Source organism: Salarias fasciatus, chromosome 9 (genome assembly GCF_902148845.1).
Source record: "Salarias fasciatus chromosome 9, fSalaFa1.1, whole genome shotgun sequence".
NCBI lineage: Eukaryota > Metazoa > Chordata > Actinopteri > Blenniiformes > Blenniidae > Salarias > Salarias fasciatus.
Window position 1 is genome coordinate 25759621 of NC_043753.1, and position 68847 is coordinate 25828467.

General features: G+C 53.6%; 4 protein-coding genes across 4 annotated transcripts; 3 read left to right on the forward strand and 1 right to left on the reverse strand.

Moving 5' to 3' along the window:
- Nucleotides 1-6411: 6411 nt before the first annotated feature.
- mos (v-mos Moloney murine sarcoma viral oncogene homolog) lies at nucleotides 6412-7479 on the forward strand. Its single transcript, XM_030099561.1, has one exon. The coding sequence runs from the start codon at nucleotides 6412-6414 to the stop codon at nucleotides 7477-7479; it is 1068 nt and encodes a 355-aa protein (XP_029955421.1).
- A 972-nt stretch (nucleotides 7480-8451) lies between these two features.
- Nucleotides 8452-15869, reverse strand: steap2 (STEAP family member 2, metalloreductase). The gene is made up of 5 exons (XM_030099926.1): nucleotides 15466-15869; nucleotides 13138-13304; nucleotides 11246-11773; nucleotides 10900-11064; nucleotides 8452-8745 (listed from the first exon to the last, which is right to left on the reverse strand). Exons 1-5 carry the CDS (start codon nucleotides 15851-15853, stop codon nucleotides 8452-8454), a joined length of 1542 nt encoding a protein of 513 aa, XP_029955786.1. The 5' UTR covers nucleotides 15854-15869.
- A 4925-nt stretch (nucleotides 15870-20794) lies between these two features.
- Nucleotides 20795-29287, forward strand: alg14 (ALG14 UDP-N-acetylglucosaminyltransferase subunit). The gene is made up of 4 exons (XM_030100132.1): nucleotides 20795-20968; nucleotides 22202-22353; nucleotides 26166-26288; nucleotides 28766-29287. Exons 1-4 carry the CDS (start codon nucleotides 20824-20826, stop codon nucleotides 28994-28996), a joined length of 651 nt encoding a protein of 216 aa, XP_029955992.1. The 5' UTR covers nucleotides 20795-20823; the 3' UTR covers nucleotides 28997-29287.
- A 7686-nt stretch (nucleotides 29288-36973) lies between these two features.
- On the forward strand, nucleotides 36974-59151 carry cnn3a (calponin 3, acidic a). Its single transcript, XM_030099647.1, has 7 exons — nucleotides 36974-37107; nucleotides 54383-54504; nucleotides 55328-55394; nucleotides 55599-55736; nucleotides 55835-55951; nucleotides 58062-58208; nucleotides 58542-59151. The coding sequence occupies exons 1-7, from the start codon at nucleotides 37051-37053 to the stop codon at nucleotides 58881-58883; spliced, it is 990 nt and encodes a 329-aa protein (XP_029955507.1). The 5' UTR covers nucleotides 36974-37050; the 3' UTR covers nucleotides 58884-59151.
- Nucleotides 59152-68847: the final 9696 nt, after the last annotated feature.

Below are 68847 nucleotides of genomic sequence, written 5' to 3' on the forward strand. Positions count from 1 at the left end.
TTTCCCTCCTTTACCTCACACACCTGGAGAGCCCCGCCCTCGCGGGAGAGCCCCGCCCCCGCCGGAGAGCCCCGCCCCGCCGGAGAGCCCCGCCCCGCCAGAGAGCCCCGCCCCGCCGGAGCGGGACGCTGGGCTGGAACGTAGAGATGAATGTTTCAGAGCGTTTATGGAAGTTTGGTGTTTTTATCTTGTGAAGGTTTGTGGTTTTACAAGACGTTAGGAAGCCACAATTTTTTATTTCCAGTTTTTGTAATCATAGCACTTTCTGTAAATCGAATGCCTTTATTTTCTCCAGTACATTTTGTTTTAAACCTTTATTACAAATGTATAAATGATATATTTAGCTCGTCTAGAGAACAATAACATGTAAATACATTATAAAATGTTCTATTTTTACAGGTACCATTTTGACAGTGTTTTCCTATCAAAGTGTCATTTGCTTTACTTGCACAAGTGTTCTGTGTCTGAAAACCTTTAGACACAGGCCTTAGTCGTTCTTCAGCCGCTGGTTTAGGTGAGAGCAGACGGTCGTCCTGCTTTGTGGATTTCATTCTCCTGATGTCTGGGAGTCAGACAGTTCTCCCGTCCCCCTGGCCTCTCCTCCACCAACACCACGCGGCTGCCTCAGCCAAAACACCCACCAGAGGTCTGCAGACCGGGCCGCCGAGCCTCCAGGGACCGCATGAGCCGAGAATCAACGAGTGAATGAATGAATGAATGAATGAAGCTGGAAAACAGAACGACTGCAGGAGAAATGTCAGTGAACATTGAATTAACAGTTAAAACAAGTAAACCCAGAGAAAAGTGAAACAAAGGAGTGTGGAAGGAAAAAAAACCTGGTAAAACTAAAACTGCCCTGAAATAAGCTGAATACCTGAAACAGGCAGCGGTCAGATCAACTTCGTTAGAAGCGACTAAAAAGGGAAAACTGCTGACCAACAGGACTGATTTCTTAAAACATGTTTCTGTCAGTCAGAGAGGTGAAGTCAGTAAAACCATAAATATATATATATTTTTACAAAGGTAAGACATGGAGAACAGATGTGGCTCAATAAAAAGGGAAAAACAGAAAACAGCTGACGACAACACCCAAGGTCATGAAGAACAGGAGAAGGATCCTCATCCTGCAGCTCCACCTCCCTGGGTGGATGCTGGGTCCTGCAGACCAGTTTCTGGGTGGATGCTGGGTCCTGCAGACCAGTTTCTGGGTGGATGCTGGGTCCTGCAGACCAGTTTCTGGGTGGATGCTGGGTCCTGCAGACCAGTTTCTGGGTGGATGCTGGGTCCTGCAGACCTCTGGTTTCTGGGTGGATGCTGGACCTTGCAGACCAGTTTCTGGGTGGATGCTGGGTCCTGCAGACCTCTGGTTTCTGGGTGGATGCTGGGTCCTGCAGACCAGTTTCTGGGTGGATGCTGGGTCCTGCAGACCTCTGGTTTCTGGGTGGATGCTGGGTCCTGCAGACCAGTTTCTGGGTGGATGCTGGGTCCTGCAGACCTCTGGTTTCTGGGTGGATGCTGGACCTTGCAGACCAGTTTCTGGGTGGATGCTGGGTCCTGCAGACCTCTGGTGCGTCAACGCGCTGACTGTGAGGGAGGCGTGTGGAGGAGGGGCGCAGGAGGCGGAGCAGCCTCAGTGGTACAGTGAACTTTATTGAATGTGTCTGTGAGAAACACTGCAGTATGTTTGGCTCTGGATCAAGCTGCTAACACACTTCGAAGCTCCTGACGGTGCTACAGACCTCCTTCTAGATCCCGGGTGTATCCTCTGTACAGCGTTCGCCCGGTCGTACTATATAGCTCCATGTATTGTTACCGTACTGTGACTTTGTGGCGTCTGACGGACGGGCCGCTCATCCTGGACGGCGGTCCGCGGAGGACGAGCTTCAGACCGACTTCATTCCAGCGACTCGTTTCAAACTCTCAATAATGTACTACACAAACTACTGTTGTATTTTTGTATGAATATACGCAAAGTAGATCACTTAAACAGCTTTTATGCGTTGTTGTTTTTAAAAAACGAACATTGACATCTTCCAAAGAAGCCGATTATTTATTACCGGGCAGAATAACCTGATTTTACTCACATACTTGCTGCTATGAGAGAGAAGAGCTACAGGCGACAACTCCAGTGTTTTACGATGTACTGAACGTTCAATAAACCAGAGAAGGATCCAACCACACTCCGCCTCCCTGCTGGTCACTGTGCACGCTCGCCACGCCCACTCCAGGCTCCCGCTGACCTTTGACCTGACGAGACACACATGATCCTGAAGATGACGGACAAACTAAACATCCTCACTTTATTCAGAGTTGCTACAAACGATTCAGACTGAGACTTTCTGTCTCAGATTTTTTTACAGTATGTTTACTGTTTCCTCAGATATTTAGAATTTTACCAAAAAAACGATCTATTTCTCAGAATTGTCTTTTTTCTCAGTATTTGACTTTTGTGTCATTTTCACCACAAAAAAAATCTAGATTTTTGTCTCAAATATTTGGACTTTTGACTCAAGAAAGACGTTTGTCTTCGGTGTGGCCGTCCCGATGTGAGGCTCAGGCGCAGACGGCAAACAGAAGCAGAAGACGAGTTGGACTGGTTCATTTAATCAGAGGCAAACGGAAAGTCCGAGTCCGAGGGCCGGGTCCGAGTCCCGGGTCCGAGCCCCGGGTCCGAGCCCCGGGTCCGAGGCCCGGGTCCGAGGCCCGGGTCCGAGCCCCGGGTCCGAGCCCCGGGTCCGAGCCCCGGGTCCGAGGCCCGGGTCCGAGGCCCGGGTCCGAGGGCTGAGGCGGGGAAACGAGGTGCTGCTTCTCCAGCAGCAGGCGGAGATACGGTCCGGAAGCCGAGTCCAGGGCAGCCAGGTGAGCAGGTGGCAGGTGAGGGGTGGACCGAGGCGGTCCCAGCTGAAGCAGAGAGGAAACGGGGTCAGAAGCAGTCTGGACAGAGGGCCATGAAGACACTCCGGTAGAAAGTGACTGAGGAGTTGAACGGCCCGGCGTCGGAGGGGGGCTGCAGCCAGAGGAGCAGCTGGAGCAGACCAGGACTCTCCCCGAACAGGTGACCCCAGTCAGCTGATGAACGCCCACACAGCCTGCTCACCTGCAGGAGAGAGAGAGAGAGAGAGAGAGAGAGAGAGAGAGGGAGGGAGAGCGAGCAGCAAAGCAGACCATAGAGGCTGAGTGAGCATGACAGATCTGTTCGACAAAAAATAAACGTGTTTCTCTGTATTTGGTACTTTTCAAGGGGGGGTGTGTTGTACTTAGTTACATTTGTATTTTACAGCACAAGGTGTCGCTGTCATGATGCTGTGGAAATGCAGAAGAGTGTCTAAAGATGGCGGCGAGGGAACCTGCTGCGGTTCTCTCTTCACCCTGAATGAATGAAGGAGTTCCCGTCTGTCCCAGGAGAACTGGCGATGCCCTCTGACCTGGGATGAGGTTCTCAATAACGAGATGCTCCTTATCGACACAACGGGTACCGCGGCCTCGGAACCGAGGAGCAGCGACTGTTCTCCAGGAACAGGTTCCGTGATGCTGTGGCTGCTTTGGAGAGGCACTTTAACACGAACTGAGTGTTGCTATGGAGACACACATCCAGAAAACGAGCACCAACGCCTCATGAGACATTTACTTAGTGTGTTGCTGCAGTACGAGGAATGACGACTGAACACCTGATGCATCCTAACGTCAGAGAGAGGCTGTTGCTGGAGTGAGACCTGCTGTTCAGCTCGCTAAAGACACGTCTTCAGCGGCGACATGTCAGCTGATGCTGCTCAGCCTCACCGGCCTGCTTCTACAAAGATCCTCCACAGTTCAGAGAAGCCGCAAAGCGCCGGGACTGCACCCTCTCAGCGGGATCGGACCAACACCGTGAAGCCCACCGCCCTGCAGCCTCTCCCTCCACAAAGCAGGACGTTTCTCTCCTGTTTGTCGTTCATCTCACACCGTCAGTGTCGCCATGTGAAGCTTCCACATGGGACACTTCTCCAGAGACCGGCCGTCTGCATCCTGTCACTGAGCAGGTCGCAGACTCCTGGTCTGCTGCAGCATCTGCAGAACCAGTCCAGCGCCTTCCCACCGGACCTGCTGCAGGTCCAGCAGTCCAGGAGCTCCAGCTGCCACCTGTCCACTCCACCCCCCCCCCTCTCACAGGAAGAGACCTCCGGGCTGCTCTGGACATCAGCTGCTCCTCCCCCTGCTGAGCTGCTTGCTCCTCCGGCTAGCTCCCAGCACGGCTACTCCTCACACTGGTTCTGCGCTTAACTTGGTTCAGAAGGTGAAACTGACCCAGCTGTGGAACCAGTACGCCAAAAACTCAGCTGCCTGCTCTACCCCGCCCTGAGCCTTCTGCCCCGCGCTCACAAATAGCAAAAGGCTGGCCTTCCTCAAGAAAACCAGGAAGCAACCTGCTGACTCCACACGACAAGATGGGCGGTGAACCGTCAGTCGCTGCTCCATCCTCAGAGGGACAGGCCTCACTGCACCGGTCTCACCAAGACATGCAGGGATCACAAACTGAGTCATGGAGGGATTGTTCTCACCAAACATCGCCTGAGTGAGCTGTAGTGCTGGCCTCAGTCGTGCCATGCCGGCTTGTTTTCTGCTGTTTCTGAGAAGGGTTTGCACTAACATGGGAAACTTCTGGTTCTGGTTCTGGTTCTGTTCGGCCATGGAGGAGTGTGCACAGTGAGCAGCATTCCAAGGTTCTCCACCACTCAGCTGAAAGGAGTTTGGACCCATTGTTTCTCTCTACAGGGGCCGTCGCGAGTGTGACATCTGTGAAGACAAGTCGTACGTCTCAAGTCCCATTAATGGTTCCACTGCTCCAGTTCCAGCTTCTGCTCAGCAGCTGGATGAACCTGATGAGGCTGAGGGAGTGGCACTGACGCTGATTTTGCTGCTGTTGTTTTCCAGTATGCAGTGTTCTTTCACGGGGAGATGAGTTGTGTTACATTTTACAGCACGAGGTGTCACTGTGGCATGATGCTGCAGAGGTGTGTGTAAAGACGGCGGCGACCTGTCACCTTACCGCCCGTGCTGGAGTTTCACACTGCTGAAGAGATGCTGTTCTGTATCTTGCTGCCATCTTCATTTCAAAATCGACCTGGAGCAAACCCACACACTGGGAGAACATGCAAACTCCACACAGAAAGACCAGACCAGGTCTTGGTGAAGCGAGTGAGCTATCCACCGTGTGTGTTCACTCTGATGCAGAGAGGAAGAACCCTGAGAACACCAGGCCTGGACCACACACGCGCGCGCGCGCCGAACTGAGTTGAACCGTTGCTGTGAACCCAGTGAACCCAGAGGACGTGCCGCACGGTGCCCAGCAGGGGGCGGTAGAGCTGAGCTGCAGCTTCAGACCAGTCTGACTGTTCAGAGGACAGAGAGGGACAGACAGGCAGAAGACAGATGGGCAGTCACACACTCGTGTGTGTGTGTGTGTGTGTGTCGTACTGACGACACTCCGTCCCTGTGTGGATCGTTCCTCCCAGAGCAGGCCGATGCTGATGCTGGTCGTGGTTGGGATCAGTCTGCCTCAGTCTGCCGGACAGTTCAGCCTGAAGGCAGACACGTTAGTGAATGTCATTGTAATACTAGGAAAATGTTTCATACACAAAGGCAGATTTCTAAAATCTAAACCTGTTTTTATTGTGTTTCATAAAGAAATGTCTCTATTCTTCTCATCATTGAAACATGTGAAAAAACGGACTGTGGTGAAACTTTTTAACATGATTGAAGATATCAAACTCATGGACAACCCCTAACCCATCGGACATCCATGTGGACAGACCCCTTTTATTTTATTAGTTTTATTTTATTTGCTCTTTTCTTTCTATCCTGTATGACTTCTTGTGTTACTTTTCGTACCTCTTTGTACGACTGTTGATGTTGCCTTGGTTTAATAAAATAGAAAAAAAAAACAAGCCTGAAGGCAACTTCAGGGCTCACGTGACATTTCCAGCCAAACACAGCTCAGCCAGGGAAGAAATCGAGCGCATGCGCAGTTGAAGAGAACGAGGTGAGCCGTTTGTAACATCAGCTTTAATAATCAGACGTGAACAGTGCAGAGCCCTCCTTCACTTTCCCTCCACGTGCAGTCAGTCCGGAAGACGACACCGTCACCTCCTCCATCACCACCTCCATCAGCAGCTCCTCCACCTCCACCAGCAGCCCCGCCCTGGAGAGCAGCCCCCTCTCAGCCCCCTCTCAGCCCCCTCTTCACAGTTCTTCCAGACTTCTGGTTTTCTACAATAATCTCCCCCAAAATGTGACCATGCTGGGTCTCTGGTAGCTGACTGCACAGTGTGTGTGTGTGTGTGTGTGTGTGTGTGTGTGTGAATAATGTGTCTTCAGCAGCACCTGTTTCTGTTTGTGTGAGTTGGACGGCTACACGCGCGCACTCCGTGCACGATGCCGTCCCCGATCCCCAGCCGCCTGCTGCCCAGAGACCTGTACCCGGCCGTGGAGCTGGGCACGTGCAGCAGCCCGCTCGCCCAGCCCGGCCCCGGTCCCGCTGCCAGCCCCGGTCCCGGGGCGACCCTGCAGGTCCCGGCTCAGCGGTTCCCCGGCAGAGCCTCCGGCCGCCCCTGGTCGTCGGTGATCCAGTGGAAGCAGCTGCGCGCGCTGCAGCCGGTGGGCTCCGGGGGCTTCGGGTCGGTGTACCGGGCGGAGTACCTGGGGAGGACCGTGGCCCTGAAGAACGTCAAGAAGTGCTCCAAGAACGCGCTGGCGTCCCGCCAGAGCTTCTGGGCCGAGCTGAACGCTGCACACCTGAGCCACCCCAACATCGTGCGCGTCCTCGCAGCCACCACGTGCGTGCCCGCGGACTTCGGGGACGAGGGCAGCCTGGGGGCCGTGCTGATGGAGTTCGTGGGCAGCAGCAACCTGCAGCAGGTGATCTACGGAAGCCCGGAGGAGCTGCCGCCGCGCCGCTGGCTGCGCTACGCCGCGGACATCGCGCGCGGCCTGGACTTCCTGCACGCGCACCGCGTGCTGCACCTGGACGTGAAGCCCGCCAACGTGCTGCTGTCGGCGCGGGACGCCTGTAAGCTCGTGGACTTCGGCTGCTCCGTGAAGCTGGAGCCCGGCCGCGAGCGCGCTGCCATCGGCGCGCACCTCAGCCACGTGTGCGGCACGTACACGCACCGCGCGCCCGAGCTGCTGCGCGGCGACGCGGTGTCGTCCCGGGCCGACGTCTTCTCCTTCGGCATCACGCTGTGGCAGCTGGCCACCCGCGAGCCGCCGTACGCCGGGGACCGGCAGCGCGTGCTGTACGCCGTGGTGGCGCAGCGGCTGCGGCCCCCGCTGGACCGACCGGCCTTCGGGTCCGAGCGCGGCCGGAGCTGCGCCGCGCTGCTGCGCCGCTGCTGGAGCGCGGAGGCCCGGGACAGACCGGGAGCCCCGGAGCTGCTGGCGCTGCTGGAGCGGCTCCGGATCCGGTACCTGGAGCAGGGACCGGACGACAGCGGGACGCTCTAGACCTGGCTCTGCCTCACTGTGGGACGGTCCAGGGCTCGAGTCCGCCCGGTGGATGGAACTGAGTTGAAGTGTCTGATGTTTGACTCTGCTCCACAGGGAGCACCCAGACCCGGTTTTAAAGGTTCTTCTGAACCGGTCCAGACTTTTATTTGCTGCTTCATGTTGTAAAATGTAAAGTATGACTTCTTTCATTAAAATTATTTTTATACTCAACTGCTGGGGTGTCGGTGTGAAGTTGTGTGGGTACACTACAATAAAATAAAACGAATAAGAATACAACCAGGACCGGGAGGATCTGAACCTAGACCGGGACCAGGAGCCATTTCCAGACCGGTAAAGACTTCACAACAAGCTCCACTACAGCTGTTTCTAACAGGAGGCCTTCACGAGGTCTTTTCTTTAATTCTTTTTTTTTTTTTTTTTTTTTTTAAGAGTAAACTTTCATTCTTCCTTTCAGGGCGTCTAGCTGTTTTCACAGTTTCACATTCCAACTCTTATTTTGTTTCTCTGCAGTCGTTTACAGCACTTTAAGCAGTTTGTTTGGTTCACATTTCTGACGGTTTTTATTGTTTCAGCAGTTTTTCAGCTGCTTGATCCGTTTTGGAGTTTTATGTGATTTTCTCCTGGTCTCAGTGTGGAGCAGCTCTCAAAGCTCACCTGAAATAGCAGAATGTCAGTCGAAGCAGATGAGTCGAACTCTTGTTCTCTGAGAGGTTTCTTTATTATCTCTGCGCCAGGAGACTGGAAACGCTCTGCTGGAGTGAAAGGCAGCATGCAGGACATTCTGATTTTACTGGATCAATTCAACCTCTCTTTACTTCAGACGGAACATTCGTCACCTTAACCTGGGAGATCAGGGTCCTATGGGAAGACCGTCTGGTTCGGATGTAAAATAAAAACAACACACATTTCTATATAAGTGAGTGACGGCTTCAGGGAGCCGGTCCAGAGGGGCTGTGGACCCCGGACCGGTCACATGATGGTGACTCTCTCTGGTGAGATGTGGGCGGCGGAGCCCACCGGCTCCAGACGGGGGCTCCTGTAGTCACTGCTGTCCAGACCTCTTCGGATCCGGTGCAGCTTCCGGGCCACGCAGGGCAGCAGCATCAGCACCTTCCCCAGGATGACGCACACCGGCAGGGCCAGGGCCACCACGAAGCTGGGCGGCAGGTAGAACCGGTACGCCTCCTCCTCGAAGGCCCGCTTCCAGCCGAACAGCAGGCCGTGCAGCGTGGCGATCAGCAGGGCGATGTAGCCCAGCGTGGACTGCAGAGAGAGCAGACACAGGATGGGATCACAGGTGATCCACGTGATCCACATGACCAATGGCCTCAACTCGATCAACATCAACCACAAGAACAATACCACTATGATCACCATGATCAATGATCATCATGAAGAATCTGATCCACATCATCAACTTGACCAATATGATCCACATGATCAACTCCATCAACATGATCAATGATCAACATGAAGAATCTGATCCACATGATTAACTCCATCAACCTGATCAATATGATCCACGTGATCAATGTGACCAACCTGACCAACATGATCCAAGTGATCCATGATCAGCTTGAACATCATGAAGGATATGATCTTGATACCAACCCACCCACTATTTAATTGAACAACTGACTAACCTACCATCCAACCCACCAACCAACCAACCAGTCATCCGACCCACCAACCAACGGGATGCAGCCAAGTCGGCCCCATGCAAACTGGCAGGGCTCTCAGGTCTCACGCTTGGAGCGTGACAGTCACGCATTACGGTTTTTTGCCACACACTCACGCCACGCATTGTATTTCTCAAGCTGAAAAAAATACGAGTAAATGTGTTTGGCGCGCTGCTGCTGGAAGAGTAATTCACTGCTCCAGCCTGGTTCTTCCTCCGGTGAAGTCCAGCTGAGCTGACAGGAAGTTTGTGCAAAGAAAGAAGGAACCTGATTGGTGCTGAACTGAACTGAATGGTGAGTTGTGTTACATATTACAGAGTCAAAATGATTTAAATGAATGTGCATAATGTGAAATAATCTTAATATTTACATTAAATGCTTCATGATTAAATTAAATATGATGCACTTTATTGCATTTTGCAAAAAAAAGCTTTAAAACTGACACATTGTTGCCAACTCCTCACTTAAATGACGTCACCTTCTAATTTGTATAGAGGCTCATTTGCATATCGAGGTCAAATTAGAGGATGACGTCATTCAAAACGATACATTGTTGCAAACTCCTCAGTCAGGGAAGTTCTAAATGACATCATCATACAGAGAGAAGGAACCTGATTGGTGCAGAGTGAGTCACGTGGAGTGACAGCGCTACAGCCAGTCCTGATCATTCACAGGCAGCTTTTAAGTAAAGTACAGATATCTACTGTCATACATCTACTGTGTCTCATTATTCTTTTGCAAATGTAGAAATGCTCTCTACAGTTACAAATCAAATGTGATTGGTGCCTCGTCTCCTGTTATCACACAGCGACATTTGAACAATTCAGATTGATTTGAATTGATTGAAAGTCCTTTATTTGTCCCACAGGGGGAAACGCAGCGTTCCAGCAGCACAGAGAAAAGAAAGAGAAATGGAATAGAAGTGTGAAATGAGAGAATTTACAAAGCCCAAGAATACATAGAAAAAATAAATATAATTCAAATATAAATTTAGGATAGAGTGAGAGATACAAAGATACAATGTGTGGCGTGAGTGTGTGGCAAAAAACCGTAATGCGTGACTGTCACGCTCAAAGCGAGAGACCTGAGAGCCCTGCCAGTTTGCATGGGGCCGACTTGGCTTTGGCTGACCAACCAACCAACCAACCATCCAACCAACCAACCAACCAACCAACCATCCAACCAACCAACCAACCAACCAACCAACCATCCAACCAACCATCCAACCAACCATCCAACCAACCAACCATCCAACCAACCAACCAACCAACCAACCATCCAACCAACCAACCAACCAACCAACCAACCATCCAACCAACCAACCAACCATCCATCCAACCAACCAACCATCCAACCAACCAACCAACCAACCATCCAACCAACCAACCATCCAACCAACCAACTATCCAACCAACCAACCAACCAACCATCCAACCAACCAACCAACCAACCATCCAACCAACCAAGCATCCAACCAACCAACCATCCAACCAACCAACCAACCAACCAAGAAATCAGCCCACTCACCAATCAACCAACCAACCCACTGAACGATCAACCAACCAACCAACCCACCAATCAAGGAATCATCCAACCAACCCACCTGCCTGTGACTGTACCTCCACACTCCCCCCCATGAGTTACTCTGACTCAGGAGATGCTGTGTTGACCTTCTGAACTGTTGCTACCTTGAAGATATGTTCTGAGTAGTTGGATGACCCTCTTGGGGTCTTCATACCTGTATGAAGCTGAACTCCCTCCAGTTGAGTGTGTGGTGGATGGAGGGGATGGAAGTGATGGCCAGCAGGGACAGCAGACCCAGACTCATGATCCCAAAGGACACGTACATCTCCACCCTCCAAACCTCCTCTTCGTTCCAGGCGTTCTCCACGTTAGCATGCACCTGCCAACAGCACAGCAAGGCAGCGCTCTGACTCTGGACCACTGCTGATGATCCACATCAACCAGCGGGACGGGCACTGGAACAGACCTGGGCAGCTGAGCTCAGCTCAGCGTTCAGGTCTGGGTTACTAAATGAGTTTTGGCACCGTGACCTGAGGGGGCGGAGCGTGGCGAGGACTGACCTGCTGGTAGGCGGTGTTGAGCAGCAGGTACCTCTCGGACCTCCGGAGGGGCAAACACAGGCTGTAGAGGACGTGCACGGCAGCCAGGAAGAAGCTGAGCAGGCCCAGCTGCTTGCGGCTCTGCAGCCAGCCCTCCAGCCAGTGGGGGAAGTGCCGGTACTTGGTCCCGTAGTAGAGCTGGTGGGCGGCGGCCAGCTGTCCCGCCAGGTACACCAGGGCCAACAGGGTGATGGCCACGGTGGGCAGCGTTCGGTTCACCAGCTCCATGGGAATCTTGTAGAAGTCACTCTGCTTGAACTTCACGTAGGGATGGATTATGTCTCGCACGAAAGAGTAGGCGAAGAAGAAGATGGAGAGCGCCACGGCGGCCAGCACGGGGCCCTTCCAGCCCGGGAACAGCTGGATCGGCCTGTTCTCGATGTCTCGGGACGAAGACAGAGGACCCAGGTCCACCGGGTGGAAGTTCAGCTGCCGGGCCAATTCCATGATCTGCTGACGAGCCTCCAGAGAGTCACTGCAGATCAGGACCTGAGAGACAGGGACAGAGACACAGAGACAGCCAGGGACAGACAGAGAGAGAGAGAGAGAGAGAGAGAGAGAGAGAGAGAGAGAGAGAGAGAGAGAGAGAGAGAGAGAGAGAGACAGAGACTGGTTGTAGTCTCTCATTTCAAACTATTTTAAGTCGTTTCATTTGAGCAGTCAGCTGAGGGACGAGGACCAGGGAGGAGTCCACTGTGGGATTATTGATTTCAGGACGGACTGACAGCAGCAGCTCCATTGTTCAGAGCACTCTACCGTTTTATAATCTGTCCCCAAATGTTGCTGGAAAAGATTAACACCTGTGTCCAAGAGCACACAGGCAGAACAGTGAGGCAGGGTGGGGTTAGAGCAGGGTGGGGATGGAGCAGGGTTAGAGCAGGGTGGGGTTAGAGCAGGGTGGGGTTGGAGCAGGGTGGGGTTGGAGCAGGGTGGGGTTAGAGCAGGGTGGGGTTAGAGCAGGGTGGGGATGGAGCAGGGTTAGAGCAGGGTGGGGTTAGAGCAGGGTGGGGATGGAGCAGGGTTAGAGCAGGGTGGGGTTAGAGCAGGGTGGGGTTAGAGCAGGGTGGGGATGGAGCAGGGTTAGAGCAGGGTGGGGTTAGAGCAGGGTGGGGATGGAGCAGGGTTAGAGCAGGGTGGGGTTGGAGCAGGGTGGGGTTAGAGCAGGGTGGGGTTGGAGCAGGGTGAGGTTGGAGCAGGGTGGTGTTGGAGCAGGGTGGGGTTAGAGCAGGGTGGGGATGGAGCAGGGTTAGAGCAGGGTGGTGTTGGAGCAGGGTGGGGTTAGAGCAGGGTGGGGTTGGAGCAGGGTGAGGTTGGAGCAGGGTGGTGTTGGAGCAGGGTGGTGTTGGAGCAGGGTGGGGTTAGAGCAGGGTGGGGATGGAGCAGGGTTAGAGCAGGGTGGGGTTAGAGCAGGGTGGGGTTGGAGCAGGGTGGGGTTGGAGCAGGGTGGGGTTGGAGCAGGGTGGGGTTGGAGCAGGGTTAGAGCAGGGTGGGGTTGGAGCAGGGTTAGAGCAGGGTGGGGTTAGAGCAGGGTGGGGTTGGAGCAGGGTGGGGTTGGAGCAGGGTTAGAGCAGGGTGGGGTTAGAGCAGGGTGGGGTTGGAGCAGGGTTAGAGCAGGGTGGGGTTGGAGCAGGGTTAGAGCAGGGTGGGGTTGGAGCAGGGTGGGGTTAGAGTGGACTGGGGTAGGAATGGGTTGGAGTTATACTTGGGTCTGGCCCAGTCTTTTCTAGAGCAGGGTGGGGTTCAGGGGGTGGGACTGAGTGAGGTTATGGGTCTGGGTCTGGGTCTGGGTCTGGTCAGGGTCCGGGTCCGTTTCCGGGTCAGGGTCAGGGTCAGGATCAGGGTCTGAGCAGTACCTGTGTGCTGGCATCTTTGGGGCAGCTCTGCTGGAGGGCCCAGGCTGAAATCACGTTGAAGCCTTTGACCACAAAGGAGTCCGGCAGCAGGGAGGCCAGGTACTCGGCGTTGGACTCTGGGTACTGGTTCACCCTCCGGTTGTTGCTCACATCCACCAGGATCTTCCCTGGAGGCAGACACGTCACAGAGGGCACTGAACCCAGAACCCTCCTGGGCCCAGGCTCCTTCCAGTGACCCACGGGGGCCGGTTCTCAGCTGTCTGAGACCCGTTCCTGAGGTCAGACTGTCCACGCGTCCTTCACCTGTCTCCTGAGTGTCTCCTGAGTCCAGCTGTCCCCGATTCATGTGAACGGCTGACCTCATCTCCGAGTTTCAGTTTTCCGCAGCAGCTCCAGTCACCTGAACGCAGCAGCTAGCTAGCGGAGGAGGAGTGTCTGGAAACCGGAGCGGAGCCGGTGTTCTGGAAGACCTGGTGTCCCTGTTAATGTTGACCGAGTTTCTCTCACGTCCCTTGTTGTTGATAAATGTTGAAGACTGGGCCAGACAACAAGTTGTCAGAGCTTTAAAGGAATACTCCGAAGATTTTGGACCCGCGCCCTACCCCTACCATTGACAAAGTGAGATAAGCTCATAAATACCTTTTTTGTGTCTGTGCGTCCAGTGGCTGGATCCCAGCGGTTAGCATCGTAGTTAGCTTAGCTCATTTGCTGGAGGTGAAGAGGAGACAGAGCCGGACTGACAAAAGTGGACAAAATCCTCCTTCCAGTGGTCCAGGGGACGGCCTGTTGGCACTGTGTAACTAACTGTGTGTATCAAAACGTTATTTTAACGGATTGGAAAAAGAAAACACGTCTTTAAAAATGTTTTATATCCATTTGGATTTACTTCACCTGCTAATACGCCGTCCCCTGGACCACTGGAAGGAGGATTTTGTCCACTTTCGTAAGTCCGGCTCTGTCTCCTCTTCACCTCCCGCAGTTGAGCTAAGCTAACTACGATGCTAACAGCTGGGAGCCAGCCGCTGGACGCACAGACACAACGAAGGTATTGATGAGCTTTTCTCACTCTGTCAATTATAAGGACAGGGCGTGGGTCCAAAATCTTCGGAGTGTTCCTTTAATGAGTCTGATCTAAACACTTCCTGCTACGAGCAGCAGCAGCAGGAAGTGCTACAGGAAGTCACCAGTTAACAAGAAAGCCACTTAATTTGAAACACTGTTTTGACCGCTTTGTCAAAGGTTTTAGCAATGGAACACACACACACACACACACACACACACACACACACACACACACACACACACACAACATGCTCAAAGGACACGTAGCAGCATTTTGAAGCTCTTCTCTGGGGAAACCACAATGTACGGTGTGTCAGAAAAACATCTCTTAAATCCAGGTCCTCAAACGAATGAAAGCACCAGATGAAAACTCAGAACCCACAGTCACAGAGTCAGACGTCAGAAACAGACTGACTCCACACTGATGAGGCTGGTGACTCTGTAGAGTCGTGTCACGTTCGTCTTTTAGGAAACTGTTTGTTTTGGTGAACGGCTGAACTGTGAACTTCCCAGATCTCCCAGGGGACAAAACTATGGTCTCTCATTTAAACGAATATATCTTCAGAATATTAAAAACTGGCCTAATAACCTGTGCAGGGACAATTCTGAAGTGTTGGAGAGATCCCAGATCCCCAGATCCACAGCATGAACATGCAGACTCAGATGATCGGAGCAGAACACGTGAGAAGATGTTGGGAGATTGACCTATCAAACTGATGGAATCAACAACAATGGGATAGTGTTGGCAGATTTACATTAGAGTCAGGAAGCTAGAATGCATCAAGACTGATGTGATGAAAATGTGCTGCGCCAGCGCCTGAGCTGAACCGGATCATCACTGGCCCTCATATAGAGCTATGAGTGGAGATATATAGAAATATGTTCAACCACCTGCTGACCTGAACACTCTCTTTTTCTCTTTTTTCCTTCGAAAACCTCTGTCTTTTTGGTTTTTAGTTCTGTTTATTTGTTATAAAAAAGTTTTAAATATAAAAAAAGAATAAAAGGACCCGGGAGACCCTGTCCTGGTGGAGTGTGGTCTGCCCTGGTGGACCCGGGAGACCCTGTCCTGGTGGAGTGTGGTCTGCCCTGGTGGACCCGGGAGACCCTGTCCTGGTGGAGTGTGGTCTGCCCTGGTGGACCCGGGAGACCCTGTCCTGGTGGTGTGTGGTCTGCCCTGGTGGACCCGGGAGACCCTGTCCTGGTGGTGTGTGGTCTGCCCTGGTGGACCCGGGAGACCCTGTCCTGGCGGAGTGTGCGGTCTACCTTCCAGCAGGTGCTTCAGGTCCCACAGGAAGGAGTAGTGCTCTCGGCGGATGGCCAGGAACACGATGTGGGCCTTCCCCACGGCGTCCTCGTGGTGCGTCACGTCCACCACATGGGGGAAGGCGTGGGCGGCCATCTTGGGCTGGCGGCTGCCCACCACCACCCGGAAGCCGCAGCGCAGCAGGCGGGCCGTCAGGCACTTGGAGAAGTCTCCCGAGCCCAGGACGGCCACGGTGTGGCGGGCCGGCCCCGGCCCCGACCCCGGCCCCTCCGCGGCGCCGCCCTTCAGGCCGTTGAGCAGCAGACAGGCCTGGGCGGGGTGGAGGTGGGAGGAGGCGGCGGAGAGGAACACATGGCTCCTGCTGCCCGTCAGAGAGAAGGAGTCCATCCTTCTGCTCTGCTTCGGCTCACGATGCTTTCAGGGCCTGCAGGAGAAAGGAGGTGGAGACGCAGCCATGAAACGCCACCTCCATCCTCCAACCAATCACATGACACGAGCTCCACCCAGGACCAGGCCAGGACCGGGCCAGGACCGGGCCAGGACCGGGCCAGCACCAGGCCAGCACCGGGCCAGGACCGGGCCAGCACCGGGCCAGCACCGGGCCAGGACCGGGCCAGCACCAGGCCAGCACCGGGCCAGCACCGGGCCAGGACCGGGCCAGCACCGGGCCAGCACCAGGCCAGGACCGGGCCAGGACCGGGCCAGCACCGGGCCAGGACCCGGCGAGGGAGCAGCTGTCAGAGAGCGGATCAGTCTGACTGCAGTCATGGTTAGGAGTCCCGTTGGCTCCATTTCTCCAGCGAAGCAGTGCCTTGGGGTCCCGCGCTGTGGACCAGCTTCACTCTCTACGGTCCAGAGCTGCTCAGACTGTCTCCTGCTAACTGGACAGAATGGACGCCATCCGAGGTGCAGCAGGCTACGTCAGCCTGGGGGGGCGGGGGGGTGCACCGTCAGGTGGAGGCTGAAAGAGGAGCAAAGGCTGGCTGTCCTCCCAGCGGGGTCCAAGGCTAACATGGAGGGCCTGGAGAGGTGGAGGCTCGCTGGAGGCGGAGCCTCTGGGAGGTGGAGGCTGTCCAGTGGGATCAGAGGCGTAGAAGCTTCCTCCACCATCAGGCTGCTGGAACGTCTGGAACTAGAGGACAGGTGCTGGGACAGACAGACCGGTGTCTGGAGCAGCTGGAAGCAGGAAGTGGATCCTGGCTGAGCCCAGAGACCAGCACCACCACCAGCTTCTGCCCCATCTCCCCCTTGAGAGCAGGTCTGGGCCTGCGGGGCCTCTGCTGCCTGCAGATGGTCTACCGTCTTACTGTGTGAGTTTCCCACCAGCAGGCGTCCAACACGCTGGGCCACACACACCGTCCAGCCTCAGCACGGCCGCGGTCCAGTCCAGGCCCGTCTCCGTCCCGCCCCCCGCCCCCCGCCGGGCCCTGACTGTAGATGGCTCCAGCTGGACTGAAATGATTCCTGTTGGTCCCCCTTTTATGGACCAGCAGTCCAGCCCCCGCCCCCCCAACTGTCTGCCTCCAACCACGGACCAACTACTGACATCATATGTTCCACTGGCTTAGTGGGGGGGGGGGGGGGGGGGGGGGGGGTAATCTGCTTCAAACGCTTCATGATGGAAACACCTGAGAACCAGGATGAGTCCAGTCTGAGCAGCAGCAGGTGGAAAACAGCTGTGTGTGTGTGTGTGTGTGTGTGTGTGTTCTTGTATTTCTATCCTTGTCGGGGCCAAATGTCCCCACATGGATAGCAAAACGTGGAACGACGTGCCTTGTGGGGACCTTTTTCCGGTCCTAAGTAGGAGAAACAGTGTTTTCTTGACCATGTTGTTGTTACTGAAAAAAGTAAAAGTGCAAAAACATTTCTTTAGGGTTAGGCTTTGTTGTGGTGTGGGTTAGGGTTAGGGTAAGGGTCAGGGTTAGGGGCTAGACATGAATGGGAGTCAATGGACGGTCCCCACAAGGATAGAAATACAAGACTGCGTGTGTGTGTGCGTGTGCGTGTGTGTGTGTGTGTGTGTGTGTGTGGGGGGGGGGGGGGGGATAGAGGACATGATCATCACCCACAAACAGACCGTGACCTTCAAGTCTGAAGATCCCTGAAGGACAAGTGTGTGTAGTGTGTGCATGTTTGTGTGTATATGTGCGTTGCATGTGCATGTATGTGTGTGTGTTTGTGTTCACGTGTGTCTGGGTGCATGTGTGTGTCTGAGTGTGAGTGTGTTTTTAAGTGCATGAGTGTGCATGTGTGTATGCATGTGCATACATGTGCATGTGTGTGTGTGTGTGTGTGTGTGTGTGTGTGTGTCTGTCTATGTGCGTGTGTCTGTTTGTGTTTGTGTGTGTGGGGGGTGTCTGTCTGTTTGTGTGTGTGTGTGGGGGGGGTGTCTGTCTGTTTCTGTGTGTGTGTGTGTGTGTGTGTGTGTGTGTGTGGGGGGGGTGTCTGTCTGTTTCTGTGTGTGTGTGTGTGTGTGTTCACCTGTAGCTCTGCAGTACAGCCGCTGCTAACATTTAAACACGCCAAGCAGGACATTCACACGCACGCACACGCACACACGCGCGTCGCATGTCAGCCAGGTGTTGTACTGACCTGTCGTCCGCGTGAAGGATGCTGCTCGTGCGAGGCTGCTGTCCGTCCGCTAGCTGTCCATCATCCCCCTCTTCATCCTCCTCTTCATCATCCTCTTCCTCCTGCTCTCCGTCTGCAGGCAGGCTGCGTTCACGGTCCCCACAGGAAGGTCGGACAAATCAGTTGTCTCTTAAAGGGGACGTGTCCAGGACAGAATTACCGCCACCAGTGAGACGTTCAAGCCGTGGCAGCTCTGTCCGGTCCTGCTGCTGGTCCTGCTGCTGGTCCTGCTGCTGGTCCTGCTGCTGGTCCTGCTGCTGGTCCTCCTCGAGGTCCTGCTGCTGGTCCTGCTGCTGGTCCTCCTCGAGGTCCTGCTGCTGGTCCTGCTGCTGGTCCTCCTCGAGGTCCTGCTGCTGGTCCTGCTGCTGGTCCTCCTCGAGGTCCTGCTCCAGGTCACCAGTGTCCCTGTTCTGCACTGCTGCTGTTTACAGTGTACTGTTCTCTGTGGTTTCAGTACCAAAAACAGCACCAACCAGAAAACTACATTATTTTCACTCCTTCTTTCATTAACAGATATAATTTTTGAAAATGAAAATGTGTTTTCATCCAGACGTCGTCATGGAAACAGGCCTGAGTTCAGGGGTCAGACCACCCAGGGTGAACGTCGTGTCAGCTGGAGACCAGGCAGGGCCCTGGCCCAGGCGATCCACTGCTGCCTCTTGATGCTGATAAAAACTAGTGCTGTCATACGATAAAAAAATCTAATTAATTACAGGATTTGTAATTAATTAATCTAATTAATCTCATTTTAATCTCATATCTGCTTCAGGTCCCCAAGTGAAGAACTTGAATTCAGAGACGTTACAGAATTGTAGTGCAGGACTCATCAAATGAAAACACCGAGAAGAGAAGATTTGAAATCCACTTTTTTATTGATGATGAATGAAGCTCAGTCAGGACGTCTCGTCCAAAATAAATTCTAAACCCAATCAGGCAACTTAAATAACACTTTCAGTGAGTTTCATTAAAGCTGGTGTCTGGAGTTTCCGTTCGTTTCCAACGTATGTATCATTTTTCAACAGCGCTTCAATGTGTCAGTCTGGTTCCATACTACAATATGATATTAGCATAAAGCAATATAAAAATGTATTTATGAGCCCCGCCTTCGTCTCATAGACCCCCATGTTATCCGAAAAAGCGCCGGTCAGCGTCAGCCAATAGAATGCGAGCTTCCGCATTCTCGTGCTGTCAGTCAACATGTGGAGCAGCCAGAGAGCACGGCCGCTCGCCCAGCAGAGGAGAGTTAGCTCTGCAGCAGATATATCCACTGTCTGCTGAACATCCACTGTAAACAGCTCAACATGGAGGATGCTGTAGGACTCAGAGGCTCTCATTTTCACCCGACAGATAACTCGCGTGCACAATTAAAGGGGCGTGGCTTGGTCGCTCATGAAAGCAGAGGGAGGGTGGAAAAAAACCTCTCTTTCAAAACTCCAGACACGAGCTTTAATGAAATTCAAAAGAAGAAAAAGTTTAAATACATCCCAGCAAACCAATTCAGCCTGGTGCACTATTCAAAAATGCAGTACAAATATTGATAAAAAAAATTCTGAAATAAAATGAGGCTGAGTCTCAAAAAGCACTGAAGCAAACTAAATTCAAAATGAATACTAAACCTAACTCAATACAGCAATTCAGAATGAATACTACAAGTATAAAATGCCTCTAAATAAGACAACAGTTCCATTCACATTGAATTGCCACTCAAGTGTGCCATAATTAAAGGTATAATACAACATTTTCTCGAAAAGACGAAGCCCCACGTCTGTTACTCACTTTTTGAACAACGCGCATGCGCCAGACCATCCGCCCGGCTCTCCTGCTTCTCCCAGGAAACGCGGAAGCGTGCGAGCGCGATCTCCTCTTCTCCGGCGTGCACGGCTCTGTTTACAGTTTCTGCGATCCGCCTCGCTCATAAATAAAGCTTTTTTTTTTCCGAAACAGCTACAGTTTCAGTATGTCAGACTCGCCATCGGTAAGTACAGAAGCTCACCGGCTACATAAACACTCTGAATGCGCATGCGCAAAAGGGAGAAGCTGATTGGGCGCAAGCACGGAGAACCGCCTTACGACAGCAGCTCGTCAGAATGATTGACAAACAGACCCACCAATTATTTAGGTGATCCACCCGGAAATCAAAATGTTGTATTACACCTTTAATCTTAGATTAATGTTTTTAATGTGTTAGTTTGTGGTGTAATTAATTAATCTAATTGATGCATTAAAGTGACAACCCTAATACAAACGCGATCATGTCTCAGATTCTGACTGTGAGTTCCTGATATTGTCCAGTCCGTTCACAAACTATTAAAAACTCCTCATTTATTCAGTGCAGTACTCCATCGCACATTAAAACCTCAGCAACACACAGAAACCTTTCTAACACGTGAAGACAAACTGACAGTGCGAAATCTGTTACAGTCAACAGGTTTTGGTGTTTTTATTGGGATAAAATGACTTTTCTGCAGTGTGACCAGATGTTTTCCCGCGGTGACTGTCGCCAGATGTTTTCCCGCGGTGACTGTCGCCAGATGTTTTCCCGCGGTGACTGACGGCTTTACCCAGCTCTCCGCTGCTCTGGCCGGTCCTTTTATGACGTCAAGCGACTGCTGTTGGTCCGCACGCCGCATGTTTCCTCCCCCTTCGCGTGGTACAGTGGACCAATCGCGTGCGGCAGGAGGCGCGTGGCCCCGCCCCTCTCCCGGACGGCTCTCGCGGTGTCCGTCATGTCGCTGCTGCTCGGCGGGCTCCTCGCGCTGTGTCTGACCGGACTGCTGCTGCTTCTCCGGGTCTACGCGGTGGTGAGGACCGGGACCAAGCGGCGGCCCGGAGCCGGAGGGGCGGTGTCGGTCCTGGTGGTGGCGGGGTCAGGTAACATGGCCACGGTTTTCAGGTGTTTCATGAGAAGTTTGAATCTGTGTTTTGCTTCCTTAGCCTGAAAGCTAACAACACTGAGCCTATCGGACTGTACCAAGTCGTGCTGGGATGGGGGGGAGGCTGCCTCGCCGCTCGGCGGGAACCTGCAGCCTCACGCAGCAGTGTTTGAAGTCGCTGTTTTGTAAATGCTTCCGGAGTTTATGGAGGGTTTTAGGTTTTCCATTTCAAGTTGGGCTCTGCGTTTAGCTTCCTTAGCCTCGACGGCTAACAGCGCTTATCCTGTTGGACTGTACCAAGTTGTGCTGGGGGCGGCTTCAGCCAAGTTGTTTTCATTTCTTGTCTGTTAAAAAGATAATTGTATCCTTGTGAATTTTAAAGTGCCTTTAAAAACACGTGAATCTGGAGAGGTAGAAATGTTAATGTGGACTTTCAGCTGTCCCTTCACACCGTCTCCATCAGCGTTTTTCTTTATTTTCTGGACTTTAACTGAGATTCTCACTGAAGGCATCAAGACTCGGATCACATCTGGAACTATGTAGCAAACAAAGCGGAGTGGAATAAACCAGGCCATGCTTTCTGTTTCAGATTGTTAGTTTTTCCTGTGGATGAGTTTAATGAAACGGTTTGGACCTCTCTCAGACCAGGACTGGGTGTGGGTCAGGTGACGGGAGGTCAGGTCGTCTGGGGCTGCTCTCCGATGGAGGAGTGTCTGGACTCAGACCTGCTGGCCCGGGGCTGCAGACCGCCGGGGCAGCAGCCCCCCCCCCCTCCCACACACGCACACACACACACACACACACACACACACACACCATCAGCCTCCTCAAGGCTCCACGGTGGAGCCATGTAGAAACCCCCCGGTCACAAAGACACAGCAGGTGGATCCAAAGATCTGGTACCTGGACTCCTCAGACCATCAGTGTTTAGATCTGCTCCAGCAGAACCAGAAGGCTTTCAGCTCTGCCCACTGCTGACACCTTGTAGTTGTGAGTTTGAGAACTTTTCTGGAATAAGTTGTTAACATGTGAGAACTGGACGGACCTCTGGAACTGCTCTAGCTCTGGACCGGCTCTGTTTCCGTCATGTGATCAGGGAAAGATGGCTGCCGGGAGGAGGGCAGGGCAGCTCAGTGCTGTTGTTGAAGCCCAGCTGTGTGTGTGTGTGTGTGTGTGTGTGTGTGTGTGTGTGTGTGTGTGTGTGTGTGTGTGTGTGTGTGTGTGTTTCCAGGAGGACACACCACGGAGATCCTGCGGCTGGTGGACAGCCTGTCTGCTGCATACACACCTCGACACTACGTCCTGGCCGACAGCGACCGCATGAGCCAGGAGAAGATCTGGTCCCTGGAGCGCTCCAGACAGCAGGCGGCGTCCAGCGCACAGGTATACACACACACACACACACACACACACACACACACACACTTACTTTTATAGGTGCAGTTCCTAGAGGACAGCCGCTAACATGACAATCGCAGTGAAACGTGGAGTTGCGCTTCGGGCCTCACGCTGGAAGAGAGATCATTTACACACTGGTGGTCTGTGTTGAGGTCTGCAGGACCGGTGGTCTGTGTTGAGGTCTGCAGGACCGGTGGTCTGTGTTGAGGTCGGCAGGACCGGTGGTCTGTGTTCAGGTCTGCAGGACCGGTGGTCTGTGTTGAGGTCTGCAGGACCGGTGGTCTGTGTTCAGGTCGGCAGGACCGGTGGTCTGTGTTGAGGTCTGCAGAACCAGGGACCTGCTGCTGCCACTGCATGGAGAAAGAAATCGGGGCGTCTGGGTGACAGAGTTTTTCTTTGTTTGTTGGACCACAGCTCTCCAGCTGAAATCATGAACCAAAGCAAGGAAGAGCCGTGGAGGAAGGTCTTAAAGGAAAGAGACAGCAGTCTGCAGGACGTCCTCTGTCACGTCTCCATGCAGGAGCAGCAGCAGCTCGTCTGGAGCGTCCATATTAATTAAAGACCACCGTGTCTCTGCTCTGTCTTCCTTCTCTCCATCCTTTTCTTTTGTTTTTGTCGTCATTTGCTTGTGTGTTGTCTCTCTGTCTCTTCCTGTCTCTGTCCTCCTGACAGTCCAGCAGTGTCATGAATCAGTTCTCAGAATAAATAAAATAAAAAAGCAGGTTAACAAGAGGAGCTTTATGCCTATAAGCTCCTCTTGAAGAGCACATCTGTCTGGAACATCTGTTCTGCTGCCCCCTGCTGGACAGGACAGGTTAAGAAAAAGAAAAGGGACTGGAGGTCCAGGAGGGTTTACAGTCCGGTCGGCACCACTCCAAGTCGGCCCCGGCCAACTCGGCACCGCCCCGGGATACAGTCAACTCGGCATCTCGCCAAGTCGGCCTCGCGGGCGGGGGGGCTCTCGAGTGGCCGAGTTGGTCGGTGCGGACTTGACTGTAAGCTGCTTACCAACTCGGCCAAAAGCGTCTTTCTTTTTTAATCACGATGGTGGATAATGTACCTGGAGCTTCATGTTTGACGTCCGAGTAGCTTAGCTACAAGCGCGCAGCGCTTAGCGGCTGTCTGGTCATGTGACCGGTCCCAAGGCATTCTGGGAATCGTAGTGCAGCGATGCCGGCTGCGCCGCGACGATTTGCAGTTTTTTTCGTGCCGGCAGCGCCGCTTCTCCTCACGTAGCAGGCAGGGGACTGGAGGACAAACTGTGTGGTTATGGTGACTGACAGGTTAGAGGTGGAGAATGGACCTGGAGCTTCATGGTTGACGTCCTGTTTGAACCGAGTAGCTTAGCTACGAGCGCACAGCGCGAGCGGCTGTCTGGTCATGTGACCAGATCATGTGACCAGCATGTGATCCGCGAACGCCGCCTGATCAAACCAGTCGCCTGCATTATAATGTTATTGTAATGTTCTCCACCCCTGAAGTTTGGTCAGCCAGTACAATTAATTTATTTTTACCCAATCAGTGGAAACCGAGGAAGACCGAAGCTGCATGGCGAACTCGATCATACTTGTTGTATTTCATCCCAACCACAACATAATACCTGTATTGCTTTATGCTTATGCTGATTTGTTCATTTCTGATCAACATTGTTAGTTTATCAGTCATTATTCTTTTCTTTAACAAACATTGTCATTTGCAAAAGCCTGTATTTTGTTGTAAATGTTGTTTGCCCGCCATCTAGTGTGCGTCAACAGTAATAGCAACTGGGACTGTAATATCAAACGATTACCAGTAGTACATGTTAAGCTGTTCATGTGGTTTCTTGGCATTCATAAGCTCATAAACGTAGCCCTCCGGTAAAATATTATATACATTTCATTTCACTGAAATGACGGTCGTCATGTATACATTTAAATCACGTGTCAAACTCCAGTCCTCAGGAGCGGTGACCCTACATGTTTTAGATCTAATTGTAAATCTAACTGTACTGGCTGACCAAACTTCAGGGCTGGAGAACATTACAATAAAATTATAATGCAGGCGACTGGTTTGATCAGGCGGCGTTCGCGGATCACATGCCGGTCACATGATCTGGTCACATGACCAGACAGCCGCTCGCGCTGTGCGCTCGTAGCTAAGCTACTCGGTTAAACAGGACGTCAACCATGAAGCTCCAGGTCCATTCTCCACCTCTAACCTGTCAGTCACCATAACCACACAGTTTGTCCTCCAGTCCCCTGCCTGCTGCGTGAGGAGAAGCGGCGCTGCCGGCACGAAAAAAACTGCAAATCGTCGCGGCGCAGCCGGCATCGCTGCACTACGATTCCCAGAATGCCTTGGGACCGGTCACATGACCAGACAGCCGCTAAGCGCTGCGCGCTTGTAGCTAAGCTACTCGGACGTCAAACATGAAGCTCCAGGTACATTATCCACCATCGTGATTAAAAAAAAAAGAAAGACGCTTTTGGCCGAGTTGGTAAGCAGCTTACAGTCAAGTCCGCACCGACCAACTCGGCCACTCGAGAGCCCCCCCGCCCGCGAGGCCGACTTGGCGAGATGCCGACTTGGCTTGATGCCGAGTTGACTGTATCCCGGGGCGGTGCCGATTTGGCCGGGGCCGACTTGGAGTGGTGCCGACCTGACTGTATCCCGTCCAGGAGTGGGCTTCATGTTGAGCCAGGCAGAGCAGGCCATCAGGGCAGTGGCGCAGCTGGGATGTGTTCCACTGGGGTTTTCATGCGGTGCTGAGAGTTGGCGGGGGGGGTTTGCTGAGCGACTTCACACGGAGCGTCGAAGCGGCGTAGAGCGGTGCTCACCCGGAACACGGAGCGTTGGGGCGCCCCCTGTACGGCCACGCCCCCCCGGGCACTGCGCCCTAGGCGGCCGCCTAGTTCGCCTGTGCCTCGAGCCGGCCCCGCGGTGATGCAAGCCTGGTAGGAGTGGGGCCCCGTTAAGTAGGTTCCAGACGTGTCATTGTAATGTATCCGGGGGGATTTCAAGTTCTGTCGCTGATATCTGCCGTCTGTCGGGGCCCCCCTTCTAGCAACTAACCGCTGAGTACTCGGAAAGGGCCCCATGCGGGGGATTTTGGACACGTCGTTGCAGCGTCTAGTGTAGCGCCTTTAATTTGTCATTGAAATTGACTGATGTCAGCCGTCCCTCGGGGCCCCCTTCAGCTCGGGGCCCTGTGTGTAGCGGCGCCTCCGGCTGGAGAGAAGCAGCTGCTGCTCATTCCGCCTCCGATTTAAACAAACAAACAAACAAAAATCCTCGGCAGTGTGGTGGTGGGACAGGACTTCACCACAAGAGGGCCCGAGGGTTTTCATAACCCACCAGCCCTACGTAGATTAGGCCTGTGCATCAGGGCCAGCCGGTCAGCTGCAGGAAGTGACCAGCAGGTGGCAGCAGGACGGCGCTCTGCTCAGCCCCGCCCCACACTGGAGGAGCAGGACCTGGTCCTCTCTGTCCCTCCCCCACAGAATCATGACCTCCTACAGTCCTCCGTCTCATCAAGGGGGTCAAGGGTCACTGACTCTCTCTCTCAGGATCTTAGACGGAGCACCATCGGCGTCTGAACGTCTTCCAGTCGCTGAGGACGGTCCACCTGTCCCTGCCGTCTTTGTCACCTCCAACATCTGGATGTGATCCAGAAGGTTCTGGAGATGAGCACAGAGCATCATGGGAGCACAGCCGTCCTCTCTGTCTGACATCTACCTCTGACCCCCCACACCCAGGACACCCCGGCCCCCTGCTGGGTCTGGTAGAGACAGACGTGTGACAGGTGTCTCTGCTCTCAGGTCCACATCCACAGGATCCCTCGCAGCAGAGAGGTGCTGCAGTCCTGGACCTCGTCCGTCCTCAGCACCGTCCACGCCCTGAGGTTCTCCCTGCCGCTCGTCTTCAGACTGAGGCCTGACATGGTGAGACGCACACACGCACACGCACACGCACACGCACACGCACACACAGAGTGTGGTTTGTATCTGACTGACAAATGACTCTCATTGTCAGTGTGGCGAAAAGGCTCTCTGAAATGGCGAGGCTATTATTGGTACTGTGGAGACTTGGTGTATACACACACACACACACACACACACACACACACACACACACACACACACACACACACACACACACACACAGAGTCTGAGCGTCGTCTGAGTTAGAATAAAGACATTCAGTGCTGAATGAAGACTCCCTGACAGAGAGAGCTTCACCACACACTGCAGAAAAGAGAGAGAGCTCTGTTCTCCATAGACCAGTTCAGACTGGACACACACTGCGGGGACGGTGTGTGTTCAGTGCAGGGACGGTGTGTGTTCAGTGCAGGGACGGTGTGTGTTCAGTGCGGGGACGGAGTGTGTTCAGTGCGGGGACGGAGTGTGTTCAGTGCGGGGACGGAGTGTGTTCAGTGCGGGGACGGAGTGTGTTCAGTGCGAGGACGGAGTGTGTTCAGTGCGAGGACGGAGTGTGTTCAGTGCGAGGACGGAGTGTGTTCAGTGCGGGGACGGAGTGTGTTCAGTGCGAGGACGGAGTGTGTTCAGTGCGAGGACGGAGTGTGTTCAGTGCGAGGACGGAGTGTGTTCAGTGCGAGGACGGAGTGTGTTCAGTGCGGGGACGGAGTGTGTTCAGTGCGAGGACGGAGTGTGTTCAGTGCGGGGACGGAGTGTGTTCAGTGCGGGGACGGAGTGTTCACTGCGAGGGTGGAGTCCGTTCACTGCGGGGGCGGAGGAGTGTGTTCAGTGCGGGGACGGAGGAGTGTGTTCAGTGCGGGGACGGAGGAGTGTGTTCAGTGCGGGGGCGGAGTGTTTTCAGTGCGGGGGCGGAGGAGTGTGTTCAGTGCGGGGGCGGAGGAGTGTGTTCAGTGCGGGGGCGGAGGAGTGTGTTCAGTGCGGGGGCGGAGTGTGTTCAGTGCGGGGGTGGAGTGTGTCCGGGGGCCCGTCTGGGCCGGCCCTGTTCAGCTGCTGCTAGCTTGTAGTCGGGTGTTCTGCGCTGTGGTCTTGAGTGTGACGTCCTGCTGTTCTACCTTGGGAGCAGACTGGGTTCCTTCCTCTCAGGAGCAGAACCTCCCCTGGACTCTGGACTCTGGACTCTGGACTCTGGACTCTGGACTCTGGACTCTGGACTCTGGACTCCAGCTCACTCTTCAGCGCCCAGAGTCGGAGCCCCAGTGGAATCCTCCAGAGGTTACTGAACCAGGCCTTCTGATCTGGACCGGTGGATCCCGGCTGGACCTGAAGATGGTCTGACCCTCCACCACAGGGCTTCAGGTGTGGGGGCGGGGCCTCAGGGCCTCGGGTCTGAGGCAGGACCAGGACCTGAAGCCCGCAGGACGTGTCTCATGGAGGAAAGATACCCAGCTCACAGCTGCTGGATTATCTGAGAGCCCAGAGAGGCCCGGGTCCCGCTGAGTCCGGGATGGAAGAGAACCGCCAGAACCCCGAGAACCGGGCCCAGACTGGCTGAGACCGGACTGAATGGGCCAGAACTCCCCATCCCGCTGCTGAAGAGTCTTTGTCTGAAGGTCCGGTGTGTTGTGACTCCGGTTCAGTTTGATCTGGTACTGGTTCAGATGTGGTACCGGCTCAGATCTGGTACTGGTTCAGATGTGGTACCGGCTCAGATCTGGTACTGGCTCAGATCTGGTACTGGTTCAGATGTGGTACCAGCTCAGATCTGGTACTGGTTCAGATGTGGTACCAGCTCAGATCTGGTACTGGTTCAGATGTGGTACCGGCTCAGATCTGGTACTGGTTCAGATGTGGTACCAGCTCAGATCTGGTACTGGTTCAGATGTGGTACCGGCTCAGATCTGGTACTGGTTCAGATGGAACCTCTGCAGGCGGATTCCCTGTGTGAAGACTGGGCCTGAGTTCCCATGAGCAGGGCTCAAACAGGAAATAGCAGTGCGGTCTGGTTTTCTCATCGGGACTGAGGAGGAACTGCAGGGGCTGTAATAAAACCAGATTCTGTAAATCCTCCGACGGGGGGCGGGGCTGCTGGGTCTGGGTTCTGTTTGCCGTCAGTGAGTGGATGGAAGACTTGTTCCTGAAAGCAGAACCGAACTCAGGACTGCAGGACCGCTCTGTCCTCTGGAGACCCTCATCAGGTCTGGACTCAGGTCTGGTCTCCTCCCTCCATGGTCCAGGGTCGCTTCGTTCAGCTGGGACAGACTGCACATTCTACCTGCCCTCAGCACATAGGGATCCCATCGGGGGGGGGGGGGGGTCTCATCGGGGGGATCCCATCAAGGGAGATCTCATGGGGATGTGTACAAAAAAGCTGAAAGTGGTGAAATGTGAGTTTCATGTATTTAATCATATTGTGTCTCTGTCCCCACCCCACCCCGTCCTGCTGTCTGTCCTGGTCCCCGCTGTCCCTGCTGTCCCGGTCCCAGGTGCTGTGTAACGGGCCCGGGACCTGCGTTCCGGTCTGCGTGGCCGGGCTCCTGCTGGGGGTCCTGGGACTGAAGAAGGTCCTGATCGTGTACGTGGAGAGTGTGTGCCGGGTGCAGACGCTGTCCCTCACAGGGAAGATCCTCTACCCCGTCTCGGACTACTTCTTTGTGCAGTGGTCGTCTCTGAGGGACAGGTACCCCGGATCCATCTTCCTGGGAAGGATCGTCTGAGGGGGGCTGGACGTAGACCAGGGACCAGGCTGTGTCCTCCCTCAGTCTTCCTGCAGCAGCTGGAGAACCGGAGCGTCGGTCTGCGGACCGCTCACTGCTCAATAAAGCGTTTTGTTGAATCACAGCGTGTCTGACTGTACTGCGCAGGACTGTACTGTATCGGCAGGGTTTGCTGTTTCATCAGAACCCTGAGAAGACTAGAGAAGTCTCAGACCTGTCTCCACATGGATCCCTCAGCCTCCAGCAGCCGGATGGACTTTGACTGGTCCTCCTGCCGGGTCCTGGAGCGTCTCTGGAGCTGGACCTCGGTCTGGAGGGCTCCAGCAGACCGCCGTGTGAGAGTCTGGAGGGTTCCAGAGCTCCGTGTGAGAGTCTGGAGGGTTCCAGAGCTCCGTGTGAGAGTCTGGGGGGTTCCAGACCGCCGTGTGAGAGTCTGGGGGGTTCCAGAGCTCCGTGTGAGAGTCTGGGGGGTTCCAGACCGCCGTGTGAGAGTCTGGGGGGTTCCAGAGCTCCGTGTGAGAGTCTGGGGGGTTCCAGAGCTCCGTGTGAGAGTCTGGGGGGTTCCAGACCACCGTGTGAGAGTCTGGGGGGTTCCAGACCGCCGTGTGAGAGTCTGGGGGGTTCCAGAGCTCCGTGTGAGAGTCTGGGGGGTTCCAGACCGCCGTGTGAGAGTCTGGGGGGTTCCAGACCGCCGTGTGAGAGTCTGGGGGGTTCCAGACCACCGTGTGAGAGTCTGGGGGGTTCCAGACCACCGTGTGAGAGTCTGGGGGGTTCCAGACCGCCGTGTGAGAGTCTGGGGGGTTCCAGACCGCCGTGTGAGAGTCTGGGGGGTTCCAGACCGCCGTGTGAGAGTCTGGGGGGTTCCAGACCGCCGTGTGAGAGTCTGGGGGGTTCCAGACCGCCGTGTGAGAGTCTGGGGGGTTCCAGACCACCGTGTGAGAGTCTGGAGGGTTCCAGACCACCGTGTGAGAGTCTGGGGGGTTCCAGAGCTCCGTGTGAGAGTCTGGGGGGTTCCAGACCGCCGTGTGAGAGTCTGGGGGGTTCCAGACCGCCGTGTGAGAGTCTGGGGGGTTCCAGACCGCCGTGTGAGAGTCTGGAGGGTTCCAGACCGCCGTGTGAGAGTCTGGGGGGTTCCAGAGCTCCGTGTGAGAGTCTGGGGGGTTCCAGACCGCCGTGTGAGAGTCTGGGGGGTTCCAGAGCTCCGTGTGAGAGTCTGGGGGGTTCCAGACCGCCGTGCTGGCAGCAGATCGGTAGTAATGAGACAGTTTGAGGCCTCAGACGCTTCAGGTCAGAAGCTGCTTTCTGCCAGAGAGCAGCTGTTCTCCCTGTTCGGAGTCGGAGCAGGAGGAGCAGGAGCTGCTGGTGCTGGGTGTCCTTGGTGGAGGACAGGGACCAGGATTTTAACACAGGTGTGGTGTGGGACCTCCTGGTGGAGCTGGTCAGCAGCCTGGCAGCTGAGTTTTAGACGTACTGAAGACCAGCAGCTCTTTCTGGTTGAGGCAGTGAACAGGCTGCTGCAGTCGTCCAGCCGAGGAGATGAACGCATGAATGATCGTTTCCAGCTGGTTCTTCAGACACCGTGGGCCTGAGCTTAGTGATACTGCCCAGCTGGAAGAAACAGGCTCCAACAGCTGGAAGAAACAGGCTCTAACAGCTGGAAGAAACAGGCTCCAACAGCTGGAAGAAACAGGCTCCAACAGCTGGAAGAAACAGGCTCTAACAGCTGGAAGAAACAGGCTCTAACAGCTGGAAGAAACAGGCTCTAACAGCTGGAAGAAACAGGCTCTAACAACTGGAGGAAACAGGCTCCAACAGCTGGAGGAAACAGGCTCCAACAGCTGGAGGAAACAGGCTCCAACAGCTGGAAGAAACAGGCTCTAACAGCTGGAAGAAACAGGCTCTAACAACTGGAGGAAACAGGCTCCAACAGCTGGAGGAAACAGGCTCCAACAGCTGGAAGAAACAGGCTCTAACAGCTGGAAGAAACAGGCTCTAACAACTGGAGGAAACAGGCTCCAACAGCTGGAGGAAACAGGCTCCAACAGCTGGAAGAAACAGGCTCTAACAGCTGGAAGAAACAGGCTCTAACAACTGGAGGAAACAGGCTCCAACAGCTGGAGGAAACAGGCTCCAACAGCTGGAAGAAACAGGCTCTAACAGCTGGAAGAAACAGGCTCTAACAACTGGAGGAAACAGGCTCTAACAGCTGGAGGAAACAGGCTCCAACAGCTGGAAGAAACAGGCTCTAACAGCTGGAAGAAACAGGCTCTAACAACTGGAGGAAACAGGTTCTAACAGCTGGAGGAAACAGGCTCCAACAGCTGGAAGAAACAGGCTCTAACAGCTGGAGGAAACAGGCTCCAACAGCTGGAAGAAACAGGCTCTAACAGCTGGAAGAAACAGGCTCTAACAACTGGAGGAAACAGGCTCCAACAGCTGGAGGAAACAGGCTCCAACAGCTGGAAGAAACAGGCTCCAACAGCTGGAAGAAACGGGCTCTAACAGCTGGAGGAAACAGGCTCCAACAGCTGGAAGAAACAGGCTCTAACAGCTGGAAGAAACAGGCTCCAACAGCTGGAGGAAACAGGCTCCAACAGCTGGAGGAAACAGGCTCCAACAGCTGGAAGAAACAGGCTCCAACAGCTGGAGGAAACAGGCTCCAACAGCTGGAGGAAACAGGCTCCAACAGCTGGAGGAAACAGGCTCCAACAGCTGGAGGAAACAGGTTCTAACAGCTGGAGGAAACAGGTTCTAACAGCTGGAGGAAACAGGCTCTAACAGCTGGAAGAAACAGGCTCTAACAGCTGGAAGAAACAGGCTCTAACAGCTGGAAGAAACAGGCTCTAACAGCTGGAAGAAACAGGCTCTAACAGCTGGAAGAAACAGGCTCCAACAGCTGGAGGAAACAGGCTCCAAGAGCTGGAGGAAACAGGCTCCAAGAGCTGGAAGAAACAGGCTCTAACAGCTGGAAGAAACAGGCTCTAACAACTGGAGGAAACAGGCTCTAACAGCTGGAGGAAACAGGCTCCAACAGCTGGAAGAAACAGGCTCTAACAGCTGGAAGAAACAGGCTCTAACAACTGGAGGAAACAGGTTCTAACAGCTGGAGGAAACAGGCTCCAACAGCTGGAAGAAACAGGCTCTAACAGCTGGAGGAAACAGGCTCCAACAGCTGGAAGAAACAGGCTCCAACAGCTGGAAGAAACAGGCTCTAACAACTGGAGGAAACAGGCTCCAACAGCTGGAGGAAACAGGCTCCAACAGCTGGAAGAAACAGGCTCCAACAGCTGGAAGAAACGGGCTCCAACAGCTGGAAGAAACGGGCTCTAACAGCTGGAGGAAACAGGCTCCAACAGCTGGAAGAAACAGGCTCTAACAGCTGGAAGAAACAGGCTCCAACAGCTGGAGGAAACAGGCTCCAACAGCTGGAGGAAACAGGCTCCAACAGCTGGAAGAAACAGGCTCCAACAGCTGGAGGAAACAGGCTCCAACAGCTGGAGGAAACAGGCTCCAACAGCTGGAGGAAACAGGCTCCAACAGCTGGAGGAAACAGGTTCTAACAGCTGGAGGAAACAGGTTCTAACAGCTGGAGGAAACAGGCTCTAACAGCTGGAAGAAACAGGCTCTAACAGCTGGAAGAAACAGGCTCTAACAGCTGGAAGAAACAGGCTCTAACAGCTGGAAGAAACAGGCTCCAACAGCTGGAAGAAACAGGCTCCAACAGCTGGAGGAAACAGGCTCCAAGAGCTGGAGGAAACAGGCTCCAAGAGCTGGAGGAAACAGGCTCCAAGAGCTGGAGGAAACAGGCTCCAACAGCTGGAAGAAACAGGCTCCAACAGCTGGAAGAAACAGGCTCCAACAGCTGGAGGAAACAGGCTCCAACAGCTGGAGGAAACAGGCTCCAACAGCTGGAGGAAACAGGCTCCAACAGCTGGAGGAAACAGGCTCCAACAGCTGGAAGAAACAGGCTCCAACAGCTGGAGGAAACAGGCTCCAACAGCTGGAAGAAACAGGCTCCAACAGCTGGAGGAAACAGGCTCCAACAGCTGGAAGAAACAGGCTCTAACAGCTGGAGGAAACAGGTTCTAACGGCTGGAGGAAACAGGCTCTAACAGCTGGAAGAAACAGGCTCCAACAGCTGGAAGAAACAGGCTCTAACAGCTGGAAGAAACAGGCTCTAACAGCTGGAAGAAACAGGTTCTAACGGCTGCCTCGAGTGGCGGTCCAGTGACATGGCTTCATCAAAGATCCCCCAGGATTCCTCAGCTTGGCTGCGGCTCCAGGCTCAGATGGCCGAGGTGCTGCTCAGCAGTGGACGGCTCTGTCCAGGGCAGTCATGCCAGTCAGTCTCTGTTTTCTCTGAAACCAGCTGAAGGCTGCAGTCGCTGAACCGCCGCTGAGTTCGTGACCAGCCGTTTATTAGAGGCTCAGTTTATCAACCTTGAAGCCTTGAAGGAGCAGAACAGCTGCAGGTCGTCACCAAATAGGTGTTGGGAGACACTCAACTGCTGGATTCCCGTATTGGCCCGAATATAAGATGATGTTTTTTTTCCAGAAATTGCATCCTAAAAAGTGGGGTCGTGTTATAATCGCGGACTTACGGTAGATGGTCAATACGCATCCGCGCCGCTAGATGGAGCCAAAGTATCGCTGACCAGAGAGCGAGTGGAGCGATGAAATGAGATCAAATGATCTGATGAAAAATGGCGGATCATCTGGAACAAAGGGGCTGAACGCTGGACAACTGAGCAACAACAGAGGAGAAGTTATGATACCAACTTTAAACTGATGGTGATCAACGCAGCAGAGTCATCAAACTACTGCCAATTCAGCTGAAGGCACTGGAAAGTTATTTACATCATTTATGCAGTTTTGACCTCTTGAGGCTTCTTGTTTGTTGCTTATTTTTGAGAAAGAGAATATATTTTTTCATTTTATATCTCGTGAAATGTTATCTCAGTTGTGAGTTTTTGAGTTTATAATAATTGTAGAATAAAAAGTTGTTTTATGAGTGACCTTATTGTCTTCAGCATTTTTTTTTTTTCACAAAATTATCTTTGAAAAATAGGAGTCGTGTTATAATCGGAGTCGTCTTATATTCGGGCCAATACGGTATCTGACCCAGAGGATCCAGGGTCCCAGAACTGAGCCCTGAGGCACACCACACTGCAGGCCGGCTGGCTCAGGCGTGATGTGGTTGGCCGACACACTGAAGCTCCTCCCAGCCAGGTAGGAGGAGAACCACTGGAGTCCTGGACCTGACAGTCCAATCAGGTCCTGCAGTCTATCAGGATCTGGTGGTCGACTGCGTCCAAGGTCGAGGACAGGTCCTCCAGGACCAGCACTGTCCATCTCCCTGAGTCGGCAGACATCAGGAGGTCTGGACTCTTTCAGTAGAGCGGTGTTCACAAAGTCTGTCCAAAACATGTAGAGGTCGTGTGCTTGTAAAAAAAAGAAAAAAAAGTTATGCCTCCATCTTTTCTAACAATTTGGACAAATAGTGGAGTTTAGATATCGGCCTGTAGTTCTTAAGTTGGTCCAAGTTAGGGTTCTTCAGTTTAGGTTCTACGACTGCATGCTTGAAGGTGGAAGGAAAGACACCAGGAGAGACGGACAGGTTGAACATTCTGGTCCCTCATGGTCCGACAGAGTCAGAAACACATCTACAGGACTGGAGGAGGGTTTGGTTTTCGCCATCAGTGGCGAGACGTCTTCAAGGCATTCAGGAGTAAAGGAGGACCAGACGTGTGAAGGTGGTTCAGCAAGACCTGGACTGCACAAGGAAGGGGCTGGATTTTGTCTTTTATGTCTCTGAAGGTTGAAAAATCAAACTGCAGTCAGCCTTACAGTCCGAGCAGCCCAGTCACATCCAGGTCAGACTCTCAAGACCCAAACCCCCTAACAGGTAAGGGTCGGAGGTCAGATGAGCCTGTGGACCAGAACCAGTCCAGTGCAGGGGACTCAGCCCCTCACAGTCCTCATCGTCCTTTCACAATATGTGTGTCTAATAAAGCTTTGCTCATGTGTGGCTGCTGGGATTTTCCTCCCATCAGGATTTCAACCTGAACCTGTCCAGCTGCAGGAGACCCAGAGAGACCGGGACAGTCCAGGAGGACAGAGACCCAGAGAGACCGGGAGAGTCCAGGAGGACAGAGACCCAGAGAGACCGGGACAGTCCAGGAGGACAGAGACCCAGAGAGACCGGGACAGTCCAGGAGGACAGAGACCCAGAGAGACCGGGAGAGTCCAGGAGGACAGAGACCCAGAGAGACCGGGAGAGACCGGGAGAGTCCAGGAGGACAGAGACCCAGAGAGACCGGGACAGTCCAGGAGGACAGAGACCCAGAGAGACCGGGACAGTCCAGGAGGACAGAGACCCAGAGAGACCGGGACAGTCCAGGAGGACAGAGACCCAGAGAGACCGGGAGAGTCCAGGAGGACAGAGACCCAGAGAGACCGGGACAATCCAGGAGGACAGAGACCCAGAGAGACCGGGAGAGACCGGGAGAGTCCAGGAGGACAGAGACCCAGAGAGACCGGGACAGTCCAGGAGGACAGAGACCCAGAGAGACCGGGACAGTCCAGGAGGACAGAGACCCAGAGAGACCGGGAGAGTCCAGGAGGACAGAGACCCAGAGAGACCGGGAGAGTCCAGGAGGACAGAGACCCAGAGAGACTGGGAGAGTCCAGGAGGACAGAGACCCAGAGAGACCGGGAGAGTCCAGGAGGACAGAGACCCAGAGAGACCGGGAGAGTCCAGGAGGACAGAGACCCAGAGAGACCTGGAGAGTCCAGGAGGACAGAGACCCAGAGAGACCGGGAGAGTCCAGGAGGACAGAGACCCAGAGAGACCGGGACAGTCCAGGAAGACAGAGACCCAGAGAGACCGGGAGAGTCCAGGAGGACAGAGACCCAGAGAGACCGGGAGAGTCCAGGAGGACAGAGACCCAGAGAGACCGGGAGAGTCCAGGAAGACAGAGACCCAGAGAGACCGGGAGAGTCCAGGAAGACAGAGACCCAGAGAGACCGGGAGAGACCAGGAGAGTCCAGGAGGACAGAGACCCAGAGAGACCGGGAGAGTCCAGGAAGACAGAGACCCAGAGAGACCGGGAGAGTCCAGGAGGACAGAGACCCAGAGAGACCGGGAGAGTCCAGGAAGACAGAGACCCAGAGAGACCGGGAGAGACCGGGAGAGTCCAGGAAGACAGAGACCCAGAGAGACCGGGAGAGTCCAGGAGGACAGAGACCCAGAGAGACCGGGAGAGTCCAGAAGGACAGAGACCCAGAGAGACCGGGAGAGTCCAGGAGGACAGAGACCCAGAGAGACCGGGAGAGTCCAGGAAGACAGAGACCCAGAGAGACCGGGAGAGACCGGGAGAGTCCAGGAGGACAGAGACCCAGAGAGACCGGGAGAGTCCAGGAGGACAGAGACCCAGACAGACCGGGAGAGTCCAGGAAGACAGAGACCCAGAGAGACCGGGAGAGTCCAGGAAGACAGAGACCCAGAGAGACCGGGAGAGTCCAGGAGGACAGAGACCCAGAGAGACCGGGAGAGACCGGGAGAGACCGGGAGAGTCCAGGAAGACAGAGACCCAGACAGACCGGGAGAGTCCAGGAAGACAGAGACCCAGAGAGACCGGGAGAGTCCAGGAGGACAGAGACCCAGAGAGACCGGGAGAGACCGGGAGAGACCGGGAGAGTCCAGGAGGACAGAGACCCAGAGAGACCGGGAGAGTCCAGGAGGACAGAGACCCAGACAGACCGGGAGAGTCCAGGAAGACAGAGACCCAGAGAGGCTGGAAGGGTTCAGAAAGACAGTCCCACAGTGTGTGTCCAGTGTGTGTCAGGCTGTTCTGAAGGGGCTCCAGCAGGGGGCGGGTCCTGACCCGACCGTCGTGCTGTGATTGGCTGCGGTGCGTGGCTCCATGCGCGGCTTGTCCAGCAGGGGGCGCAGCCCCGCAGAGGCTGCGCGGGGCCGTGTGCGGGGCTGAGAGCGGCTCCAGTCTCCTCCCGGCCGGACGGATCCACAGGACTCCTGCTCGAACTCCGACAAAATGACGCATTTTAACAAGGGACCCGCGTACGGCCTGTCCGCGGAGGTCCGCAGCAAGGTGAGCGGCTCGGGGGACGGGGGACCGGGGGAGACCGGGGGGACGGGGGACCGGGGGACCGGGGGACGGGGGGACAGGGAGGAGAGAGAGGAAAAGTTAACAAAGAGCTGCAGGTTTTCCTCTGGAGGCTCCTCTGAGATTTACTGGAGCTGAACTACTCTCTCTCTCTCTCTCTCTCTCTCTCTCTCTCTCTCTCTCTCTCTCTCTCTCTCTCTCTCTCTCCTCTCTCTCTCTCTCTCTCTTTCTCTCTCTCTCTCTCTCTCTCCCCATCTCTAACCTCCCTCTCTCATTCGCTCTCTTCCCCTCTCTCAAACTCTCTTTCCCTCTCCCCCCTCATTCCCCCCCTCTCAAACTCTCTTTCCCTCTCTCTCTCTCTCTCTCTCTCTCTCTCTCTCTCGCTCTCTCTCTCTCTCTCTCTCTCTCTCCCCCCTCCATTGTTTGCTCTGTTAAATGTTTGCCCTGGCTCCATGGCTCCATGGCTCTCTGATCGGGGCCTCCTCTCTCTCTCCTCTCTCTCCTCTCTCTCCTCTCTCTCCGCTCTCTCTCTGCCACGTAGCAGCAGTCTGATGAACCCACATATTCCGTCCCTGGGAACTGTGGGATCAGGGTGTCAAACATGAGGTCCGCAGGCCCAAACAGGTTCGTCACAGGCTCCAAACTGGCTCACCATGTGAGCTTAAAAAAGTCAAAAAGTAGCACAAATGTTGTGTTGCTTTGATCCATGAGTCCAAACAGTCCCTGCAGATGGAGCAACAACAAGGTAAACATCAGCCTGGAGAGGCCAGCTGGCCCCGGGGTGGAGGCTCCACCAGGGTGGCGCAGGTTAAAGTGGTGCTCCGTGAGTTTGGAGTTTGTTGCTTCGGGAGTTTGGAGCTTGTTGCTTCGGGTGGGTGGAGCTTGTTGCTTTTTGTGGGTGGAGCTTGTTGCTTTGTGTGGGTGGAGCTTGTTGCTTTGTGTGGGTGGAGCTTGTTGCTTCGGGTGGGTGGAGCTTGTTGCTTTTTGTGGGTGGAGCTTGTTGCTTTGTGTGGGTGGAGCTTGTTGCTTTGTGAGGGTGGAGCTTGTTGCTTCGGGTGGGTGGAGCTTGTTGCTTCGGGTGGGTGGAGCTTGTTGCTTCGGGTGGGTGGAGCTTGTTGCTTTGGGTGGGTGGAGCTTGTTGCTTCGGGTGGGTGGAGCTTGTTGCTTCATGTGGGTGGAGCTTGTTGCTTCGGGTGGGTGGAGCTTGTTGCTTCATAAGGGTGGTGCAGCAGACAAAACTTGTCCCAGTCAGGACATTTCATTCATATTTCACAGGCCACGCCCCATCCCCATGAGGCCACACCCCTCACCTTGAGGCCACGCCCCTCACCACTGACACACTCCTCCTGATGTTTCCATGTTGGAGTGAGAGTCAGAGGGCGATTGGTGGAGCAGCCCTCAAAGGTCACATGGTGTTCCTGGGGTCAGACTGAACCTCATCCTCACTGCTCCATGAGTGTTGGTCAGTCCTCTGAGGACACCGTCTCACTTCTCTCATGGTGGTCTCCAATGAGCTGTCTCAGCTCCTGGGAACTGTCGTTAGTCAGTAGTCAGTAGTTTGTCAGTAGTCAGTAGTTAGTCGGTAGTTAGTCGGTAGTTTGTCAGTAGTCAGTAGTTAGTCGGTAGTTTGTCAGTAGTTTGTCAGTAGTTAGTCGGTAGTTAGTCAGTAGTTTGTCAGTAGTCAGTAGTTAGTCAGTAGTTTGTCAGTAGTTAGTAGTTAGTAGTAGTCAGTAGTTTGTCAGTAGTCAGTAGTTAGTCGGTAGTTAGTCGGTAGTTTGTCAGTAGTTTGTCAGTAGTCAGTAGTTAGTAGTTAGTAGTAGTCAGTAGTTTGTCAGTAGTCAGTAGTTAGTCGGTAGTTAGTCGGTAGTTTGTCAGTAGTTTGTCAGTAGTCAGTAGTTAGTCGGTAGTTAGTCAGTAGTTTGTCAGTAGTCAGTAGTTAGTCGGTAGTTAGTCAGTAGTTTGTCAGTAGTCAGTAGTTAGTCAGTAGTTTGTCAGTAGTCAGTAGTTAGTAGTTAGTCGTAGTCAGTAGTTTGTCAGTAGTCAGTAGTTAGTCAGTAGTTTGTCAGTAGTTTGTCAGTAGTCAGTAGTTAGTCGGTAGTTAGTCGGTAGTTAGTCAGTAGCTTGTCAGCAGTCAGTAGTTAGTCGGTAGTTAGTCGGTAGTTAGTCAGTAGTTTGTCAGTAGTTAGTTGGTAGTTAGTCAGTAGTTTGTCAGTAGTCAGTAGTTAGTTAGTAGTTTGTCAGTAGTTAGTCGGTAGTTTGTCAGTAGTTTGTCAGTAGTCAGTAGTTAGTTAGTAGTTTGTCAGTAGTTAGTCGGTAGTTTGTCAGTAGTTAGTCGGTAACTGGTTTGAAATAACACAATCAAATCGGTCTAGGCCTCTCTTTCAAACACCATGGATGTACTCTTTCCATCCATCCATCCATCCATCCATCCATCCATCCATCCATCCATCCCTCTGTCCCCCCCCCCATCCCTCCCCCCTCCCCCCTCCAGAGGCGCTGTAGCAGACCCTTGCGTTCTGCCTGTTGTTAGCCCTGCTAGCTGCCGCTGTTGTCTCTAGACTAGTGTAGTGACCCTGTTGCAGACCTGCTGTGTGGAGCATTGACTGGATGTTGAAGATGGGAGGTGGTGAAGTGGTTTGCTCTGCTCGCTCACAGAAGGAGGTCCTCTCTCTCTCTCTCTCTCTCTCTCTCTGGGGAGTTTGTTTGTTCTCTCTGTCCCACTGTGGCCTTTTCTCTGCGTGACTCCCTCCTACAGTGCAAACGCAAGCTCCAGAGGCTTCACACGGACTGTGGCTGACTGTACCTGACTGTTGCTGGCTGTAGGTGACTTTAGATGACTGTTGCGGACTGTAACTGACTGTGACTGACTGTAGATGACTGCTGCTTCCTGTAGGTGACTGTAGCTGACTGTAGATGACTATTGCTGACTATAGCCGATAGTAGCTGACTATAACTGACTGTAATTGACTGGAGGTGACTGTTGCTGACTGTAGCTGAGTGTAGCTGGCTGTAGGTGACTATGAATGACTCTTGCTGACTGTAACCGACTGTGGGTGACTGTAGGTGACTGTTGCTGAATGTAGATGACTGTTGCTGACTATAGCCGACTGTAGCTGACTATAGCTGACTGTACCTGGCTGTAGGTGACTGTAGATGACTGTTGCTGACTGTAACCGACTGTGAGTGACTGTAGATGACTGTTGCTGGCTGTACGTGACTGTAAATGACTGTTGCTGCCTGTAGCCGACTGTAGCTGACTATAGCTGACTGTACCTGGCTGTAGGTGACTGTGAATGACTGTTGCTGACTGTAATCAACTGTAAGTGACTGTAGATGACTGTTGCTGGCTATAGGTGACTTTAGCTGACTGTAGATGACTGTTGCTGGCTATAGGTGACTTTAGCTGACTGTAGATGACTGTAGTTGGCTGTAGGTGACTGTAGATGACTGTTGCTGACTGTAGGTGACTGTGAATGACTGTTGCTGACTGTCACCGACTGTGGGTGACTGTAGGTGACTGTTGGTGGCTGTAGGTGACTGCAGTTGACTGTAGGTGACTGCAGATGACTGTTGCTGACTGTAGGTGACTGCAGATGACTGTTGCTGACTGTGGGTGACTGTAGCTGACTGTTTCAGACTGTATCTGACGACTGTAGGTCACGGCCGGTGGCTATTGGTCAGTATTCTCGCTGTGCAGGTTGACTGGTGTCCTGGTTGTGTGGTCCAGGAGGAAGTTCTGCCTCCTCGGTGGTGTTGATACCAGATCCTGACCCGGTTCTGCTGTTCATGAAAACAGGCAGTCAGATGAACAGATTCATATGAAAACACTGCTGAATATAGAAAACCACAAACATCAGTGGAGCTTCACTTTAACCAGCCTGGTCCCGGTACAGCAGCTACAGGAAACATACCGGCAGTGAAGGACAGGAGATGATCAGATGCTGACATGAAGGTCTACAGATGCTCCGACACCACCAGCTGCTGCTGAGCCTGACGACTGATTCACACACCTCACTTCTACTGTCTGATGGAGTGTGTGAATCCTTCAGACAGAGCTTCCAGAAGCTTCTGAGGCTTCATTCTGTCCAGGTCTCAGAGGAGCTGTCCTGGTGGACGTCCCCTCCAGACCCCTGAAGTCCAGCGGCTTGTAGTCAGTCAGCAGCCTGCAGAGTCCCAGACCTAAACCAGCTGCAGCGCCCAGATGTGCTGCACCTCAGGATGGAGTCTGGCCGAAGCAGCGCTCCGGGTTCAGGGTCTGATAGCAGTCCTGCTCCTGAGAGCAGCTGAAACCCCAGAACAACACTCCAAACCAGATCCTGCAGTCCTGCGCCGGCCGTCAGCCGATCCCAGCGCAGCGTGTCGGTCTTTGGCAGGAGGAGTGTTTTCATTTCCTGCTTCCTCGGTTTGAACCATATGAACGCCGTGTGGACCAGGTCTTCTTCAGGTCTTCTTCAGACCTTCTTCAGGTCAGCCTGAGCCGGATTGATCTCTGGGTGACGGCCCACCCTGACGGCCTGCCGTTGAACTCTGAGGTCGATGTCTGTGGGGTCGGTGACCCCAGCAGAGCCCCGTAGAGGTTCCTGTCTGCAGTGGAGCGTCTGACCAGAGAGCAGAACTGTCGGACTCCTTCACACCGTCTCAAACCTTCACTTCAGCGTCACCCTCAGGACCTTCAGCGTCTCATTTCCACCTTCTTCAGTCATGAATACCTCCGTGGTGAATCGCACCGTTAGCTTTGATTGTTTTGCTACCCAGAATGCATTGCGCTCCATGTCTCATGGCTGCTGGAGAGTCCTGTGTTACTACAGGGGCCAGCCTGCGCTGGTCTGATCCGGACCAGGAGGCCTTTCAGTCATGAAGCTGACTTTCTAAAGAGTCCCTGAAGCGAACCCTGGTCCGGATCAAACCCTGAGCCGTGAAGCTGCAGCTGAACACTCCCCGCCCCGCAGCAGGAAGTGGGTCCTGCCGGGTCCTGCCGGGTCCAGCTGGAGCCTGGAGCCTGGAGGAGGAGCCTCTGGCCGGGGCTCAGGTTTCAGTCCAGCCGGCGCTCCGGCCTCAAGATGTTCTCTCCACAGGAACACTGCAAGCTGGGAACACGACCCCCTGCTGGGAGCTCTGCTCACACAGAGTGTCTCTCTGGACTCTCTGGACTCTCTGGACTCTCTGGACCCCTCTGGACTCTCTGGACCAGAGTCCTGCAGGCCCCGCCCCACCTTTCAGTGAAACTTTCTGAAAACAACTTTTTATACTTAGATCTGAACTAAAATCTGAGCTTTAATTTGACCTGGACCAGGACCAGGAGCAGGACCAGGACCAGGAGCAGGACCAGGACCAGGAGCAGGACCAGGACCAGGACCAGGAGCAGGACCAGGAGCAGGACCAGGAGCAGGACCAGGACCAGGAGCAGGACCAGGACCAGGACCAGGAGCAGGACCAGGACCAGGACCAGGACCAGGACCAGGACCAGGACCAGGACTAGGACCAGAGTTTCTGTTGTCCACCCGGAGACGGAGCCAGAGACTTTCCAGAAAGTTTCCTTGATTCCTTGTTTTTAGAAGCCCCCCCCCCCCCCCCCCCCCCCCGGGGGAGCAGTGTTCAGGAAGTTGTGTGTCCAGCTGTGGTGAGCGGCAGCTGGAGGACGTCCTGTGTGGACCGTGGGGTCTGGGTCCTGCTGGGTCCAGGTCCTGCTGGTCTCATGGTGGATCCAGCAGAATGTAGAATAGTTAGAGGACAGCAGACTCTTCCAGGAAGTCCTGAAACGTTAAACCGCTGGACATTCAACCTTCAGAGGTCACGTGAAGGTCACCTGGAGAGAGGCCCAGACTGCTGCTGAGGGCTGCCGGGAGCTGTGTGTGTGTCGGTGGAGCAGTGTGAAGCCGTTCGGACGGTTTGATGCCTGCCTCAGGATGTCCTCCGGCGGCGTGCAGAGGACAGGCTGTGAGGACTGCTCCGGCTGCATTCCCCGCATTCTTCAGCTGCAAGCGCCTGGCGGGGCTCCCCCTCCGCCCCCCCGCGGCCCCCCCCCCCCGGCCCCCCACAGCCCCCCAAGGCTCCCCGAGGCCCTCGCCCCGCCCCACACTCGTCCCGCGCTGCAGCAAACAGCAGTCTTTAAAATGACTCACTGGACCAGAATCAGAACTTCACATTTCACCGTCTCCAGAACACCAGCCAGCACCACTCCCACTGGAGTGTGTGTGTGTGTGTGTGTGTGTGTGTGTGTGTGTGTTAATGGATCACACTTTGACAGTTCATCTGAGAGAAGTGAGCATCAGCCCCTCCCCCTCAGTCCAGACGTCGTGACGGTAGAAAGACTCTCTGACCAGCTGATATCTGGTTTCTGAGACATCAGGAACACCCCGTTTCCCTGCTGTAGCAGCCAGAGAGTTCCCCGTTTACAAGTCAGCGCATTCAGTCGGGATCTCCCTTTCCAAACCACGGCGCACGTCGTGCTGTTCTCAGAACAAAGCAGCTCTGACCGGAGCGGCTCTGTGTTGCCAGATTGGATGGGGTTTCCGCCAAAGCAAGCTTCTTTATTGAACATGTTGGACGGGTTGATTAAATGATTATGTGTTTATGGCGTGTTTTTTTATCATACATATACGGTTTAACGTGCATTTTCAACCGAGATGGAGGTTTGGGCTGCTTTCTACGAGTTTCAGATGTTTTTACGGGCTGGATCGACAGATCTGGCAACCTCCTCCACTGGCCTGCAGAGGCAGACGCTGCGGTGACTCCGTTCTGCAGACGGAACGCAGACAGAACGGTGGTTCTGTTGTTCATGATTTCTCTGCAGGCCGTACAAGTCGCTGACTTTCAGAAGGAAGCATGTGCGACGTGCGCGCTCAGAATAACAGTTCGTATCGTGCGTTACGGAAGCCTCACACGGACAAAAGTGTGGTGAGTTTCGCGCCTACTCGTTGCTGGACTCAAAAGACCATGATTCATTGCAGATGGAGCGTGCGCCGAGCCAAAAACAATGTCCCTTAACTCGATGTCTGTTTACACGGCGGCACTGTGGAGTTTGAAAACCAGGAAGTTCTCTCAGTGGTCCCAGGAGCCACGGAGGGCCGGCTGTTTCCGTCCTGAAACCACGGAGAACAAGACACACGGATCTGGACTGGAACCAGGACCAGGAGGATCTGGACTGGGAGGAGGACCAGGACCAGGACCAGCATCAGCATCAGAGTCTCTGCCGTCTACATGGGGACAGAGGCTCTGGAGTTTCCCTCCAGCCTGGTTTCCCTCAGATCCTGCAGGAACAGGGAGGACGTCCTCCTCTCAGGGTTCAGAGTCCCTGTCCGTGAAGCGGGACGCCGCTGGTGGCGGTTCTGCGTCCAGACCCGTCTCCAGGGGTGTGAGTGTGTCTCCACCTTCTCGGCGGTTCTGCCGGAACTCTTTGTTTTTCCATGAGAGCAGCGACAGAGCGGAACAGTTCCCATGGAATGTGCTGACAGCCTGCTGTTGACAGTGCTGCCCTGTGATTACCGCCGTGCACGGCGCCGTGCACCGCCGGGCATGTCGCCGTGCACGGCCGCTCACAGGAAGGATTCTCTGCTTCAGCTTCAGGACGACTCCCTGCTGAACAGACAGGAGTGTGAGGAGCAGACAGCACTGTCTTCCAGGCCACTGGGGGGCGCTGTGTCTGATCAGCCTCTCCTAGAACCTAACCCTGGTGAATTATTCAGAATTGAATTTTTTGAAAAAGTCCGCCTATCGCCCAGTCCTGCAGTGGAGATTTCAGAAGTTAAACGCCGCTCCACACTGTCTTCTGCAGATCAGGGGTGTCAAACATAAGGTCCATGGCCCAAAATTGGAATGCAGCAGGTTCCAATGCGGCCCGAGAAATGAGCGTTGATGGCGTGGGTCCATGTTTGTCCAGAGTCCGGCCGAGTCAGCGGTGTCTGTGGTTCCAGATTGTTCTGGCCTGGCAGGGCGCTGCTGGAGCTCGTGACGGATTACGTCTCACAGCAGCTTTTCAGCACGTCCTGCTAATGCTAGGGTCAAGGTCCGGGGTCACGCTTCCTCCGGGAACGTTCAGCTCCCGGCAGACTGCTGGAAGGTCCCCCTCCTCCCGAGGGCCGCTGGTTCTGCTGCTGAGCCCACGGTGACGCAGCCGACCGCAGACCAGACCTCAGGTTCTGCACGCTGTGAGGGAACCTTCACCCCAGCCTGTGGGGTCGCGACCTCAGGTCAGTCCAGGACCTGCTGGACGTCCACTTCCTCTGAGCGTGAGCTCGTTCTGGATCCTCCAGGTGAACTCTGGTCCCTGAAGCTGCCGGTCTCCCGCCGACTTCCCAGCAGCTGTATGAGAGGAGCACAGTGCATTCTGGGTAGTAAAACAAACAAAGACAAGAAGCAGGTGCACAGAGAGTTAGAAACTGTCTGGAGGTCAGAGGTCAGACATGGAGTGGTGAGGAACGGCGGTCAGACTGCGAATCACGGTTGGTTGCGGTTAGCTGTTAGCTGTTAGCTGTTAGCCGTTAGCCGTTAGCTGCTAGCCGGCTGCTGGGGCAGGACTCCTGGTTCAGTCTGCACCAATCAGAGGGGGGGTCGGCTGGAGTCGGGTCTGGACTCTTCTCACCACCTGCTGGGATGTGGAACGGTTGGTCCTGTCCTCAGAGCCAGTCAGTCAGACTCGTCTACAAGTCTCCAGTCTGTCCTCTGGTCTCCAGTCTGTCCTCTGTTCTCCAGTCTGTCCTCTGGTCTCCAGTCTGTCCTCTGTTCTCCAGTCTGTCCTCTGTGTTCTCCAGTCTGTCCTCTGGTCTCCAGTCTGTCCTCTGTTCTCCAGTCTGTCCTCTGGTCTCCAGTCTGTCCTCTGGTCCCCAGTCTGTCCTCTGTGTTCTCCAGTCTGTCCTCTGGTCTCCAGTCTGTCCTCTGTTCTCCAGTCTGTCCTCTGGTCTCCAGTCTGTCCTCTGGTCTCCAGTCTGTCCTCTGTTCTCCAGTCTGTCCTCTGTGTTCTCCAGTCTGTCCTCTGGTCTCCAGTCTGTCCTCTGGTCTCCAGTCTGTCCTCTGTTCTCCAGTCTGTCCTCTGTGTTCTCCAGTCTGTCCTCTGGTCTCCAGTCTGTCCTCTGTTCTCCAGTCTGTCCTCTGGTCTCCAGTCTGTCCTCTGTTCTCCAGTCTGTCCTCTGTTCTCCAGTCTGTCCTCTGTTCTCCAGTCTGTCCTCTGTGTTCTCCAGTCTGTCCTCTGGTCTCCAGTCTGTCCTCTGGTCTCCAGTCTGTCCTCTGTTCTCCAGTCTGTCCTCTGTGTTCTCCAGTCTGTCCTCTGGTCTCCAGTCTGTCCTCTGTTCTCCAGTCTGTCCTCTGGTCTCCAGTCTGTCCTCTGGTCCCCAGTCTGTCCTCTGTGTTCTCCAGTCTGTCCTCTGGTCTCCAGTCTGTCCTCTGTTCTCCAGTCTGTCCTCTGTGTTCTCCAGTCTGTCCTCTGGTCTCCAGTCTGTCCTCTGGTCTCCAGTCTGTCCTCTGTTCTCCAGTCTGTCCTCTGTGTTCTCCAGTCTGTCCTCTGGTCTCCAGTCTGTCCTCTGGTCTCCAGTCTGTCCTCTGTTCTCCAGTCTGTCCTCTGTGTTCTCCAGTCTGTCCTCTGGTCTCCAGTCTGTCCTCTGTTCTCCAGTCTGTCCTCTGTTCTCCAGTCTGTCCTCTGTTCTCCAGTCTGTCCTCTGGTCTCCAGTCTGTCCTCTGGTCTCCAGTCTGTCCTCTGTGTTCTCCAGTCTGTCCTCTGGTCTCCAGTCTGTCCTCTGTGCTACATTGTAGAATGTAAGCTAGTGGTGTCAGCGTGAACAGTGTTCTCTACTCCTGTAACCGGGACGTTAACCGCCGTGTAACCGGTTACCGGAGACTGTCGTTAATTCATGCCTCAAATTACGACCACGGGGTACGTTTTAAAATCAAGCGCCCCCTTTTGACCGTATAAGTAATGTCACAGACACCACGGACTGACGGGGTTTTTTTTCTTCTTTTTAGCGGAACAGAGCGGGCGGAGTGAGCTGTACTTCATAATAATAATTACAAATTCTCTGCATTGAATGATTTCAGTTTTATTTTCAAAACCGATCAGAAGCCACAACATGAACCACAATAACAAAACAAGAAACAAATCTATAGAATGGAGAAATATGTGTATTGTAATTTGCACAGTGCTTCTCTTGAGTCAGATATACTCTTTGTCTTCAAGGTTTCCACTCCAGTTATGGATGTGATCTGCAGTTTTTTCGTTCCTCCGTGCCTCCTGACAGCGTTCTCTGCAGAGCTACTGCTCCGCTGCGTCCTTGACAACCAGTCGCGGTTGTTAAGGACTCTGACCTCCGACCCGGAAGCAGATGTGCGTCACGGACTGCATTTTTTTTTTCTTAAAGAACGAAGTTTTGCTTTTTAAGTAATAATGAGTGCCCACAAATACTCCTCTTTGCATTAAGTAACAACAGACTGTGTGATTATGGTGACTGACAGGTTAGAGGTGTAGAATGTGCCTGAAGCTCCATGTTTGCCGCTCTGTTTGAACCGACTAGCTTAGCTACAAGCAATCGGAGGTGTGTTCATGTGACCAGGCCGCAAAGAATCATGGGAATCGTAGTGCGAAGAACACGAGTGGTCTCATATGCACAATAACCCGCCGCATCCGTCTCATATGCACATCTGCTCGGCGGGAGTATGCACCGGATCAAACAGGCTTCCACATCTGCCTGAAGCCCTGCGCTAAAATCATCTTACAGACTGTCAGTGGACGAAAAACCATTGATTTGGAGAGCGGGATTGTTGGTATCGCGAGAACACAAGATCTCGCGGGAATTGCAACATCGAGGAGTCACATGGTAGCTGGCAAATCACAGAAATAAATCCAGAGCGATGTGTTTCTTCACACTCGATTCATAAGACACTGATTAAACATTACCAGCAGTACATGTTCAGCTGTTCATAACGTTCAGAAATGTAACCCTACGTTCAAACCCCAGAAAGAACTACAAAGATTCATGACGTCATCCATGGATTTGCACCATGGCCCAATTGGGAGTTGTAGTTCTATCTTCAAAATACCTGTTTTCCCTAAATAGAAGAGTGAAATATACGAATTAAGTACATTTAGGGGTTTAGAGTGAGGAGGAGCATGCTCCTTTGGATTATTTTTTCAAATGAAACTGATATACATAGGTGAAATTTAGTTTTTACCAGATATTGTGATGCCCCCTGCTGGTGATAATATCAAGTCAAACCTGACAGGATAGTGGAGTTCAAGAGCTTTGTATAACAGTTGGTCCCATGATTCTAGCATTTTTCATTGTCAAAATAGAAGCTTTAAAAGAAGCACCAAAGTCAAAGTTCAAAGGTCAATATCTCTGAGCAGGAGCAAATTCAAACTTCCAGTCTGGCATCATCTTACTCCCCTGATCAAGTCCTTTACAGTGATGTATCATGATCAGTCCTGTGACACATTTTTAATTTCCCCTCTGGAACCAGGCCTGTTTCACATGTGAGGCTCCACCGTGTCGATTTTAAGAAGAGACCTAAAATGACAACAAAGGGTTCCAGTAAATTCAAACAAAGTTCTCAATGAAGAATTTGGCCACTATATTTGAGATAAATTCAATTCAATCACATTTCATTCTGTTGAGCCTCACATCTCCCCGTCAGTCTGTGGTGTCTGTGACATTACTTATACGGTCAATAGGGGGCGCTTGATTTTAAAACGCACCCCGTGGTGTAATTTGAGGCATGAATTAACGACCACTGTGGTCATTTGAATTGCAGGACTTGTTGGGTTACCGTGACGTCAGAGATCAGTGATGTGTTTCTGTGGCAGTAGCGCTCGACGACCACTAGAGGGCTCTGTCTCCACTGAAACGCAGTCCCTCATGGTGCGGTTGAATCAGACGTTCCAGCGGTTCTCAGACTGAAGCCTTCCCTCCATCCTCAGCCGGGGCGTCCGGCTGCAGGCCCAGCTCCTCCGGCTCTGCTGTCAGGCTGCTGACATGTTCTCTGCCTTTTCTCACATTTCTTCCGCTGCATTTAAAATTCCTCGAGCCTGTGAACCACTGGCAGCAGCGAGCTAGCTGACGGTAGCTATGCTCAGCCTCTCAGCCTCCACCCAGCAGTATTTCCACTCAGCACTCATTCCAAAAAACTTTATATATATTAGGGATGCAACGGTACGCGGAAAAATATTGAGCCGCTCGGCACGGGACAAACCGACCTAATGGACCGCGCTTTTTCGGTTTTGTGATTCATTTTACACGGCTGCTTTACAGCTCGTCGTTTAACCCCCAAATTCCACCTGACGCGGAGCGCCGTGCCGCGGCGCCGGCGTCTTGCTCCTACTGTCGAAGCACACTGGAAGCGCCGGGCAGCGCCTACGGAGGGGTGCAGCAGTCAAAGTGCAGCAGTTGTTGCCAGATCTGCTTAATATCAGCTTCTTATTTTGAAAAGTCGCTTGTCAGTGTTGGCAGTCGTAAGTAAGAGATTTTTATTTATTTTTGCTTGTTCCAAAGTGCCGTTTTGGGCTTTTCTGCTCCCAAAGCCAGCTGAGACTTGAAGAAAGCCCCCACCGGTGGCTCCAAACACATCGGCTTTATTGTATATTGTACTGAACAAATCTGGCAACACTGAGCCCCATACTTACAGAAGGCATGTCCAGCAGAGCGAAGAGTCCGGAGACAGAACTCTGAGGCTCCAGCTTGGTTTAAATCTCCGGTGAGGGTAAACTCCGCTTTCTACTGCTGTATAATGTACACAAGCAGTCGGCCAATAAGAGGATCTTTATTATTTGAAAATACTGTGTTCAGTGTCTGTTATCATGAGAGAAGTTCATGATATTATCCAGGACACCAGTGATCATGGTATTAATGGTTACTGTGAAATGCAGTTTCTGCTGACAAGCAAAATAAGGGGATATTTTTTCAGAAGAAAAACTTGTTCTCTTTATGCACAAAATGTGTACCGAACCGAAACCGTGGTGGAAAAACCGAGAGACGGCCCGGACCGTGGGTCATCTGTACCGCTGCACCTCTAATATATATTGGTGAAAAAACAACGAGGAGGAGGAGGAGGAAGAGGAGGAGGAAGAGGAGGAGGAGGAGGAGGGAAGTGCGGTGAACTCGGTTGTTGACTTTCCTTCATTCTGCGTGCAGACGCTACTCCTCCAGCGTCAACATGAAACCTTCCTGAAACAAAAGCGCAGAAGTGTTTCCTGCAGACAGGCTGTGGTGAAACGTTCCTCACTCCTCCTGTGAACCGAAGGAGGCCTCGTGCCGTCGAGAGATTCTCTTTCTGCTCTTTGTGCTCTTGAGCAGTGTGACTCTGTCAGCTGGTCGATTCCTGGATTCCAGTCATGAATGTTCAACACTCTGCTGGTGTTTCAGTCGTCCAGCACCTGCTGATCTTTCAGGCCAGTGATCAGACAGAGAGATGGATTGAACTGAACTCCTCCTCCTTTCTGCTCTGGGTTCTTACCCATAAAGCTCGCTGCACAAAACAAGCCCCAAACTCTGCGCAGCGGCTCCTCTGCGCCAAAGCAGGGACCTCTACACATTTTGCAAAGGGAAAAAGTGCGCTTGACTCTGCGGTCCTCTCCGCCAACAAAACAGCTGCCGTACAGGACCGCGCAATCCAGAGAAACTACGGGGAGACGAGAAAGCAGAAGGAAACGGAATGAAAGTCCTTTATTTGTCCGCATGGGGAAACTGCAGGGTCGCAGCAGCAAGAAACGGAGAAAGAAAAGTAGGAAAATACAAAACCCAGCCAGACAAGGAAAAGTGAAATGTCATTTGTATGTAAAATTAGATATAATTACATAACAGGAATATACTGACCGACACAACTAGTTATTAAATATAAATTAAATACAACGGAAATACAATCGAAGACACATATAATTAAGTAATAAATATAAGCTGACAGATATAAATCAAATATAATTTACATAACGATCCAAGACAGATATAATGACATAAATAACAGATATAAAGATATACATTAGCAGATACAAAGAGATCATTACAATCTACGTTTAGGACGGACAGATATGAACACTGTACTGATAACAGATATAAGCTGACCCTCAGTGTGACCTCTGACCCCCACCGTGACCTCTGACCCCCACTGTGACCTCTGACCCCCACCGTGACCTCTGACCCTCAGCGTGACCTCTGACCCCCACCGTGACGTCTGACCCCCACCGTGACCTCTGACCCCCACCGTGACCTCTGACCCCCACTGTGACCTCTGACCCCCACCGTGACGTCTGACCCCCACCGTGACCTCTGACCCCCACCGTGACCTCTGACCCCCACCATGACCTCTGACCCCACCGTGACCTCTGACCCCCACCATGACGTCTGACCCCCACCGTGACCTCTGACCCCCACCGTGACCTCTGACCCTCAGTGTGACCTCTGACCCCCACCGTGACCTCTGGTGATGTTCCGATCGGTTGTTGTGAGCGGCATGGGTCGATGGATGCGGCGCAGCAGATGTGTGGAAGCCCGGCGGCTGCAGCTCGCCCCGGCGGCTGCAGCTCGCCCCGGCGGCTGCAGCTCGCCCCGGCGGCTGCAGCTCGCCCCGGGGGCTGCAGCTCGCCCCGGGGGCTGCAGCTCGCCCCGGGGGCTGCAGCTCGCCCCGGGGGCTGCCCCAGCGGCTGCAGCTCGCCCCGGGGGCTGCAGCTCGCCCCGGCGCCAGGAGGCTGGCTCCTGGCTCTGCGGTGTTTCCTGTGTTCAGCGTGGCTGCTGCCATGTCAAGCTGCATTCCTGTGTGGCGTCAGAACGCCTCGACAAATGACAAAAGGGACATAACTTAGCGTTCCAAATGCTCACATTTTCCCCTTCACTGGGTGTGTCACCGGCTGTGGGCCGATACCTGCGTCAGATGAGACTTCCTGGTTCAGCAGTCCGTCCTCACCTCGCTCTGGTTTGTCTGGAAGCATCCGCCGCCTGCAGTGTGTGAAAACATTGTTCTCCGCTCGCAATGACTCGTTTTGAAACCTTAAAGGTCCCATATTATGCAAAATTCACTTTACAATGGTTTGTAACAGTAATATGCGTCCTGAGCCTGTGCACAACCCCCAAAATGAGAAAAGTCTATTCTCTCCTTCTCTTGCTCGCTCCACCTTTCAGCTAGGTGTGCTCAAACGCTTGGTTTGGAAATTCTCTGGTTTGTGACGTCAAAAACCCAAATCACTGCTCCTCCGGGGTGGTGACGCCGCCCCAGACACGAGACAGACAGCCCGGACAGTTCCTTTTATGCCCTGTGTGCTTCTGCTTGCAAACGCTGCTCTGATTAAGGGACATAAGATGCTTTTCTCCACTTTGTGAAGAGCAGTATGTGCTGCCGTAACCTCATGAAGACGTTCACATTTGAAAACTGTCTGTTTCCTCCTTGTCTCGCTACACCACATTTTTGAAAATGAACCTGAAACTTAAGCTGAACTGGTAGAGGGGACGTGCCTCTGACTGTGCCCCCCCCACACCCCCCACCGTGTGACCAAGAGTGGGCGTTAGAGTTGTTCCGATTCCGATACCAGTATTGGAAATTGCGCCGATACTGCCGAAAATGCTGGCATCGGTATCGGCGAGTCCTGGAGTCCAGGCCCCGATCCGAGACCACGTCATTAATTAAATTAGTAATCTGTTTACTGGTCAGCTCCTTTAGCTCCTTTAGCTCCATTAGCTCCTTTAGCTCCGTTAGCTCCTTTAGCTCCGTTAGCTCCGTTAGCTCCGTTAGCTCTATTAGCTCCATTAGCTCCTTTAGCTCCGTTAGCTCTATTAGCTCCATTAGCTCCTTTAGCTCCGTTAGCTCCTTTAGCTCCGTTAGCTCCGTTAGCTCCTTTAGCTCCGTTAGCTCCATTAGCTCCTTTAGCTCCTTTAGCTCCGTTAGCTCTATTAGCTCCATTAGCTCCTTTAGCTCCGTTAGCTCCTTCAGCTCCGTTAGCTCCTTTAGCTCCGTTAGCTCCATTAGCTCCTTTAGCTCCATTAGCTCCTTTAGCTCCGTTAGCTCCATTAGCTCCTTTAGCTCCGTTAGCTCCATTAGCTCCGTTAGCTCCATTAGCTCCATTAGCTCCATTAGCTCCATTAGCTCCTTTAGCTCCGTTAGCTCCATTAGCTCCTTTAGCTCCATTAGCTCCTTTAGCTCCGTTAGCTCCATTAGCTCCGTTAGCTCCATTAGCTCCGTTAGCTCCATTAGCTCCATTAGCTCCTTTAGCTCCGTTAGCTCCATTAGCTCCTTTAGCTCCGTTAGCTCCGTTAGCTCCTTTAGCTCCGTTAGCTCCATTAGCTCCTTTAGCTCCTTTAGCTCCGTTAGCTCCTTTAGCTCCATTAGCTCCTTTAGCTCCGTTAGCTCCTTCAGCTCCGTTAGCTTCTTTAGCTCCGTTAGCTCCATTAGCTCCTTTAGCTCCATTAGCTCCTTTAGCTCCGTTAGCTCCTTCAGCTCCGTTAGCTCCTTTAGCTCCGTTAGCACTGACACTTCTTCTTCTGTAATGTTTTACGGCAGCCTGCATCCCGTTGGCTGCACTACTGCCACCTGCTGGTCGTTAGCTCTGACACAGTTCTGTGCCGCGCCGCTGCTGCAGCTGCTGTTCTAGAGAAGAAGAATAGTGGATCAGGTGACTGATACAGCGCGGAGTGGATACAGCGCCTTTGGCTCCGCCCACATATATGTGAAAACAGCCTGAGAGTCCTCTTGGTCCTCCTGGTCTTCCTGCTCTCCTCCTGGTCTTGCTGGTCTTGCTGGTGTCCTCCTGGTCTTGCTGGTCTTCCTGCTCTCCTCCTGGTCTTGCTGGTCTTGCTGGTGTCCTCCTGGTCTTGCTGGTCTTCCTGCTCTCCTCCTGGTCTTGCTGGTATCCTCCTGGTCTTGCTGGTCTTGGTAGTTCTGGTCCCTGCTGCCAGCTGGGGGTCTGGGAGCAGTCTGGGAGTGTTTAGTTGTGTTGCCTTGGTTCTTGGTTTTTGGGTCTTGGGTCTTGGTCAGGAGTGTAGTTCTGGTCGCCATGCAGACAGGTGTGTGGATGGTGGATCATGGTGGATCAGATGGAGCCACTCAGGTCTGCTGAGATGAAGCCTTTAAAGAGACTTAGACCGTCTCGGGTCTCATGGGAACATTTAGGTTCCTGATGAAGCTGCTGCTGCTGCTAGCCTGATTCAGGCTGAAGTTATCCTGAGCTGAAGTCTGGGTTCAAATAATCCGGTTTAATGTTCTTCTGTGCTGTTTTCATTCCTTTGAGAAGAGGGGGGCAGACCCCCGCCCCCCAGAGCTCCAGTCCGGTCTGACGCTGTCCTCCTGAACGTTCCAGATCGCTCAGAAGTACGACTCCCAGAAGGAGGAGGAGCTGCGCTTCTGGATCGAGGAGCTGACCGGGATGCCCATCGGGGACAACTTCCAGAAGGGCCTGAAGGACGGAGTCATCCTCTGCGAGTGAGTCCAGGGTCCAGCCGTCCTCACAGGGTCCAGCCGTCCTCACAGGGTCCAGCAGTCCTCACAGGGTCCAGCCGTCCTCACAGGGTCCAGCCGTCTTCACAGGGTCCAGCCGTCCTCACAGGGTCCAGCAGTCCTCACAGGGTCCAGCCGTCCTCACAGGGTCCAGCCGTCTTCACAGGGTCCAGCCGTCTTCACAGGGTCCAGCCGTCCTCACAGGGTCCAGCAGTCCTCACAGGGTCCAGCCGTCCTCACAGGGTCCAGCCGTCTTCACAGGGTCCAGCTGTCCTCACAGGGTCCAGCAGTCCTCACAGGGTCCAGCCGTCCTCACAGGGTCCAGCCGTCTTCACAGGGTCCAGCCGTCCTCACAGGGTCCAGCCGTCTTCACAGGGTCCAGCCGTCCTCACAGGGTCCAGCAGTCCTCACAGGGTCCAGCCGTCCTCACAGGGTCCAGCCGTCCTCACAGGGTCCAGCTGTCCTCACAGGGTCCAGCCGTCCTCACAGGGTCCAGCCGTCCTCACAGGGTCCAGCCGTCCTCACAGGGTCCAGCTGTCCTCGAAGGGTCCAGCAGTCCTCACAGGGTCCAGCTGTCCTCACAGGGTCCAGCCGTCCTCACAGGGTCCAGCCGTCCTCACAGGGTCCAGCCGTCCTCACAGGGTCTTGCTGTCCTCACAGACAGCTTCTCAGATCATCCCATTTCTGTTTGTCATGGTCTGCAGTTCACACACCTGTATATAACATCTGTTTGTGTGTGTGTGTGTGTGTGTGTGTGTGTGTGTGTGTGTGTGTGTGTGTGTGTGTGTGTGTGTGTGTGTGTGTGTAGGCTCATCAATAAGCTGCAGCCCGGCTCGGTGAAGAAGATCAACCTGTCGCAGCTCAACTGGCACAAGGTGAGAGCTGAGCAGCGCCGCTGATAAAGATGGCCGCCGGGTCCGGCTCCAGACCTGTCAGGACGGCAGCGTCCAATCAGGGTCTGGCTCCAGAAAGGCCTTGGGGTGGGGTGAGGGTCTGTACCAGTGGGTGGGGGGGCAGTGTTGACGGGAAGTCTCCATCGGGATGGGAAGGGTACACGGTAACCCCCCCACTCTGTCCAGCTGGAGAACCTGGGGAACTTCATCAAGGCCATCCTGTCGTACGGCCTGAAGCCCAACGACATCTTTGAGGCCAACGACCTGTTTGAGAACGGGAACATGACCCAGGTCCAGACCACGCTGCTGGCTCTGGCCAGCATGGTGAGTACCCCCCCCCCCCCCCCCCCCCCCCCCCCCCCCCCCCCCACGAGGACGCCCCCCTGCTGCTGCCCACTGAGCTGACGTCTGTCTCTGTCCAGGCCAAGACCAAAGGCATGGACACCAAGATCGACATCGGAGTGAAGTACGCCGACAAACAGGCTCGGCATTTTGACGACGAGAAGATCAAGGCGGGCCAGTGCGTCATCGGACTGCAGGTACCGCCGCCCCGCTCCGGCTCCAGTCCGGCTCCGGTCCGGCTCCGGTCTGGCTCCGGTCCGGCTCCGGTCCAGCTCCTGTCAGGGTCCAGCCAGGCTCCGGTCCGGCTCCGGTCCGGCTCCGGTCCGGCTCCTGTCAGGGTCCAGCCAGGCTCCGGTCCGGCTCCGGTCCGGCTCCTGTCAGGGTCCAGCCAGGCTCCGGTCCGGCTCTGGTCCGGCTCCTGTCAGGGTCCAGTCCGGCTCCTGTCAGGGTCCAGCCAGGCTCCGGTCCGGCTCCGGTCCGGCTCCTGTCAGGGTCCAGCCAGGCTCCGGTCCGACTCCGGTCTGGCTCCGGTCCGGCTCCAGTCCGGCTCCGGTCAGGCTCGAGTCCGGCTCCAGTCGGGCTCCTGTCAGGGTCCAGCCAGGCTCCGGTCCGGCTCCGGTCCGGCTCCGGTCCGGCTCCGGTCCGGCTCCGGTCCGGCTCCGGTCTGGCTCTGGTCCAGTTCCTGTCCGACTCCGGTCCGGCTCCGGTCTGGCTCCGGTCCAGTTCCTGTCCGACTCCGGTCCGGCTCTGGTCAGGCTCCGGTCAGGTTCCGGTCCGACTCCAGTCCGGCTCCTGTCAGGGTCCAGCCAGTCTCCGGTCCGGCTCCGGTCCGGCTCCGGTCTGGCTCCGGTCAGGCTCCGGTCTGGCTCCGGTCCGGCTCTGGTCAGTCCAGTTCCTGTCATTGTCCAGTCAGGCTCCGGTCCTGCTCCGGACCCCGTCAGACATTCAGGCCTCGTTTATACCAACAACCGTTTTGACTTTTTGTTTCGTTAAAGTTTGACATTTTTGTAACGATGATCTGAAAACAGGGTCTGTATCCATAACAGAAACACTGAGAACCATGAGTTCTGGCCAGGGCCCCCCTGGACCCACCGCACTGGGGGGCCGGGGTCTTAGCTTGTGAAGGAGGCCGAGAGGTACTGTTGAAACGTTTGGGCTCAGCTCCACACTCAGTCTGGACCCAGGAACCCACCCCTAAAGAGGGACTAGGCTCTAGAACCTGGGGTCTAGAGTCCAGCCCCTCTGGAGGGTTGGCTGGACTGTCCACTCCTCTGGCGTGGGGTGAGGTGTGGGGTGAGGTGTGGGGTGAGGCGTTGGGTGAGGCGTTGGGTGAGGCGTTGGGTGAGGCATGGGGTGAGGCGTGGGGTGAGGCATGGGGTGAGGCGTGGGGTGAGGCGTTGGGTGAGGCGTTGGGTGAGGCGTGGGGTGAGGCATGGGGTGAGGCGTTGGGTGAGGCGTGGGGTGAGGCGTTGGGTGAGGCATGGGGTGAGGCGTTGGGTGAGGCGTGGGGTGAGGCATGGGGTGAGGCGTTGGGTGAGGCGTGGGGTGAGGGGTGGGGTGAGGCATCGGGTGAGGCGTGGGGTGAGGTGTGGGGTGAGGCGTGGGGTGAGGCGTTGGGTGAGGCGTGGGGTGAGGGGTGGGGTGAGGCATCGGGTGAGGCGTTGGGTGAGGCGTGGGGTGAGGCGTGGGGTGAGGCGTTGGGTGAGGCGTGGGGTGAGGCGTTGGGTGAGGCGTGGGGTGAGGTGTGGGGTGAGGCGTTGGGTGAGGCGTGGGGTGAGGCGTGGGGTGAGGCGTTGGGTGAGGCGTGGGGTGAGGCGTTGGGTGAGGCGTTGGGTGAGGCGTGGGGTGAGGCGTGGAGTGAGGCGTTGGGTGAGGCGTGGGGTGAGGCGTTGGGTGAGGCGTGGTGAGCGGCGGTGGTCTGGTGTGGGTTTGGTTACAGCCCCACAGCTCAGCCGCCATGTGTTGGAGGTCCAGAGGGTCTCGGCCCTGGTCTTGGCCCTGGTCCTCCGGGTCGGGCACAGGTACCAGGTACCTCTCTGTAGTGTAAGCCTGCGGGGCGAGCAGCAGTGCAGCGGACCCGACCCTGTCCTGTGGAGCAGAACTTTGTAGCTTCTGCAGTTCTCAGCAGGATGCAGACGGACCGGTCCTGCTGCAGGCTCTGGCAGACCCGGTGAACGGTTTGGTGGTTCCACTCCGAGCTCTGGCCGTCAGGAACTCTCCCAGCCGGTCAAAGCGTTCAGAGCGGGATGGGGCCGCTGCAGACTCCTGGTTCGGGGGCTCATCCTGCCTCTGTCCTTCTGTCCTCAGATGGGGACCAACAAGTGTGCGAGCCAGGCTGGGATGACTGCGTACGGGACCAGGAGACACCTGTACGACCCCAAGACCCAGACGGATAAGCCCTACGACCAGACCACCATCAGTCTGCAGATGGGAACCAACAAAGGAGCCAGCCAGGTGCGGTCGCTCCCTCCTCTGCTTCCTGTCTTCTGTCCTCAGCAGGGTGGACCGGGACAGACCTGTCTTCCACCCCAGGTGGACCTGTGCAGGTCCAGTAGACGGACGAGAAGCCTCAGGTTACAGATCAGTGTGACCTCCAGGTGGACCTGGACTCTCCTCCAAACTCAGTCAAACACTCGCCCCTGGGCAATAGTCCCCCCCCCCCCCCCCCCCCCCCCCCCCCTCCATGCCTCCAGGACCTGAAGGACAGTCCTCATCTTTAAAAGACACTGAGTGATTCTGTCCTGGTAACACGGTCATCCTGTAACCACATGACTTCTCACCTGGCAGGCGGGCATGTCGGCTCCCGGGACCCGCAGAGACATCTTTGATCAGAAGGTGGCGCTGCAGCCGGCGGACAACTCCACAATCTCCCTCCAGATGGGCACCAACAAGGTGGCGTCCCAGAGAGGCATGAGCGTGTACGGGCTGGGCCGGCAGGTCTACGACCCCAAGTACTGCGCCCCGCCCACCGAGCCCGTCGTCCACGCCAACGGCAGCCAGGGCACCGGCACCAACGGCTCCGAGATCAGCGACAGTGACTATCAGGCCGAGTTCCAGGACGAGGAGTACCACGGGGGCTACCACGAGGACTACAGCCCCCACTACAACACCCACAACATCGACTACTAGCACAGCGCCCCCTGCAGAGCAGTATTAACAAATGTATTTTATCAACCACACAACAGAGCAAGTCTTTTGCTTTCCTCAGTCTTTTTTCTCTCAATGCATCAAACTCAGTTTGCCTCAAAGTTCTTCCTTTCTCCAGCTTCACCAGAGCAGAGGTCTGCAGCCTGCAGCTGTGTAGCCACATATCTGCTCTATAGTGACTCTACAGCTGCTCTATAGTGCCTCTACAGCTGCTCTATAGTGACTCTACAGCTGCTCTATAGTGGCTCTACAGCTCTATAGTGACTCTACATCTCCTCTATAGTGACTCTACAGCTGCTCTATAGTGACTCTACAGCTGCTCTATAGTGACTCTACAGCTGCTCTATAGTGACTCTACACCTCCTCTATAGTGACTCTACAGCTGCTCTATAGTGACTCTACAGCTGCTCTATAGTGACTCTACAGCTCCTCTATAGTGACTCTACAGCTCCTCTATAGTGACTCTACAGCTGCTCTATAGTGACTCTACAGCTGCTCTATAGTGACTCTACAGCTGCTCTATAGTGACTCTACAGCTGCTCTATAGTGACTCTACAGCTCCTCTATAGTGACTCTACAGCTGCTCTATAGTGACTCTACAGCTCCTCTATAGTGACTCTACAGCTCTATAGTGACTCTACAGCTCCTCTATAGTGACTCTACAGCTGCTCTATAGTGACTCTACAGCTCCTCTATAGTGACTCTACAGCTGCTCTATAGTGACTCTACAGCTCCTCTATAGTGACTCTACAGCTCTATAGTGACTCTACAGCTCCTCTATAGTGACTCTACAGCTGCTCTATAGTGACTCTACAGCTCCTCTATAGTGACTCTACAGCTGCTCTATAGTGACTCTACAGCTCCTCTATAGTGACTCTACAGCTCTGTAGTGACTCTACAGCTCCTCTATAGTGACTCTACAGCTGCTCTATAGTGACTCTACAGCTGCTCTATAGTGACTCTACAGCTCCTCTATAGTGACTCTACAGCTCTGTAGTGACTCTACAGCTCCTCTATAGTGACTCTACAGCTCCTCTATAGTGACTCTACAGCTCCTCTATAGTGACTCTACAGCTCCTCTATAGTGACTCTACAGCTCCTCTATAGTGACTCTACAGCTCCTCTATAGTGACTCTACAGCTCCTCTATAGTGACTCTACATCTCCTCTATAGTGACTCTACAGCTGCTCTATAGTGACTCTACAGCTCTATAGTGACTCTACAGCTCCTCTATAGTGACTCTACAGCTGCTCTATAGTGACTCTACAGCTCTATAGTGACTCTACAGCTCCTCTATAGTGACTCTACAGCTGCTCTATAGTGACTCTACAGCTCCTCTATAGTGACTCTACAGCTGCTCTATAGTGACTCTACAGCTCTATAGTGGCTCTACAGCTCCTCTATAGTGACTCTACAGCTCCTCTATAGTGACTCTACAGCTCTATAGTGACTCTACAGCTCCTCTATAGTGACTCTACAGCTCCTCTATAGTGACTCTACAGCTGCTCTATAGTGACTCTACAGCTCTATAGTGACTCTACAGCTGCTCTATAGTGACTCTACAGCTCTATAGTGGCTCTACAGCTCCTCTATAGTGACTCTACAGCTGCTCTATAGTGACTCTACAGCTCTATAGTGACTCTACAGCTGCTCTATAGTGACTCTACAGCTCTATAGTGGCTCTACAGCTCCTCTATAGTGACTCTACAGCTGCTCTATAGTGACTCTACAGCTCTATAGTGACTCTACAGCTCTATAGTGGCTCTACAGCTCCTCTATAGTGACTCTACAGCTCTATAGTGACTCTACAGCTCTATAGTGACTCTACAGCTGCTCTATAGTGACTCTACAGCTCCTCTATAGTGACTCTACAGCTGCTCTATAGTGACTCTACAGCTCCTCTATAGTGACTCTACAGCTGCTCTATAGTGACTCTACAGCTCTATAGTGGCTCTACAGCTCCTCTATAGTGACTCTACAGCTCCTCTATAGTGACTCTACAGCTCTATAGTGACTCTACAGCTCCTCTATAGTGACTCTACAGCTCCTCTATAGTGACTCTACAGCTGCTCTATAGTGACTCTACAGCTCTATAGTGACTCTACAGCTGCTCTATAGTGACTCTACAGCTCTATAGTGGCTCTACAGCTCCTCTATAGTGACTCTACAGCTGCTCTATAGTGACTCTACAGCTCTATAGTGACTCTACAGCTGCTCTATAGTGGCTCTACAGCTCTATAGTGGCTCTACAGCTCTATAGTGACTCTACATCTCCTCTATAGTGACTCTACAGCTGCTCTATAGTGACTCTACAGCTCCTCTATAGTGACTCTACAGCTGCTCTATAGTGACTCTACAGCTCTATAGTGACTCTACAGCTGCTCTATAGTGGCTCTACAGCTCTATAGTGGCTCTACAGCTGCTCTATAGTGACTCTACAGCTCCTCTATAGTGACTCTACAGCTCTATAGTGACTCTACAGCTCTATAGTGGCTCTACAGCTCTATAGTGGCTCTACAGCTCCTTTATAGTGACTCTAAAGCTCTATAGTGGCTCTACAGCTGCTCTGTCGTGACTCCCTGAAGCTTTCACACAATCATATGTAAATAAATCTTTGTAACTTTATATTGTATTTTATTTACACACTAGTCTAGGTTTCATAGGACTCTTTTCTATAAAAGGGCTGAAAATGTAGCTAAAATTGCTGTAAATGGCTAAAACCTTCTAGAGACAGTGAACATCTGCTAAAACAACTAATTCTGCTAAAATGCTTTAAAGTAGTGAAGGGGAGGGGCTAGAACAGCTGTTAGAAATGGTTAAAACATCTAAAAACTACTAAAAGTTGAGGCGGAGGGGTCTCGGGGGGTGGGGGTATGGTGGAGGGGTGGGCGGGGGCGGGGGGGAGCTAAAGGATGGAGGGATGGAGTAATTCCCGCTGTGGGGCTTCATGAGGGAAGCTACACCCCTGCTGTGTCGACCTGGCAGGTGGAGGGCTGGCTGGGCTCTGCTGGTCTCTGCTGGTCTCTGCTGGTCTCTGCTGGGCTCTGCTGGGCTCTGCTGGTCTCTGCTGGGCTCTGCTGGTCTCTGCTGGTCTTACAGGCTGCAGACCTCTGCTTCCAGGTTGTAGTTTTCCAGACAGAGCTGTGTCTTTGCTCTAGAGAACGCTGGACGGGGTTTGTCCTCCTGGACTGAGACGTGGCTGATCACCAGGACCTCCTCTGTCTTCTCTTCAGTCCTCCTCACTGGTTGCTCTGGACGATGTTTTTGTCTCTGCAGTTTTTTGTTTTCTTTGAATGATAGGCATGAATACCCTGAAGACCAAACCTGAGACGTCTGTCTTCCTGCCGTCCCGCGACCACGTCTCCTCCCCCTCGTCCCCGGCTGTATTTATTGCAGTGACTTTCATGGTTGAACAGTTCAGCGTTTTCCCGTCTTTAAAGATGCTGTGTTTGAAATAAAGCCTTCATTCTGCCTCTTTGCTCTCATGTGTTTTTCCTACTGCGTTAGAAGAACGTTTGGAGACCCCACAGCACAGGTGGAGGACCTGCAGGGTGGAGGAGCTGCAGGGTGGAGGACCTACAGGGTGGAGGACCTACAGGGTGGAGGACCTGCAGGGTGGAGGACCTGCAGGGTGGAGGATCTGCAGGGTGGAGGACCTACAGGGTGGAGGACCTACAGGGTGGAGGACCTGCAGGGTGGAGGACCTGCAGGGTGGAGGACCTGCAGGGTGGAGGACCTACAGGGTGGAGGACCTGCAGGGTGGAGGACCTACAGGGTGGAGGACCTGCAGGGTGGAGGACCTACAGGGTGGAGGACCTACAGGGTGGAGGAGCTGCAGGGTGGAGGAGCTGCAGGGTGGAGGACCTGCAGGGTGGAGGAGCTGCAGGGTGGAGGAGCTGCAGAGGTGGAGGATCTGCAGGGTGGAGGATCTGCAGGGTGGAGGAGCTGCAGGGTGGAGGAGCTGCAGGGTGGAGGATCTGCAGGGTGGAGGATCTGCAGGGTGGAGGAGCTGCAGGGTGGAGGACCTGCAGGGTGGAGGAGCTGCAGAGGTGGAGGAGCTGCAGGGTGGAGGACCTGCAGGGTGGAGGAGCTGCAGGGTGGAGGAGCTGCAGGGTGGAGGAGCTGCAGTTGTTGAGCCACATGTGGCTGAAGTGAAGATGGCGCCACCAGCTGAAGCAGTGGAAAGGTTGATCTTCTCTGCATCCACGAGTCCAGGAGAACATTTTAAATCCGTCCAGCAGGGGGCGTCGCTGTGAATCCAACAACAGGCCCAAATGACAAGCAGAGCGGACTTTAGATCCTCAGAGGTTCACCAGGATGCCAGCAGAGTGGAGTTGGGTTGTAGTCTCAGCACTGCCCCCTCATGGACACCTCTGGTACTGCCGGTGTCCACCGGCTTCCAGGAGACGAGGCCGAGGACAGCTGACAGGAGTAAGAACAGAACGATCAGAGGACGGAGGACACCGATGAGACGGACAGAACGTCAGGAAGAGATTAAACAGAGGACGAGAGGGAACATTACAGTGAGGGAACGTGGGAACAGAGTGAGGAGGAGGAGCAGAGGGAGGTTCCCACCGGAGGACTGGAACCGTCTGGGAGCCTTCCTCCGTCTTCTCACTGCTGAAAGCTTCATGTCCCTAAAGGTCAGACAGCAAAGGTCAGACAGCAAAGGTCAGACAGCAAAGGTCAGACAGTAAAGGTCAGGCAGTAAGTGACCTTCATGTTCAGAGTTTCACTTCAACACTGATCCAGCTGCAGAGTTCAACTTCTGACCTTGATCTCCATCTCTTCCGGGGTCCAGTGAGGGTCCCTGCTGGAGTGTCTGTCCCCGCATGTCCCCAGTCCAGGACCGTCTGGACGTCATCACCTGAGTCCCAGACAGGGGACAGGACGGAGCTCCTGTCCCAGACCGGCTGGAGGGGGTCAGCCTGGTCCTCCCTCTGGGGTCCTCTGGTCCTCCTTTTCAGGTCCTCTGGTCGTCCCTCTGAAGTCCTCTGCGGTTGCCGTGGTTACCCAGCCTTTTTGGACGCTCTATAATTGAGTCTCGCATTTTCACCCTGGATTCTGCAGCCGAGCACAAAGCAGTGATTATTGGGTGGGGGTGGGGGGGGTGGGGGGGGGGGGGGGGGGGGGCGCTGTGGGAGGGGGAGGGGGCGGGGCTTTGACTCAAAGCCATGACATTCTCATGAAGCTGATTGGCTGCTGCTCTGTGAAACCCTGCAGGCTCTCTGTTCATCCACTCATCACACGGAGGCTTCATCACTGGAACTGTGTGTGTGTGTGTGTGTGTGTGTGTGTGTCCATCACACGACACAAACATGAAAAACAAAGTAAAATAAATGGTTTTAACAACAAACTACCACGCTGCTCTGTTACTATGGTGACTGTCAATCAGGTCCAGGACCAGGTCCAGGACCAGGACCAGGACCAGGACCAGGACCAGGACCAGATTTCCTGCCTTGGACGTGCAGATGGAGTCAGGTTGTCTGAACGTCTCCAGTGTCTCAGCGGGGTCTTTCACTGTCTCTCAGTGTGTCTCAGTGTGTCTCAGTGGGTGCGTTTACATGCAGTCAGTGTCTCAGTGTGTGTCAGTGTGTGTCAGTGTGTCTCAGTGACTACGTTTACATGCAGTCAATATTCGGGTTAAGGTCAATATTCCGGTTTCTGAAACATTTGGAATAACCCGTTTACATGCTTAAACAGACAAAGTTACTCCTGTTTACATGATCAGGGATCTCCCCATTCAAACCACGGCGCACAGACGACACCATAACTGCATTTGCACTTCATGCCACTAGGTGTGCTGTTTGCATGTTCAACCTTATTTTACACAGACACCACAGAAGAAGAAGGGCTCCGCAGGCTCTCTCTGCATGTTGTTAGAAAAAGAGTGTGAGCCGGGAAGACGTGGTAAAATGTTCACTGATGCGATGCACCGTTTTTTTCAGTAAAAGAGAAGAACTGAACGATCGTTTCGGCACATTTTATTTACTTAGTAGCAGCTAAACTGTATCACAAGTAGTTCCTGGACTCAAATGACTGAGATTCCTTGCGGGTAGAACATGCACAGAGCAGTATTTAAAAGTGCTGTAGGCAGGATTCGGCATCTCCGCCATCTTGTTTAGGTTTACCGAAGCAAGATGGCGATTTGACCCATCTAAGATGGTGATTTGAAACCCAGCACAGCCAATCCTGTCCTGTTTTCTCTGACATCACGCCCTTATGGAAGTTAAGCCCCTCCCACAAGAACGTGCGACAAACGCCCCTCGACCAATCACGGTTAGAGCCTCAGGGGCTCTTCTGATTGGTCAAAGATACCTGGACCTCACAAAGCAGCACAAGTGTTGTATTTTCTCTTGAAACAGATGGGTTACGTCATGGATGCTCTGTCCAACATGTTTGACAGTCAGTAGGGAAAAAACTGCATGAAGACAGACGGGTACTGTTGTTACTGCTGTAAGACCCAGAGTTAGATACAAACAGAGGGAACCAGTAATCAGCTTTCTATGAAAAACCTGACGATATCTAGGTAGCGGCCATCCCCAAAGCCACTAGGATGTCCTGAAGCAAAATACTTCACAATCCTCAGTCTGGGTTTGAGAACCTGTAAAGTTTTATTTCATGGAAAGGCAGGATAAGGCTTGTTTACAGACCCAAATCCAACTAGACACAAAAGCAGCAACAGTAAATAGGGCATTTAATGAGTGCTGTCATTAGCACAGAAAAAAATTAAAAAAAAAAAAAAATATATATATATATATATATGTATATATATATATATATATATATGTGTGTGTGTGTGTGTGTGTGTGTACATTTGGAGTGTGACCAAAAACATTTCCTTATAAAGGGGGCATGTGTTTTCCCCCCAGCGCCCCCCAGAGTTTTTTTGCTGTTGATCCAGATAAATGAAAATGTTATGCATAACATAATAACAACAGTAATAAATAACATAATCAATGAAATGAAATTGTCATGCATATAAGACGTTGTGAAGTCATGCATGAGTTATACCAGCTAAGCATGGATGAGGCTTCAATAATAACGGCATTTCTTCCAAAAAAACAAAAAAACAAAAAGGAATCAAAGTGCATTTACTCACACACAATGTCCAGTGACCAGGATGCCAGGCGGGGAGAAGCACCACGTCTTTGGATGCAAAGTCACACTGTCAAAACAAAGTTCAGAGTGAGCTTGAAACATGAAGCTCCAGCTGAAGATCTGTTTCTGTGAAATGACTACTCATTACTGCTCATGATCATTCAAGGCTTCCCTCGGTGTTCCGCTGGAGAACCATCCACTCTGCTCACCAGACGTTCTCCAGGTTCCTGACATCTGGCTTCCTGTTTGAAGATTGTTCTGCTGTTGGAGGAAAGATGAGGACGTTTTTAAAAGGTTTTATTTTGGTCCTGATCTGAGTTAATAACACAGTTATCATCATGTTTCAGAGCTTTCTGTTGAACAGAAGACAAAATATCCTCTTTTCCTGGAAGTGTCGTCTGACTCTGACCCTGGTTCTGCAGGTTCCTCCTCTGCTGTGGGCCTCGTGGGAGGTCCCGGGTGTCCCTGTCCTGCCAGGCTGGCGTCCTCAGGGCAGGACCGAGCAGGTCCTTCATGTCCGCCGCTGTCAGACTGGACAGCTCCACTGTGGACATGGCATCCTGCAGCATGGTCATAACCCCGCAGTATCCTCTCAGTCTGCACTGAAGCCTGCTTCTACATGTTTGTACATATTAAAGCTCCTGTCATATTGTAGATTCATGTTGTATAGAAAGTCAGATCTTTTCTTCTTTTAGCTTTCTTTTATCATTCTTATCAAGTTTTGCACTGTTACTTATTGTTATTGTTATTTGCACATCTCCTCACTCTGTTCTGAGAGCCTCAGTGACTGTAAACTTCTCCTTGGTGAGATAAATAAAGTCTGTTCTGTTCTACTGTATCCTAAGCCCTGGCTGGAGGACCTGAACAGGTCCACAGGAGGGTTCAGTGTGGTCCAGGATCACCTCTCCTGTGAAAAACATCCGCTTGACTGAGGAAAAGGCTGCCACCTGCTGACCAGGAGGGCTCAGTGCAGTAAAAAAGTTTAAAGTTTGAAGGCTTCAAACATATGGTCTGCGGCCCAGAGCCAGCCTGCAGCAGGCTCCATGTTGGTCCACAGGAGGACAACAGGAAGGTTCATGAAGGTTCACAGTCACATGTTCAGTCTGGAGACTTTCCAGCGGACGGAGACGTCTGCTGAACGTCTGACCTTGTTCCTGTTTCACTCCCGGAGTGATTTCAGTCCAGAGCAGCTGTTCCACCCAGCACCAGCAGGGGGCGGCAGCGCCACACACCCTGAAGCCTGGACAGCCGCTCATCCCACAGATGCATGAGGGGAATTCATCAGTGACTCACACTCTGAGCTCACTGCGTAAACTCCTCTACTGCTTCACTTCTCTTTTCATCCCACCACTCCACACACTCCGTCTGCATGACGACAACCTGTGTGTGTGTGTGTGTGTGTGTGTGTGTGTGTGTGTGTGTGTGTGTGTGTGTGTGTGTGTGTGTGTGTGTTTAGTCAGAATGTACACTAGGCATAAAACAGATTATATAACTATAAACACTGAAAAGCTCCGTTACTGAGTCTTACATTGAAATATATTCTAATGATAAAACAGCAACAACAACAACAAAAACAAACAAACTGCTGAATAAATGAAAAAAAAACCATTTTATTTCATTTTACTTTTATTTCCATTTTATTTTGATATCTCCAAAGTCATTAAAGTGAGAAAACAACAGGAGAGGAGACTGGAAGGGAAGAGACTCGGCTTTAACTGGAAGAAACCTGCAGAACCAGACCCAGAGGAGACTTCCTGTAGAACCAGACCCAGAGGAGACTTCCTGTAGAACCAGACCCAGAGGAGACTTCCTGTAGAACCAGACCCAGAGGAGACTTCCTGCAGAACCAGACCCAGAGGAGACTTCCTGTAGAACCAGACCCAGAGTAGACTTCCTGCAGAACCAGACCCAGAGGAGACTTTCTGTAGAACCAGACCCAGAGGAGACTTCCTGCAGAACCAGACCCAGAGGAGACTTTCTGTAGAACCAGACCCAGAGGAGACTTCCTGCAGAACCAGACCCAGAGGAGACTTCCTGTAGAACCAGACCCAGAGGAGACTTCCTGCAGAACCAGACCCAGAGGAGACTTTCTGTAGAACCAGACCCAGAGGAGACTTTCTGCAGAACCAGACTCAGAGGAGACTTCCTGTAGAACCAGACCCAGAGGAGACTTTCTGCAGAACCAGACCCAGAGGAGACTTTCTGCAGAACCAGACTCAGAGGAGACTTTCTGCAGAACCAGACCCAGAGGAGACTTCCTGCAGAACCAGACCCAGAGGAGACTTCCTGCAGAACCAGACCCAGAGGAGACTTCCTGCAGAACCAGACTCAGAGATTTTCTGCAGAGCCAGACTTGTGGGTGAAGCAGGGTGCTCTGGAGTGAGTCAGGGTTCCGTCTTCCAGGTGCTGAATGATAAAGTCCTGATCAGTCACAGGTGAGTCATCTGCAGGTTAAACTTTAACTGAAGCTCAGGTGAAAAGAAAGGAGAATGAAGGAGCGCCGGCCGGCCAGAGCTCACATCAACGCCATAAACCAGAGGTGACAGGAGGAGGGAGGGACTGAGGGACGGCAGGCCAGTCCTCCACCGTCTCCGTCACACACTTCCTGTCTGATGGGACTTTATGGTCTTACACCACGGTGAGGCTGGGCGTGGCTCCAGCTGAGTCCTGCAGCTGAACTGCAGCCCGACAGGAAGTGAAAACCCGAGCAGAGTGATGAAGAAACAGGCCTGTGAAGGTCTGACACAGCACCTGTGTGTGTGTGTGTGTGTGTGTGTGTAGGCTCTTTAAAGAGTATCTCAGTGTTTAAAAATGGTGGACAGACTTGAATTTCACAATTTCAAAA

Excerpts from the sequence above, each read along its gene's own strand:
- alg14 (XM_030100132.1), top strand. The coding sequence starts at position 20,824 with ATGTCGCTGCTGCTCGGCGGGCTCCTCGCGCTGTGTCTGACCGGACTG. Across the intron at positions 20,969-22,201 it reads CCTGGTGGTGGCGGGGTCAG|GAGGACACACCACGGAGATC; the intron begins GTAACATGGCCA and ends GTGTGTTTCCAG. Across the intron at positions 22,354-26,165 it reads AGGCGGCGTCCAGCGCACAG|GTCCACATCCACAGGATCCC; the intron begins GTATACACACAC and ends CTCTGCTCTCAG.
- mos (XM_030099561.1), top strand. The coding sequence starts at position 6,412 with ATGCCGTCCCCGATCCCCAGCCGCCTGCTGCCCAGAGACCTGTACCCG.
- cnn3a (XM_030099647.1), top strand. The coding sequence starts at position 37,051 with ATGACGCATTTTAACAAGGGACCCGCGTACGGCCTGTCCGCGGAGGTC. Across the intron at positions 54,505-55,327 it reads GACGGAGTCATCCTCTGCGA|GCTCATCAATAAGCTGCAGC; the intron begins GTGAGTCCAGGG and ends GTGTGTGTGTAG. Across the intron at positions 58,209-58,541 it reads CCAACAAAGGAGCCAGCCAG|GCGGGCATGTCGGCTCCCGG; the intron begins GTGCGGTCGCTC and ends CTCACCTGGCAG.
- steap2 (XM_030099926.1), bottom strand. The coding sequence starts at position 15,853 with ATGGACTCCTTCTCTCTGACGGGCAGCAGGAGCCATGTGTTCCTCTCC. Across the intron at positions 11,774-13,137 it reads CCAAAGATGCCAGCACACAG|GTCCTGATCTGCAGTGACTC; the intron begins GTACTGCTCAGA and ends CCTGTCTCTCAG. Across the intron at positions 11,065-11,245 it reads TCAACACCGCCTACCAGCAG|GTGCATGCTAACGTGGAGAA; the intron begins GTCAGTCCTCGC and ends TGCTGTTGGCAG.